Here is a 72,089-nt window from a genome sequence, read left to right as displayed (position 1 = left end):
CACGTTGAAGTCAAACAGATCTGGGTTTGCATCCCAGCTCCACTACTTATACTGGCTGTGTGACCTTGGGCAAGTTGTGTAGCCTCTCTGGGCCTCACCTTTAAAATGTGGCTAAGAAATCATACCTCATATCGTTGTTGTAAAGATAAAATGAGATAATATGTGCTAACACCTTGAGGAGAGAGTTTGGCCTGTAGCAAAAATAAATGTTATCGGTATTTCTGTATGTAGATTAAATGTATTAAACTGGCTTTGCTCCCTGACTTCTGGAGGCAAGAGTATTTCCAAAAGTTTTGCCTTTTACTGATTCAGCTTTTTAGAGCCACTTCGACCCCTTGTACTGAGGCCAACAAGCCTTATGCTTCCCTGGTTTTCCAGTTCTCAGGTGAGGAAAGAGGCTGCTGCACCCCTGAAAGAGGTCACACCACGGTGTCCTTGAATTTGACACTGGCACCAGAATCTATACAATTTTGGTTTATCTAAATAACTAGTGTTCATGAACTTGAATTGTTTTGCAACTGAAGAAGTGCCATTTGAAAATTGTTCGTGGTTTTCTATCTCTGGGGTTGAGTGATCACTTTTGGAACAGTTTCCTTCGCTGGGGGAAAATCACCAGGAGGGGCCTTTTAGTCACACAAATATAAATAGTTCGTGGTGGCAACCATGTGGTCGTTTGTAACTGAAATACCAATGCTTTAGACCAGGACGTGCTGTGGAGCCATGTGAATGGTGAAGGCAGCTACAGCCCGACTATGCGCTTACAGAGTTAGAGAGCGTTGGGCCTTAAAGATCGATTCACACTGCACCATCTCAACATGATTTGTTCTTGAGGGATATGAGAGCCCGAGAATCACCCACAGGAGATGGGGAGCAAAAGCCGGCCCAGGCAGGAAGATATCAGGAACATGTTGGCCTCCCCTAGGGCGCACTCATAACGTCTGGTTACGAGGCGGGGGACCCTGAGCTGGGGGAGTAAGGGACCTCTCTCGAGGGGAAGGGGCTGTTCCTGGACTTGATGAGGGGTACACTGTCAGAGGCTCCTGAGGCTGACAGGTAGGCTGACCTGCCAACACAAAGGAAGCAGGCACTGAGACAGAGAGGAGGCCATGTAGAGAGAGATTCCTCGAGCCACTAAATTAGATTGTCCAGAACCAAGGCCCGAAAATCTATTAAGCCAGAACCACAGTTTGGGGACCACTGTTCCAGTTCAGTGGTTGGCAACCTTGGCTGCACGTTAGAATCACTGGGGGAGCTTTTAAAAATATATATAGATGTCTAGTACATACCCAAAATAATTGAAAGCAGATGTTAAACAGACTACTAGTACTACTGTGACTATTGTACTAGTCATAGTAACCAAAAGGTGGAAACAACCCACATGTCTATTGATGGATGATGAATAAACAAATTGAGGTATATCCATGTCATGGAGTATCATTCAGCCTTAAAAAGGAATGCAGTACTGATACAGGCTCCAACATGGATGGACCTTGAAAACATTATGCTAAGTGAAAGAAGGCAGACACAAAAGGTCTCATCTTGTGTGATTCCTTTTTATATGAAATATCCTTTTAAATGAAATATCTAGTCAAATCTATAGAGATAGAAAGTAGATTTGTGGTTGCCAGGGGCTGGGGTAAGGGGAGACTGGGAGTGACTGCTTAATGCACACCGGCTTTTACTCTAGGGCGATGACGATGTTTTGGAACAAGAGGTGGTGGCTGCAAGACACTGTGAATGTACTAAGTGCCACTTAATTGCTCACCTTAACATGGTTAATTTTATGTGATGTGCATTTCACCACAATAAAAAATAATGATATTTTAAAATATATATTATGTAAATGCCCAGGTCCTATCGAAGACTAATTAAACCAGAGCCTCTGGCGTGTGACCAGACACGGACATGTTTAGACGCTCCCAGGCCATTCCAGGGTGCTGCCCAGGCTGAGAACCACATCCACAGGGTACTCACTGCTGATTTTTCAAGAGTGCAGCACTTACCTCACACCTGGTCCTGCTCCAGATCTCAAGCAGGTGTCCTCGCCTTAGGAAGATGTCTTCAAAGGTGCTTCCTCCTCCTGTCCCTTCCCCTGGATGCTCCAGGACACACAGGATGCGCTTCTTCCCAAGCACTTCCTGCTCTCAGCTGCCCACCGCGAGCTTCCTGGGGGCGAGCACCAGGCCTTCCTTCCTGTGCACTTTCCCCAGGGCCCAGCCCAGGGTCTGGCATGGAGGGGAGCCTCAGAAATGTTGAGTGAATGAGTGAGGGAGTGAGCAAAGGGAGGTGGGTGGGTGAGTGAATGAATGAACCATGGTTCACCTGTCCCTTGTGTGTCTTCTGTCCGCTCAGTTTGCCCTGAGCTTTCAGCAGAGAACCTCTGAAGGCTCCTTTGGGAGCGGGACTTTCATTCCTCCTACAGGCTTATTCCAGCAAAGTTGAGTACCTTCAGTGCTGGCAGCTGGAAGGCGTTTCAAACTTCTTAACTGTCAAGCTTCTGACGCCATTACATCCAGCCTCCTCTGCAGGCTGTAATCACCTGGACAGCAATAAAGCACTGCTCGGGCTGGAGTCCCACACCCAGCATCTGATTCAATTGGTGTGGGGGTGGGAGCTGGGTCTAGAGGTTTTTAAAAGGCCCCAGGTGATTCTAATGTGCCAATATCGCAAACTACTGGGTGCAGTATTCTTGACTCATCTGGTTTCTAAAAGTCCCTAACCATTCAGAAACTGACCTGAGTTTCCCTCACATGGAAGCAAAAGGACGTTTAGCACAAACATGGTAGCTGCTTTGAATATGCTCTAGAATTTGATGCCACTTCTTTGAGTGTGATCACCAGCTTGAGGATCAGACAGCCTCTGGGGGAGACGATCTGCTCCCCTGTCCACAGGCCGAACCAGGCAGTCCCGAGGGGAGAGGGAAGGGCTTGCGCCGCAGTCAATGAGGAAATAGTCTGGGGCCTTCCCTGGTGGTCCAGTGGTTAAGACTCCACGCTTCCACTGCAGGGGGCACGGGTTCGATCCCTGGTTGGGGAACTGAGATCCTGCGTGCTGTGTGGCGCAGCCCCCCAAAAAGAAAAAAAAGTTCTGTGGATGTAGCCTAATGCTGTTCAAGACAGAAATCTTTAGGGACTTGAAAAAGCTGGAGGGTTATATCTTTCTTTCCTGTAAATAAAGAGAAAGAGCAAGGTGAAGCCAGCCTCACCCTGACACTCCAAGGCTTTCACATTTACATGCATCATATTATCTATTAAAATGTAGCAACAGAGCATTTCATATTTTCAGTTAAAATTCATATATTTGTTTTGTTAAAATTATTATACCTTGCTGTTGAAGAAGCAAAATGCCTACACCCCTTGTTTTAATTAAATAAGCTTAAATATTGGTTGTGTTGGGTGATATCTCACCGGTAATGTTTGTTGTTTTTCTTAATACAATGTGACAAAAATATTCACTTAAATGTTCATGACTAATTCTTAAGTTAGATATGATCCTGTCCAATGACTTCACAAATACTGGCTTCCCTTAGTTTGGATTTTTAAAAATTATTATGGTAAAGTACACCTAATACAAAAATGACCATTTTAACCATTTTAAAGTGTACACTGGCATTCAGTAGATTTACAAGGCTATTAACCATCTAGTTCCAGAATTTCTTCATCACTGCCAAATCCATTAAGCAGTCATTCTCTGTTCCCTCTCTCCCCATATATTTATTGTATGATTCCATTTTAATGTAATATCCACAGAGACAGAAAGCAGATTATTGGTTGCCTGGGGCTAGAGAGGAGTTGTTGGGGAGAAATAGGGAGTGATTGTCAATGGGTATGGATTTTTTTTTTTTTAGTGGTCATGAAAATGTTCTAAAATTGATTACAGTGGTGAGTGCATGAATTTGTGACTATACTAAAAGCCACTGAATTTTAAACTTCAGGTGGGTGAGTTGTATGGTATGTGAATTATATCTCAATATATGTTTTTAAATAAACAACAAAACACTTAATATCTGAGCTCAGAATAAGCCTCAGAGTCGTGATAGTTACTGTTTAGAATTTTTTTAATTAAAAAAACTTTTTTAGCGATATGCCATTGACATATAACGTTGTGTAAGTTTGAAGTGTTCAACATGTTGGTTTGACCCTTGAACAACTCGGGGGTCAGTGGCTCCGATCCCGGCCCCACCACTCCCCACTTGCAATTGAAAATGCACAAATCCAAGTATAACTTTACGGTCGGCCCTTTGTATCCATGATTCTGTCCTTGGATTCAACCAACCTCGGATCATGTGGTAAGTATTTATTGAAAAAAATCCGCATATAAGTGGACCTGCGCAGTTCAAACTCGTGTTGTTCAAGGGTCACCTGTACTAAGTTTATTCTTACGCTAACGGTGGGGAGTGGATACAGCGTAGATACACTGGACAAAGGGATGATTCACGCCCCGGGTGGGACGAGATTTCATCATGCTGCTCAGAATGGCGTCCAATTAAAAACTTATGAATTGTTTATTTCTGGAATTTTCCATTTTCCAACCACGGTTGACCAAGGGTAACTGAAACCGTGGAAAGCAAAACTGCAGATAAAGGGGGGCAACTGTATTGTTTTCTTATTTAATCATTATTTTTATGATTAGGAAGAAAACAATTGTGTTTTTTTTTAAAGATAATTCAAATGCCCAAGTAATCGCCTTCTTATGCTACCTTAGATCTCCAACTTTAGACCCATACATGAATGAAAAGCAATTGATTTGGCGGTGATCCTCTTCTTGCACAAGGCCCCAGAGGAGGCTGGGGCAGGTGACCTGGCTTCAGTAACCGGCAGTTTTAACAGCAGGTTCTATTGCTTGTTTTCTCAGTAAATGGCTGAAATATCCCAAGGGGATGTGTGAAATTCACCTACTTTCTTGAATATTTATTTGGGGCTGTTGCTGGGACTAATGCAGTAGTTCTAGTTTGATGTTTAATCACAGCTCAGAAATTCCGTTGCCACAGATACAGAGGGCCAGGATGATGTCATTGTTGCCATGTGCCTCATGAGCAGGTTAAAACTGACCTTTAAAACTTAAGCTTAATTATCTTCACTGTCAGAACAGGCCTGTAGGGAATATGCCTTAATGAATTCATATTTTGACAATCATTTCCTTATTTCCTCATCATTAAAACTGATTTTCTGGGTCTGCCTCTGAATCCACATGGGGCCTCTCTGACTTGCACATTTTCCAAATCCACATTAAGGTAAAAATGCTTCTGTGCACCTGCCTTCTCCCTGGAGAGGAAGGACTGAAAGGAGATCCCAGGAAGAAGGTGACCTAATTCCTTCTCTTGGTCCCTCCATTCTCTCCTTCAGTGGGATCACCCTTCAGGAGCAAAAGAATGGGGTGGGGTGGAGAGTGTGATGATCCAAGGCACACCCCCCTTCTTCCCGTCTCCCTCACTCAACACAGTGATATCTTGTTTTATAAATGCTCTGGAAAATCAATTCTATATTGAAACTCACTGTGATTTGATTTAAAGAAAAGTATCCTCACAAATCGTGTGAAGCATCAGCCGTGCTCCCACGCTGCATGCCCATGCGCATGGCTGCAAAGCCCACAGCCCACGGCTTCAGCTGGTCCCGTGCAGATGAACACACAGACATCTTCATTCGTTCGTTCTTTGAACAAATGTCCTAGAAATTGAGGAACCAGCAGTGAACAAAAGAGACAAGGAAACAGCCTCATGGAGCTACTGTAGGTGGGGAAGACTGAAATGAAACAAATACTCTCAGAAGGCACCCTAAAATCCCCTGGTGTCAGGTGCTGGGAGGGTGCTATGAGTGCCCATTTCTGATCTATGGGGTGGGGTGGGAGAGGGGAGGTTCAGGCAGAGTGTCCCTGAGGAAGTGACATTTAAACTAAGACCTAAACAACGGCACTCCAGATTTTCTGTATAGGGGATGATTCAGGACAGTATTCAGCTTAGTGAAAACGACAACTGCTTATGTCAGAGAAGGGGAGGTGATGGATAAGTCTCCTCTAAACACCCCTTTATCACCAATACTGGACATGATGAATGAGGGAGTCAGAGGGAGAAAGTGCAAAGGCCCTGAGGTCAGTCTCCTCATGGGATAATCAGGTAAAAGATCTAAATACAAATTGTCATTGTAAACAAGTGGTTCTCCAACTTTTTGGTCTCAGAAACCCTTTACTCTATAAAAATTATTGGAGAGTCCAAAGAGCTTTTGTTTATGCAGAGTATAGCTACCAAAATAAATTATTAGAAATTAAAAACATTTAAAACTATTATTCAATTTTTAATTCTTAAAAAAATAATAAACCGATTACATGTTGACACAATACACTTTTTGTGAAAAATAACTATATTTTTCAGGACAAAAGACAATTAGAAGAAGAGTTGCATTATTGTACATATTTGTAAATATCTTTCCTCTCTGTCTTAACAGAAGGCAGCTGAATTCTCATGTCTGCTTCTGCATTCAGTCTGTTGCAATATTATTTTAGTTGAAGTATATGAAGAAAATTTGGCCTCCTACAGATAGGTAGTTGAAAAAGTTAGGCTATTTTAATGGCCTTTTTAGATAGTTGTAGGTATCCTTCTTTGATACCATGCCAAAACTTGACAATTGATAGTTTTCCCTTAAAGGTTAGTTGCAGTGTGGAATCTGAAACCATAGCAATAAATTTTTTGTATTCTGTTATATTGAAATTCATTGGTCTGCCTTTGAACGGATCTCTTACCCATGCATAGATTTTTTAACATCATGTTTTGGTCATTTGGAAAATATTGGTTCATTGAGTTGTGTAGATTTTCCACATGTTTTCATTATGTAAAATTTTAAAATCATGTTTGTTAATATCACCACCAATCCCATCAGAAAAATATGTAAGTGTTGGAAAGCTCTCAAGTTCACAGTGGTCAATACAATTTTTCCAAATGCTAATTTTCACTTGAAAGCTCAAATTTCATTATTGCCAACAAATATTTCAGTTGTTTTCATTGAAATGACAGTTTCACTTCATTTATTTTCGAGAAAATGCCTGCCAAATACTCAAGTGTGAATGACCATAGTTTGTAAGTCATACCTTCAAGTAAAAATGATGTTCCACAATAAATGGGGCTAGTTTGGCTGGCAACTCAATCACAAAGTGCTTTTCCTTGAGATAACCATTGTCCTTCAGTTTGCAGAAGAAATGTTTCATGCTTACTTCCTATTTCATTGTGCAGAATATTTTCAAAGTATGTACTCAAAGGTCATGGTTTAATATAATTACTAATTTTAATGGCTTCATGAAGGATGTTATTAAGTGAAAATGCTTTTTTTCCCCCTATGAGTGTCTGATAGTGAGGAACCAAGTCAAGTTCATTGATAGGACTGTAAAGGCAAATGACACACACTCTCTCCCTTTGGAAATCTCACGTTTCCATGCAGATGACACATATGTCCACAAACAATTCTCATGTGGCTCAGTGGATAAGAGCCCAGGACTTGGAGTGACAGAGACCTGGGTTCAGAGCCTCAGTCTTAAGCTTTCTGAGCCTCAGTTTCCTCACCTGTAAAATGGCAATAATATTACCTACCCTCAAGTTTGTTGTGAGAATTAAATGAGCTAATAATACGATAATATGTCTCACATATTAATAGTAGCTGTTTTAAGTGGGGAAGGTGGACTTGAGTCTTAAGGACTATATGTATATAAAATGCAGAATTTATCAGAGTCAGGGACAGGGGTTGGGGGCAGGGGGGAGGGAGATCTTCCAGGAGGAGGGTAGATGGGCCATGCCTGGGGCACTGCTGACGTGGTGAGGTCTGGTGAGCTGGGTGCTCGACAAGAGGGGGTGAAGGGGTGAGGCTCAGGGGTTGGCAGTAGCCAGATGGCAAGGGGTTTGTGGCCATGCTGGGGCTTCTTGTCTGTGGGAGAAGAGATCTAGGCAAAGCTGCCTGGAGTAAGGTGATTGGCAACAGGATGGGGTGGTGGACTAGAGGAGGCAGGAAGGGGGCAGGACTCATAGGAGGCAGGGGTGCGGGGGGAGCAGCGGTGAGGAGCAGAGAAGGAGCCTGGGGAAAAGCCTGCCCTGTAGAGGACATCAAGGGCCATGCTGAGGACGTGGGCTACAGTCATGACACTCTTCTCGCTTTTTTTCCCATCTCACGCAACTGTCAGTGGAGGTATTTTTTGCCCCAAATTTCCTGTCCCTCCTCTCTGTCTCAGTAAGCTCATGTGGATGAATCTAGGCTGTCTATTTCTGCAATGAGGCTGAATATCTTAACTGCCAGTCTGACAGACGGATCACCAGTCTCTTCAATTGTTATTTTATAGCGAGGGACACCTGGAATCCTTTCCTATGATTAGCTGGCTGATCTTATTTATTCACATTTTATTCTAAAAAAAGAACTTCTCATTTTAACTCTTGCTCAGCAAGTGCTTGTTGGCCAATAAATGTTAAAGATACGATGTATTTTTTGAAGTACAATAATCTTTGTTAATAATTATTTATAACACAATGTTTTAAAGATTAACTCTGCACCTTTGAGCTCCACAGGAGCGCCAGGACTGCAGCCTGCATCTGGCAGATGTTCCTTCCTACGTAACAGTGACAGGTGCTTATTCAAGAGGAGGCATACAGAAGCCCAAAGCAAAAGATGCCCACCACTCCCCACCCCCCTCACACTCTTAATCTATTCCTCCGGGGTGTGGATATGGTCTGTCACATGCGTTCTATGTCTATCTTTTCATAATGTGCTTCAAACAAAAACAAAAACAAAAAACAAAGCCAGAGATGAACTCACAGTCCGTTTTATAGCTTGCTTTCTCCTTCAATAATAGACCACCAAGGCCTTTTGGAGGTCCCGGCATTGAGTGGCACCCCCTTCTATGCACAGGCTGAAGAGTCCTGTCCATGCAGGATTTGTTCTTAAAGGCATCGGTAGCCTTGAGCACGGCCTTCTTTACCAGAAAAAGCAGACTTTGAAGCCTCCGATGCAATCTGCAAGGGGATCCTTGGAAAAAGGGCAGCTTTTGTCCTTGAATGGTGCCAGCCTGTGGCTGGATGCCATGGCCTCAGAAACTCCAAACCTCCCAGACAGCAAGAGGGTCTTGGGTGGAACCGGGCAACAGCCAGACCTACAGAGAGCAGAAGGCAGAGTCAGCACATGCAGGTTTGCTGCTAGAGCAGATTCTTGCTTTAAGGGATACCAGAGCCCCAACAAAACATGTTTAGGTCACATTTTCCATTTCCTTCAAGACTTTGGTCACTGACATTGAGAAATACAATGACAAGTTGATCTGTTCTATGTCTAGGAAAAGTTCCTCCCAGGAAAACTAATTGTTACATTGACTCAGCACAGTCAAGCAATGATGTTTCTTTAGTGCAATGGGTTACACAAAAAGTCCTTTATGCTTCCATATGGAGACCTGTACAAAAACACTTTCTGCAGGATTATTAATAATTTTAAAAATTGGAAACAATTCAAACGCCCATCAGCATGAGAATGAATAAATAGAGACATTCATAGATGAAATACTTGACAGCAATTAAACTGAATGGAGTAGATCTTAAAGTTGAGTGAAAAAGCAAGCAGCAGAATATTATATGTGAGACTGTTTTAAAAACACACAAAATGCTGTGTTTTGTTTATGGATATGTGTGTGATTTGTAGTAACATGGTAGTGATGACCTTGGGAGGGAGGGGAAGAGACTGCCCAGTTGGGCCACATCAGGGACTTCCCTGGCCCCTGTAATGTTAATTTCTTTCTTTTTTATTGTAAAAAACATAACAATGTTTACCATCTTAACCACTTCTAAGTGTACAGCTCAGTAGTGTTGTGTTAACATATTCACAATGTTGTGAGATAGACCTCCAGAACTTTTTCCTTGTGCAAAACTGAAACTCCCCATCCCCTCTCCCCAGCTCCTGGCAGCCACCCACTTTCTGCTTAGATGAATGTGACTACTCTAGACACCTCATACAAGTGGAGTCACGCAGTAATTATTATTTTTTTGTGACTGGCTTATTTCACTTAACATAATGTACTCAAGTTTCATCCATATTGTACCATGGATTTCTTTTTAAGGTTGAATAATATTCCATTGTGTGGGGCTTCCCTGGTGGTGCAGTGGTTAAGAATCCACCTGCCAATGCAGGGGACACGGGTTCAAGCCCTGGTCCGGGAAGATCCCACATGCCGCAGAGCAACTAAGCCCGTGCGCCACAACTACTGACCCTGCGTGCCACAACTACTGAAGCCCGCACCCCTACAGCCCGTGCTCCGCAACAACAGAAGCCACCGCAATGAGAAGCCTGCACGCTGCAACGAAGAGTAGCCCCTGCTCACCGCAACTAAAGAAAGCCCGTGCGCAGCAACGAAGACCCAACGCAACCAAAAATAAATAAATAAAATTTAAAAAATACTTTAAAAAAATAAAGCTTACTGTTTAAAAAAAAAAAAGATGGTGGGAGGCTTGAAAGTCAGACAGGTCTGGGTTAAAGTCTGGGCTCAAGGTACTTATCTCCTGAGTCTGTTTCCTCATTTATAAAATGGAGATAATAAAACTCACCTGGCAGGAGTGTTTCAAGAATTAAAATAATATAGGTAACCCCCAGAAAATACGTATAGCCCTGCTGTCCAATAAATGGTGATCATGATTTCATCAGTCATGATGATGGTTGGCAGACAGAGGAAGTCTTCTTAAGTCACTTGCTACCCTCCTGTAAGACTGAAGCATCCATCCTACCTTACTCTTCTTTTCCTCTCTTCTCCTATTCCTCTTCTGCTTCCAGCCTCTGCCCCCATCTTCTCTTCCTGTTCCCCTTTGCTCCAAGATCTTCCCACGGGCCTACCACATGGCAGGCTGGTGTAAGGTAATAGGGAGTGGTGGGGCCTGTGGCAGTCTGCGAGCACAGCTGGTATGGAGGGGGCAGCCACCTCTGAGCTCTAAGTTGCCATGCTGGAATGTGGGCCCAATGTTACCAGATATTTTGGGTTGGTTTTTTTTCTTTTGAGGGAAGTCAGAAATCCAATATTTTAAGGGAAATCTTTGGATTTTTTTAATTGTTGGAAATAATTCCAGTTTTATTCACTACTACGGGGTCCAAACTGAATTCTCAGATGGGCCAGTTCCAATCTGCAGAGTGGCAGCCAGTCACCTCTGAGTGACAAAAGGGCCGTGTGCATGGTGGGAGGTGGTAGGAATGGGAGCTCTTCACGTGTGTACAGATGTGCAGGCCTGCATGTATGTGTGTGCATATGCATTTTACGGTTGTCTCCAGTCCTAAGCAATGAGAGAAGAGTGGGTTCCCTGGAACATTTGGTTTTCATCCTTCTCCTCCTCAGTGGCTGCTGAGGCATTGGTTGTATGGGATCTGGGCCACTAAAGATCTGTCACATGGGGTCACTGCCTCTGCTTTTGGATGCTCAAAGCTGCATCGGAGACCCTGGTCTGGGAGGTCTCTAGGCCCAAAATTCCAAGATGACGTCCAAACCTCCTAGTTCCCTCTGCCCTACAAATCTTTAATGCCTGTGTGCACACAAACTCATGCCTCCCTTGGACTTTTCTGGCCTTCTAAATAGGCAAGATTTTCTTTCTCACACAGACTGCAAACTGGTGGCTGCTGATGGAATCTGGCCATGGCTACCCCCTTAAAATAGGGTCCCTGTTCTCCAGCCCCACAGTTCCCACTGCTCCCAATTCAACTCCACAACTACAACGCTGACAAATACCAGTGGTGTTTTAGCATCACACCTGTCTTGTTGTTTTCTCACAGTTGTATAAGGAGGAACATGACATAGTTTTTGTACCTAAGTCTCTATCAAAAATTAGGAAATGCAAGATCAATGGACAAGGTTGCATGTTTCATGAAAAGTGTGAGGGTGTATTTCTTTGTGGAAGTGGTGAATATTCCTTTCTGTTTAATATGCAAATAAAATGTGTTTGTATCAGAAAAATGCAACTTATGATTGCATGACAAAGTAGGCCATAGTAAGAACTACGATTGGCATCTATAGAAGATCAGTGATGAAGAATTGATGAAAATAAAAGGGACTAAAATTTCAAAAAGGTTTGATGTTGAATGGAATGTGATACTGAATGGAAGGGAAGTGATGCTGCGGTGCAACTGTTTTATGATGTGTGTCACCCAGTTATGGACTGCAGTGGGAGAATATCACTGCTTGTCAGTGACTGCTGTTGTTCTTATTGGGGTTTTTTGTTTGTTGTTTTGGCTGCGCTATGCAGCATGTGGGATCTAGTTCCCCGACCAGGGATCAAACCTGCGCCCTGCATTGGAAGCACAGAGTCTTAACCACTGGACCACCAGGGAACTCCTCTGTTGTTCTATTGTTTTTTTTTTTTTTTTTTTTTTTTTTAACATCTTTATTGGAGTATAATTGCTTTACAGTTGTGTATTAGTTTCTGCTTTATAACAAAGTGAATCAATTATACATATACATATATCCCCATATCTCTTCCCTTTTGCGTCTCCCTCCCTCCCACCCTCCCTATCCCCCACCTCTAGGTGGTCACAAAGCACCGAGCTGATCTCCCTGTGCTATGTGGCTGCTTCCCACTAGCTATCTATTTTACATTTGGTAGTGTATATATGTCCATGCCACTCTCTCACTTTGTCCCAGCTTACCCTTCCCCCTCCCCGTATCCTCAAGTCCATTCTCTAGTAGGTCTGTGTCTTTATTCCTGTCTTGCCCCTAGGTTCTTCATGACCTTTTCTGTTTTTGTTATTTTAGATTCCATATATGTGTGTTAGCATATGGTATTTGTTTTTCTCTTTCAGACTTACTTCACTCTGTATGACAGACTTTAGGCCCATCCACCTCACTACAAATAACTCAATTTCATTTCTGTTTATGGCTGAGTAATATTCCATTGTAGACATGTGCCACATCTTCTCTATCCATTCGTCTGTTGATGGACACTTAGGTTGCTTCCATGTCCTGGCTATTGTAAATAGAACTGCAATGAATATTGTGGTACATGACTCTTTTTTTTTTTTTCAGTTTACTAATTCAAACTTTAATCTCTTCTGGAAACATCTTCACAGACACACCCAGAAATAATGTGTTGACAGCTATCTGGGTATCCCTTAGCCCAGACAAGCTGATGCATAAAATTAACCAACCTTTACATGACTCGTACCTACTCAGACGAACGGCACTCCCTCCAAGAAGACTTCCCTAAAACTCCTAGACAGGGTCAGGCATCCCCTGAACGTGTCCGTAGCTCCCCACATTTGTCTACTCAAACACTTAGCAGTTGCACCATAAGAGTCTATTCATTTGCCTAGGATCACAACTAGATTAGAATCTTGTTCACTGTTTAACTCTATAGAACAGGTGATTTGCTTACTATCAAGGAGTTTGTATATGTGCCAAATATCAAGTGTATTATACTAAATTGCCAGGACCCCAAAGATCCGTTTATAATAATAAGTAACCACATGCGTTATTTGGATTAAAACCAATTGTCCCACCATGCTGCCTAATGGAATCTTTTATATTATGCATTACTTTTTAAGGCAGCATTTCTCTAATTGTGTAATGAAAAAAGACACAAGGGATGAATACGTGTACATGATCAAATTGTCCTGATGCTGTACCCTCATACTTAGCTTATCGGATCTAGTCTCTTGGTATCTGGAAACTTTCTTGTCCAGGCCCTTTTTTTAAATTATCTTACACATTTAAGAGTGTGGTGTAGAGCTGGCCAATTACCTGGCCAATATGTTCTGTCTTAAACAATCTAATAATTCGGACAAAAGGGTCTTTTTCCTTAAGACCAAGTATTTTTTTACCTCAGTATCTACATATTAAATTCTTTACTTAACAATGCTTATGTTATGATTGTTCAAAAGGATGTTATATAATATTGTTATGAGCTGAATGTTTGCCCTCCCCTGAAGTTCATATGTTGAAGACCTAAACCCCCAAATGTGATAGTATTTGCAGTTGGGGTTTTTAGGAGGTAATTAGGTTTAGATGAGGTCGAGGGTGGGACCTTCATGATGGGATTAGTGCCCTTATAAGAAGAGGAATACAGAGCTCTCTCTCTCTCTCTCTCTCTCTCTCTCTCTCTCTCTCCACTCACAAGTACAGAAGAAAGGCCATATGAGCACAGCTAGAAGGTGGATGTCTACAAGCCAGGAAGAGAGCTCTTCATAGAACCCGACCATGCCAGTACATTGATCTTGGCCTTCCCAGCCTCTAGAACTGTGAGAAATAAAATCTATTGTTTTTAAGCCACCCAGTCTGTACTATTTTGTTATAGTAGCCTGAGATGACTAAGACACATATATTCTTCAAAATGCTTAAAAATTCTATGTAATGTGCCCCTTAATTGCTAGAAAAATGTACCTAATGTAGCTATTTGAGAAATTATATGGACATACTGAAGATCTCATCAGTAACTGAAGAAAGTTTTATTCACTTGAGTGTTCCAGTACTTCCCATTTTGGCCACAAACATAATTTCCTTATATGGCAATAGGTCAAAAGGTGAAGTGTTGTAGTGATACAGATTGAGCCTGATCTTTTTTTTTTTTTTTTTTTTTTACCTCTTCCTTTCAGTTTTATTTAGCAAGGCTTGTGGGGCAGGGGCGGGGAGGTGTATGCGTGTGTTTGTGCCTGGGTGTGTGTGTGTTTTCATCTCTGTTTTTCAGTCAAGATAGAAAAGTAACAACCTGTAAAGTGTGACATAGCAATCATCTTCCACTACAAAGCAGTCCCGTAATCAGGTTGTCCTTATTTCTGCTGAGTGTCCCACATGATACTTTGGACTCAGTTTTTCCCATTCCTTCTCCTCCACATCCAATAAGCTGCTTTAGACATCCTTTCCCTGCTCCATAACCACATTGCTGCTGTCACATGACTACCTCCTTCTACAACAGTAACCCCATGGGTCCCCCCTTAGCTTATCTTTCTACACTCCAGCCTGTACCACACAGAGGTGTGAGGTTAAGCCTCACCCGTAACACTTTCATGGACTTTTCCTGTGCACTCAACTAGTCCAGCCCTCATTCTTTTTTTTTTTTTTTCCTTTTTTTACATCTTTATTGGGGTATAATTGCTTTACAATGGTGTGTTAGTTTCTGCTTTATAACAAAGTGAATCAGTTATACATATACATATGTTCCCATATCTCTTCCCTCTTGCGTCTCCCTCCCTCCCACCCTCCCTATCCCACCCCTCCAGGTAGTCACAAAGCACTGAGCTGATCTCCCTGTGCTATGCGGCTGCTTCCCACTAGCTATCTACCTTACGTTTGGTAGTGTATATATGTCCATGCCTCTCTCTCACTTTGTCACAGCTTACCCTTCCCCCTCCCCATATCCTCAAGTCCATTCTCTAGTAGGTCTGTGTCTTTATTCCCGTCTTACCCCTAGGTTCTTCATGACATTGTTTTTCTTAAATTCCATATATATGTGTTAGCATACAGTATTTGTCTTTCTCTTTCTGACTTACTTCACTCTGCATGACAGACTCTAGGTCTATTCACCTCATTACAAATAGCTCAATTTCGTTTCTTTTTATGGCTGAGTAATATTCCATTGTATATATGTGCCACATCTTCTTTATCCATTCATCCGATGATGGACACTTAGGTTGTTTCCATCTCTGGGCTATTGTAAATAGCGCTGCAATGAATATTTTGGTACATGACTCTTTTTTTTTTTTTTTCTTGGATTGAGTTTTAAATACTTCTTGATTATTTTTATTGTTTGGAATAACAGATGTTCACGCCTGTTAAAGGACCCCAAACTAGTGAATATAATTAGAAAAAATAGAAACTGAAAAATACTTGCCTACTCTTAAGAAGAAATGACATTTTAAGTTTATTCTATACTAAATAGCCAAGAAGAAATTTAAGAATTCTCCTTTGGAATTTTGGATGTAAGGATTTGTATCCATTCAGCCAATCTGTGTCTTTTGGTGGGAGCATTTAGTCCATTTACATTTAAGGTAATTATCGATATGTGTGTTCCTATTCCCATTTTCTTAATTGTTTTGGGTTTCGTTATTGTAGGTCCTTTCCTTCTTTTGTGTTTCTTGCCTAGAGAAGTTCCTTTAGCAGTTGTTGTAGAGCTGGTTTGGTGGTGCTGAACTCTCTCAGCTTTTGCTTGTCTGTAAAGGTTTTAATTTCTCCATCAAATCTGAATGAGATCCTTGCTGGGTAGAGTAATCTTGGTTGCAGGTTTTTCTCCTTCAACACTTTCAATATGTCCTGCCACTCCCTTCTGGCTTGCAGAGTTTCTGCTGAAAGATCAGCTGTTAACCTTATGGGGATTCCCTTGTGTGTTATTTGTTGTTTTTCCCTTGCTGCTTTTAATATGTTTTCTTTGTATTTAATTTTTGACAGTTTGATTAATATGTGTCTTGGCGTATTTCTCCTTGGATTTATCCTGTATGGGACTCTCTGTGCTTCCTGGACTTGATTAACTATTTCCTTTCCCATATTAGGGAAGTTTTCAACTATAATCTCTTCAAATATTTTCTCAGTCCCTTTCTTTTTCTCTTCTTCTTCTGGAACCCCTATAATTCGAATGTTGGTGCGTTTAATGTTGTCCCAGAGGTCTCTGAGACTGTCCTCAGTTCTTTTCATTCTTTTTTCTTTATTCTGCTCTGCAGTAGTTATTTCCACTATTTTATCTTCCAGGTCACTTATCCGTTCTTCTGCCTCAGTTATTCTGCTATTGATCCCATCTAGAGTACTTTTAATTTCATTTATTGTGTTGTTCATCGTTGCTTGTTTCATCTTTAGTTCTTCTAGGTCCTTGTTAACTGATTCTTGCAATTTGTCCATTCTATTGTCCATTCTATCTCCAAGATTTCGGATCAACCTTACTATCATTATTCTGAATTCTTTTTCAGGTAGACTGCCTATTTCCTCTTCATTTGTTAGGTCTGGTGGGTTTTTATCTTGCTCCTTCATCTGCTGTGTGTTTTTCTGTCTTTTCATTTTGCTTATCTTACTGTGTTTGGGGTCTCCTTTTTTGCAGGCTGAAGGTTCGTAGTTCCTGTTGTTTTTTGTGTCTGTCCCCAGTGGCTAAGGTTGGTTCAGTGGGTTGTGTAGGCTTCCTGGTGGAGGGTACTAGTGCCTGTGTTCTGGTGGATGAGGCTGGATCTTGTCTTTCTGGTGGGCAGGTCCACGTCTGGTGGTGTGTTTTGGGGTGTCTGTAGACTTATTATGATTTTGGGCAGCCTCTCTGCTAATGGGTGGGGTTGTGTTCCTGTCTTGCTAATTGTTTGGCATAGGATGTCCAGCACTGTAGCTTGCTGGTCGTTGAGTGAAGCTGGGTGCTGGCGTTGAGATGGAGATCTCTCGGAGATTTTTGCTGTTTGATATTATGTGCAGCTGGGAGGCCTCTTGTGGACCAGTGTCCTGAAGTTGGCTCTCCCACCTCAGAGGCGCAGCACTGACTCCTGGCTGCAGCACCAAGAGCCTTTCATCCACAGGGCTCCTTAATTTGGGATGATTCGTTGTCTATTCAGGTATTCCACAGATGCAGGGTATATCAAGTTGATTGTGGAGCTTTAATCCGCTGCTTCTGAGGCTGCTGGGAGAGATTTCCCTTTCTCTTCTTTGTTCTCACAGTTCCCAGGGGCTCAGCTTTGGATTTGGCCCCGCCTGTGCGTGTAGGTCGCCGGAGGGCGTCTGTTCTTTGCTCAGACAGGACGGGGTTAAAGGAGCCGCTGATTCAGAGGCTCTGTCTCACCCAGGCCGGGGGGTAGGGAGGGTCACGGAGTGCGGGGTGGGCCTGCAGCGGCGGAGGTCGGCGTGACGTTGCAGCCTGAGGCCGCCGTGCGTTCTCCGGGGGAGCCGTCCCTGGATCCCGGGACCCTGGCAGTGGCGGGCTGCACAGGCTCCCCGGAAGGGCGTGTGGCTAGTGACCTGTGTTCGCACACAGGCCTCCTGGCGGCGGCAGCAGCGGCCTTAGCGTCCCATGTCCGTCTCTGGGCTCCGCACTCTTAGCCGCGGCTCGCGCCCGTCCCTGGAGCTCTCTCAAGCAGCGTTCTTAATCCCCTCTCCTCGTGCACCAGGTAACAAAGAGGGACGTAAAAGTGTCTTGCCTCTTCGGCAGGTCCAGACCCCTCCCTGGACTCTCTCCCGGCCAGCCGCAGCGCACCAACGCCCTGCAGGCTGTGTTCACGCCGCCAACCCCAGTCCCCTCCCGGCGCTCCGACAAAAGCCGGAGCCTCAGCTCCCAGTCCCGCCCGCCCCAGCGGGCGAGCAGACAAGCCTCTCGGCTGGTGAGTGCCGGTCGGCCCGATCCTCTGCGCTGGAATCTGTCCGCTTTGCTCTCAGCACCCCTGTTGCTGTGCTCTCCTCCGCGGCTCCCAAGCTCCCCCACTCCGCCTCCCGAAGTCTCCACCCGCGAAGGGGCTTCCTAGTGTGTGGACACTTTTCCTCCTTCACAGCTCTCTCCTGCTGGTGCAGGACCCGTCCCTATCCTTTTGTCTCTCTTTAGTTTTTTCTTTTGCCCTAACCAGGTACGTGGGGGGTTCCTTGCCTTTTGGGAGGTCTGAGGTCTTCTGCCAGCGTTCAGTAGGTGCTCCGTAGGAGTTGTTCCACGCGTAGATGTATTTCTGGTGGATCTGTGGAGAGAAAGGTGATCTCCGCGTCTTACTCTTCCGCCATCTTCCCGGAAGTCCCCCTGTTGTTCTATTGTTAAAGAGACCTTGGGCGTCCCTGGTGGTGCAGTGGTTAAGAATCTGCCTGTCATTGCAGGGGACACGGGTTCGAGCCCTGGTCTGGGAAGATCCCACATGCTGTGGAGCAACTAAGCTCGTGCGCCACAACTACTGAGCCTGTGCTCTAAGAGAGCCCATGAGCCACAACTACTGAATCCCACACGCCTAGAGCCCGTGCTCCGCAACAAGAGAAGCCACCACAGTGAGAAGCCCGCACACCACAACGAAGAGTAGCCCCCGCTCGCCACAACTAGAGAAAGCCCGCACACAGCAACGAAGACCCAACGCAGCCAATTAATTAATTAATTTTAAAAAAAAGAGAGAGCTTATTAGGTAATAGTCATTTACCAGACATGTAATAAAAATTCTTAGGCATAAAAGATACTCCAAGCACAAGACCAGTGGATCAGTCAAGTTTCTTTGGTCAGAAGCAACAGAAACTGCCTCTGATTCTTACTCAGTAAAGAAGATTGCTGGTGGGATCTGAGTTAGTTTACAGAAGATCCGGATGTCCGGGATGAACCCTCAGTGTGGCAGCCGAGCCAGCAGGGCCTGCCTTTGGCCTGGCCCAGTGCCTCCAGCTGTTTTGGTCTTCCTGCCCTTTGGCTCAAGACTTGAGTTCCAGGGAGGGGAGGATCTGATGGGCCTGCGTGGGGTCACAGATCCACCCCGGCCCTGTGAGGATACCAGGCCTCTGTGGTGGTATAGCCCTAATTCACAAAAATGAGGGGATGGCTAAAAGAGGTTCTGTGAAGTATAAAAACAGTGATGAAAAATAGAAGTGTAAATACTGTAATTCAGAAAAGGAGTGGCTGGGACCCAAGTGTGATTCACTTCTGCTGGGATAAATGAATCTGAGAACATGATGAGTTTGAGAAAGCAGCCAAAAATCAAAGTGAAGAAAACCAAACAACAGCAACGAAGAAATCCAAACGCGAAATAGGAAGTACCACGATGACTACCTGGAAGTTACATTTTGCTCTACTAGGAGTCCATGGGTCCAGTTTCTGAACGTGTGGTCTGTGGTAAAGCTCAGGCCTTTTTGGTTTTGAGCATCACTGCAGGTTGGGTGGTCTGAGGAGCCTCTCACTGCAAAACAGCACAGAGGACACACCCTGTGACTGATCTTTGCTCCTACGAGCTTTAGGAGAAGATTTCAAGAGAAGTGAGCTGAGGCCTGAGCTGTTAACGCGGTTGCTTTAGAGGCAGGTGCTCTCAGCAGCACAGCTGTTAAAATACTTAACTGGCAGAGAGGGTGGGAAGCCAAGCCACAGTCCCTGGTAGTGGCGCCCTCTGGTGGCCAGAGGCAGAAACAAACTCTCTGGAAGAAAGTGTCTCCAGTTTAGATACAGAGGACACCCATAGATGATGAAGAAACTAACTCTCATCATTAGGAAGGCACTGGGAAGGCAAGCCACTTTGTCCAAGAGTTAGCAGATAACACAGAAAACATATTTAGAGTTTCTCCACCTCTCAAATAGCAGATCCTGGAATTTTCAGATACCAAATATAGAACAGATATATAAGAAATGATTAAAGAAATAAAGGATGCAAATGACAAAGATGAGGACCAACAAGGTACAATGAGAAAAAGAGACCTTAAAAATGGGTATGCACAGAACTAGAACAAAAAATTTCACAATTTGTATGGAAACACAAAAGACCCCGAATAGCCAAAGCAATCTTGAGAAAGAAAAACGGAGCTGGAGGCATCAGGCTCCCTGACTTCAGAATATACTACAAAGCTACAGTAATCAAGACAGTATGGTACTGGCACAAAAACAGAAATATAGATCAATGGAACAGGAAAGCCCAGAGATAAACCCACGCACATATGGTCACCTTACCTTTGATAAAGGAGGCAAGAATATACAATGGAGAAAAGACAGCCTCTTCAATAAGTGGTGCTGGGGAAACTGGACAGGTACATGTAAAAGTATGAAATTAGAACACTCCCTAACACCATACACAAAAATAAACTCAAAATGGATTAAAGACCTAAATGTAAGGCCACATACTATCAAACTCTTAGAGGAAAACATAGGCAGAACACTCTATGACATAAATCACAGCAAGATCCTTTTTAACCCACCTCCTAGAGAAATGGAAATAAAAATAAACAAATGGGACCTAATGAAACTTAAAAGCTTTTGCACAGCAAAGGAAACCATAAACAAGACCAAAAGACAACCCTCAGAATGGGAGAAAATATTTGTAAATGAAGCAACTGACAAAGGATTAATCTTCAAAATTTACAAGCAGCTCATGCAGCTCAATATCAAAAAATCAAACAACCCAATCCAAAAATGGGCAGAAGACCTAAATAGACATTTCTCCAAAGAAGATATAGATTGCCAACAAACACATGAAAGAATGCTCAACATCATTAATCATTAGAGAAATGCAAATCAAAACTACAATGAGATATCATCTCACAGCAGTCAGAATGGCCATCATCAAAAAACCTACAAACAATAAATGCTGGAGAGGGTGTGGAGAAAAGGGAACCATCTTGCACTGTTGGTGGGAATGCAAATTGATACAGCCACTATGGAGAACAGTATGGAGGTTCCTTAAAAAACTAAAAATAGAGCTACCATATGACCCAGCAATCCCACTGCTGGGCATATGCCCTAAGAAAACCATAATTCAAAAAGAGTCATGTATCAAAATGTTCATTGCTGCTCTATTTACAATAGCCAGGACATGGAAGCAGCCTAAGGGTCCATCAACTGATGAACGGATAAAGAAGATGTGGCACATATATACAATGGAATATTACTCAGCCATAAAAGGAAATGAAACTGAGTTATTTGTAGTGAGGTGGATGGACCTAGAGTCTGTCATACAGAGTGAAGTAAGTCAGAAAGAGAAAAACAAATACCATATGCAAACACATATATGGAATCTAAGAAAAAAAAAAGGTCATGAAGAACCTAGGGGTAAGATGGGAATAAAGATACAGACCTACTAGAGAATGAACTTGAGGATAAGGGGAGGGGGAAGGGTAAGCTGTGACAAAGTGAGAGAGTGGCATGGACATATATACACTACCAAACGTAAAATAGATAGCTAGTGGGAAGCAGCCACATAGCACAGGGAGATCAGCTCAGTGCTTTGTGACAGCCTGGAGGGGTGGGATAGGGAGGGTGGGAGGGAGGGAGACGCAAGAGGGAAGAGATATGGGAACATATGTATATGTATAACTGATTCCCTTTGTTATAAAGCAGAAACTAACACACCACTGTAAAGCAATTATACTCCAATAAAGATGTTTAAAAAAATGGGTATTCAAAAAATAAAAATGTTTCTTTGTTGAACTGCAAAAACCTCAAGAGGATGGCTGAATAGTAAATTAGACACAGGTGAAGAGGGAATTAGTAACTAGGATGTGTATCCACAGTAGTCACCCAGAATGCAGCACAGTGACCAAAAGATACAAATATAAACAAAGTGATAATAAGAGATGTGAAGCACAGAATAAGAAAGTCTAACATATGTCTGTTTGGAGTCCCAGAAGTAAAGAACAGAGAGTCTGAAGAAGAGGCAATATTTGAAAAGATAATAGCTGAGCTCATTCCAGAATCTATAAGAAAACATAAAAACACAAAGTCAGGAAGTACAACATATGTCAAAAAGCATAAATAAAAAGAAATTCATGCTTCAACTCACCTCAGTGAAAGCATAGTACACTCAAAACAAGAAGGTCTTAAAAAGGGCCAGAGAGAAAGGACAGATAATTTATAAAGAAACAACAATTAGGTTGAGGGGACCCTTCTCAAAGCAATGGAATCTAGAAAACAGGGAAAAAACACCTTCTGAGGATCGAGGGAAATGACTCTCAACCTAGAATTGTGTGCCACCAAAACTGTTTTTCAAGAAAACAGATGTTTTCCTGAAATGCGCATTAAGAGACATTTACAGACCAGCAAAACCTGGTAAATTTTTGTCATTAAGAAATCTGTACTAAAGAAACTTCTAAAAGATGTTCTTTGGGGAAGAGATACAAGATGTAGATATAAAGTCTAAGATAGAAAAAGGAATAGTGAGCAAATAATATAATAAATATTACTTAAATGCAAACAATCATTGAATAAAATCACAATCATAATCATAATAATTTAAAAAGTATAATGTATGGGTTAAAGCAAAAACTAAAATATAGAATGAGAATAGCATGTAAATCATAAGGGGGAGATTAAAATGGAAGCATTTTAAGGTGGTAGTATTATCATGGGGGAGCTAATATAAAAATTGTCAGAGGTGATGAAGGTAAATGTGCATGGTGAGGTAACTTGAGTGGTACCCTCTACAAGAATAGAAATAGAGTGTAAAAATTTCAAACCAGTAGCAAGGAAATGTGGAATAGACAAAACAAAACATAAGCCAAAAAGGCAAGAAAGAAGGGGGGAAAGCACAGAAAAAGCAGAACAAAAAAATTTTTTAAAAAATGAAGATAGAAGATAGTAAAAAAATTCCAAATATATCAATAATCCCAATCAATATAAAAGGAGTATACATGCCAGTTAAAAAGATAGAGATTGGGGCTTCCCTGGTGGCGCAGTGGTTGGGAGTCCGCCTGCCGATGCAGAGGACACAGGCTCGTGCCCCGGTCCGGGAGGATCCCACATGCCACAGAGCGGCTGGGCCTGTGAGCCATGGCCACTGGGCCTGCGTGTCCAGAGCCTGTGCTCTGGAGAGGCCACAACAGTGAGGCCCGCGTACCGCATAAAAAAAAAAAGATAGAGATTGACAGATTGGATTCCTTTTTTAAAAAATTCCAACAATGCACTATTTATAAGGGATATATCTGAAGCATAAGGTTACAGAAAGTTTGAAAGTAAAAAAGTAAAAGCATGGAAAAAGAAACATCAACAGATAAAAAGCAGGCAGTTATACTCATGTCAGATAAAATAAACTTTAAGATTAAAGGTATTATTAGCGATAGAGATCATAAATATAGTCAAACGTATTATTCATGAATTCTATATTTGCAAATGTACCTACTCATTGATCTTTATTTTAACCCTAAAATAAATACTTGCAGCGCTTTGCAGTCATTTTCAGGCAGGCACAGAGTGACAAAAAATTTGAGTCACTCAACACACACTTCCCAGCTGAGGTTGAACAAGGTCATGCTCTGCCCTCCTGTTTTAGCTCATACTGTAAACAAGTATCCTTTTTGTTGTCTATTTAGTGCCGTGGTTTTTGTATTTTTGCGCTTTTTGTTGGTGATTTTGCTATTTAAAATGGTCCCCAAGCATATGCTGGTGTCTAGTGTTCCTCTGTGCAAGAAGGCTGTGGTGTGCCTTATTGAGAAAATGCATGGATTAGATAAGCTTCATTCAGGCATGAGTTATAGTGCTGTTGGCCACAAGTTCAATGTGGCCACAAGTTCAATGTTAATGAATAAACAATATATATTAAATAAGGTGCCTTTAGACAGAAGCACACATAAAACAAGATTACGTATTGATTAGTTGATGAAAATGTTATAAGGAGAGGTTCGCAGGAACCTAGCCTTATATTTCCCCTAAGAGCAATAGTTCAATATTCATTAATTCAGTGTTTACCGCAACTTTACAGACTATAGCTACAGAGAATAATGATAGAGAACTGTAGTTCAGTTCACCAGGAAAATATGAAAATTCTAAATGTGTATATCTAATAAATAGCCTCAAAACGTATAAAGCAAAAACTGCTATAACTATAGGAAGAAATTGATAAAGTCACCATAACAGGAGGCACCTTTCTTAATTATTGATAGGTCAAGCAGACAGAAAATCAGAGATACAAGGATTTGAAGAGAACAGTCAACAAGCTGAAGGTGAATTGATGGGTATAGATAGTTCACATTTTCCTCAAACAAACATGGAACAGTTAAAAAGTTTCTTACTATATACTAGGCCACAGAGCAAGCCTCAGAGATTTTGAAGAATTGTTATTACACAGATATTCTCCAACCAATTGGGTTAGAAGTAGATAGTAAAAGTTAAATAAAACTAGAAATTTTTAATTTTTAAATTATTATAAAAATTTTAATTTTTTATAAAATTATATTTTTATAAATTTTATTAAAAATTTAAATTTTTAATTTTTAAAAAATTTTTTAAATTTGGAAATTTAAAAACACACTTGGGTTTCCCTGGTGGTGCAGTGGTTAAGAATCTGCCTTCCAATGCAGGGGACACAGGTTCGAGCCCTGGTCCGGGAAGATCCCACATGCTGCGGAGCAACTGAGCCTGTGCGCCACAGCTACTGAGCCTGCGCTCTAGATCCCATGCTCTAGAGCCCGCGAGCCACAACTACTGAAGCCCGCGCACCTAGAGCCCATGCTCTAGCAACAAGAGAAGCCACCACAATGAGAAGTCCATGCACCGCAACAAGGAGTAGCCCCCGCTCACTGCAACTAGAGAAAGCCCACAGCGGCAACGAAGATCCAACACAGCCAAAAATATATAAATAAAATACATTTTAAAAAACCCCAAAAAACCCCCACATTTCTAAGTAGTTCAAGAGTCAAAAAAGAATCATAATGGCAATGTAAAAATACTTAGAGATGAATGATAAGGAAAGCACAAGGTATCAAAACTTTAAACTTAAGAAATGCTAAGAAAGTAGAACTTAAAGGGAAACATGAAGTCTTAAGTGCTTATTTTAGAGAAGAGGGCAAAAAATTCATGAGCTGAATGTCCAGCCTGAAATTTTAGAAAAAGAAAACAAAATAAACCTAAAGAAGGTAGAAGAAAACAAATAATAAGTCTAAGGGTAGAGAATAATAAGCTAGAAAACAAAGATACAAAGTAATAAACCAGTGCTAGTACTAAAAAAAGATGTTAGCAATAAGCTAAAAAACAAAGATACCAAAAAAAAAAAAAACCTAAAAAAAATCCAAAAACAAAAGACAGAGAGATCAACAAAGACAAAAATTTAGTCTGAAAACACAGGTAAACTGGAACTCTGGAGAGACTGATAAAGAATAGACAGAGGCATGAATAAACAATATTAGGAATGAAAAAAGAATGTTAACTTTTACAATAGAGATTTTAAAAGACAGTGAGTACTATAGTCCTTATGCCAATAATTTGAAAACTAACAAAATGGAAAAGTTCCTAGAAAAACATAACTTACCAAAGCACGTCAAGATGTATAGTCCTAGGAGCACTAAAAAAATTAATCAGCTTTAAAAATTTCCCTGCAAACACCAGACCGAGGTAGTTTTCAAACGAGTTCTGCAAAATTTCAGAGAACAGACCATTTCTATCTCCCAACTAATTCCACAGGGCCTTAAAACTGATACAACAACAAGAAAGGAAAATTATAAGCCAATCTAACTCTCAAACACAGATGCCAAAAGTCCTATATTAAACATTGGCAAATAGTAGTGTATAAAAAGATAACATTAATCCTTGAAATTCAAGAGTGGCTTAATTTGAGAAATTCTGTATGCTTTATTAATCACACTAACCAATTCAAGAAGAAAAACCATATGATTATCTTAACTGACACCAAAAAATTATGACAAAATTCAATCCCAGATTTTGATTAAAACAAAACAAAACCTAGAAATAAAAGGGGAGCTCCTTAACCTAATTAAGTAAATCTATTTAACGATCTATTATCATATATTATTCTAAATGAGGAAGTGTTAGAAACCTTCCCTTTGACCAAGACAAGGATGCCTGCTATTACTGATTCTATTCAGTTTTGTACTGGAGGTCTTAGGCTGTAAGACAAGAAATGAAAGGCATAACAACTGTAAAGGGAGAAACAAAACTGTCATTATTTGCAGGTGATATAATTCTTTACATGGAAAATCCGAAAGAATCTAAAGGTAAATTATTAGAAATAGTGATGGTTTAGAGGGAAATGGTTAAAAAGAATAATAAAAGAAGACATCATTTAATTGCAACCAAAAAGTGTAAGATACCTAGGAATAAATTCTATCAAAAGATGTGCAAGACCTTTTTGCAGAAAATCATAAAACTGTGCCTAAAAATCTTAAAGGAGATCTAATTAGATTGAGTGATACATTGTGCTCATGGATAAGAAGACTCAATATTGTAAAGATGTTATATTAGCCACAGATTGATCTACTGATGGAATGCAATTCTAATCCAAATCTTAGAAGGTGTTTTTTGTTTTCGTTTTTGCTTTTTTTGTGTGTGTGGAAGTTGCCAAGTTGATTCTAAAAAGTGCATTTGAACATTTACAGTTAGGGCTCTTTGTCTTGTTTAAGAAACCCTTCTGTAGGTCAGCATCAGAGATCTGTTCTACTATATCATCTTCTCAAATCTTACAAGTTTTGTCCTTCACACGTAAGTCCTCAGTCTGTCTGGAATTTTTTTGTGCATGGTATAGATTCACTTTTTCTCACGTGGATACTCAGTTGTGCCAGCATTAGAGTCAAGAAAAAAAAAAAGCCAAGAATAGTCAGGGCATTCCTAAAGGAAAAGAATTAGGTGAGAGCACTTGCCTTACTAGATATAGGGCTTGTACAAAGCTATATGTATAGCTTTGTACAAAAATATATAATATATATTTTTTGGCCACGCCGCGAGGCTTGCAGGATCTTAGTTCCCTGACCAGTGATCGAACCCAGGTCCTCGGCAGTGAGAGCTCAGAGTCCCAACCACTGAACCGCCAGGGAATTCCCTATAATATTTCAATACTATAATACTATAATAAAATTGTGTGGAATTGACACAGGGATATAGACAAAACGACCAGTGCAACAAAAGAGAGAGCTCAGAAACAGACCCAGGCACAAATGAAACGCTGATATATGTCTGAGGTCACATTGGAGACCTGTGGAGAAATAATGCTGGCACAACTGAGTATCCACGTGAGAAAAAGTGAATCTATACCATGCACAAAAAAGTTCCAGACAGACTGAGGACTTACGTGTGAAGAACAAAACTCGAAAGATTTGAGAAGATGATATAGTAGAATAGATCTCTGATGTTGACCTACGGAAGGGTTTCTTAAACAAGACAAAAGAGCCCTAGCTGTAAATGTTCATACATTTGACTTTATTAAAACTAAAATTGAGACCTCTGTTTTTTCAAAACACCATAAAGAAATCAAAAGTGAAAACAAAGGCCACAACTGGTAGAAGATATTCACCATACCTACAGTGAACAATATTCAAAATGTTTTAAGAATTCTTACATAGCAATAAGAACCCAACAGAAGGCAGCCCAACAGAAAAAAAAGGGCAGAAGACATAAGCATTAACTTGTAGAGGTAATAAACATGTGGGAAAGTATCCTCAACATTATAGTTAGGGAAGTGCAAATTAGCAATGAGATATTATTTATACCTATTGGATTGACCAAAAATTAAGGCTGACGGTGGCAACTGTTGGAAAGGACATGGATCAGCAGGGACCCATATACACTGCTTGTATGAGTATAAATTGGTACAACCACCCTGGAAAACAGTCTAGCATTGTCTTCTAAAAACAGGTATATCCTAACATATCCTTTGACCTAGCAACCCTACGTCCAGTATACACAGCCTAGAGAAACTCTTGCCCATGTACTCAATATATAGTTTAAGCATATATACACATGGATAAACTTATTATAAAACAAAGAGCAAGAGAATGAGAGAGAGGGCAAATACAAGATAATGGTAATGTCCTAGCTCTTGTGTTGTGTGGTAAGTTTGACTTAAAGAAATATATCTGTTAAATGTTCCTTTTAAATTAAATGACTTAAAATGGAAGGTTTTCATTAGGGAAATTTACACTGACACAGCTACATGTGGTACAAATGTTCATTATCAGCCTGTTTCAAAGATTGTTGATTGGGTAATTTGATTTTCAGGGGCCAGTGGCTAATGAAATGTGTTTCATTTTGATAAGAATTGAAAAAGTCTTGCATACAAGTTCTTTATTTAGGGGTTAAGGACATGGTAAACCTGATATTCTATTTTAAACCTTTCTAGGAAGATTTAAAACATTCTATGGATGATCTCTTTCATGAAAAACTTGCAAATCCAATACAGATATCTGAAAATAAAATTTCCAAATCATGGCATGACACCATTAAAATATTTTTGTCATTTTCAAACAAGCACAATGACCTCTTTGGTATATAAGTTATAGATTTTTTTTTTCTGGAATGAGGGCATTATAATGCTTCTTGAATTTAAAATTCTTGCTTTTTTTTTTTTTCCTAAGCAGAAAAGATATCTAAATGGCAAAAGCCTGATTCAAAGTTATGCTCTTCATAGCAGACATCATACCATGATTGGGAAGCCTTCAGTGAGCGACATTAATGAAAAATAACTCAAAAAGAAGGCAGCATGAGCTAGTGACACAATTCCTGTTCAAGAGACTTTGTAGGATGTTGTCTCAGTATAGTAGAAAAGTCACCCCAAGCAGGTGAGCAATGACTATGACATATTTGGGTGAGTAGATATTTTGCTTAACAATTCAACAAACCAGGGATGAGTAGGAAGCAATGCTTGGAAAATAGGTGGTACATAAATGAAGAAATGCTTGATATTTTTTGTCCTGTTAATTTCACAAGAGATTTCTGAAGTGTGGTAAAGCTCTTATTGGCATGTTGAAAAAACATTTTCCAAAGCTGCAATGGGACATGAAGAAATATTTTCCAGAGGGAAAAGAAACCAAGCGGACTAGAAATCCGACCATCATTATCTCTCAGAATCAAACTTTCAACTTTCCAGAAGACAATTTCAACTCCCCAGGTTTTGAGCATGGTGGGCAGGCCCCTGAGCATCAGAGAACAGTCATCAGTGAAAAAACTCTCTCCGTGATTTTAGAGTCCACGTTCAATCTGAATACACTGAACTGAATATCTGATGGAGCCCCCAGAACATGCTGCGATTTCAGACGTCCTCTGAGAGTTAGGATTTTCTAACTTAATGTAAATAAAGAGTGAAAATAGAAAGTGACAGGTTGAAAAACGACATATGTTTCATGCTGTCACTGTCCTGGATATGGAGCCCTTGGTGTAAGATGGAAAATGAATTTCCTTTCAAAGATATAAAATATAAATTTTATTATTATTAACCTTAAAGAATTATTTAAAACGTTGTGATGAATTTTTTTTTAATTTACCTAAAGTTGGCAGTCTGTAATAAGTGGCCCAGAGAGGATGAAAATTTGAGGCCCACTGTCTATAAGGTCTGCTGGGCCCCTGCAGGATTCTGAGCCTTTCTTATCGTGGGTTATGCTAGATCCTTCCTGTGAGGAGACAGAGTGTTTCTGGTGGTTTGCGCATGACCTCTTTTCGTGAAGAAATTTAAAGAGGAATCTGGAGAGAGTCAGGGTCTTGGGCACTAACCTCAGCATCTCCATTCTTACAGAGCAAACTTTGACTTTGCCCCAATCACTGTTGCTACTTCCGTCCCCTATAAAGGTAGCACGTGGTCCAGGCTGAGAAATGCAGACTTGGAGATCGTTGACCCTGGAGTTGGAAGGATCTGGGTTGGAATCCTGCCCACGTTTTCCAGGTGTTCGGCTTTAGGGAAGTGACTTTCCCACCCTGAGGCACTCTGTTTCCATCTGGAAACTTGGGTAATTCCCTCATCCTGGCACGGTGATTGTGAATCCTGAATGAGAAAATGTGAAAGCTCTCTGAGACCTGCAATGTGGAGCATACTGAAGTATCAACAGCTCCCACCTCTCCCACTGCCAAAAATCTTACCGATTCCATTCTCCCAGCAGAAGCTAAGCCCTGCTCGGTGCTGGAGGTGATAGAGGCTGGCGAGGCACACATGGGATGGGTGTCAGGGAAACCGTGAGGGGAAGGAGATAGTGGCTCCTCTCTAGTCAGGCTTCGCTCTCTATCCAGCCATCCTTTCCCCATCAGCCATTCATCTGTCTGTCCAATGAGTGCCATCTACGCACCTGCGCCAGCAGCCTGCGAGCCCTCTGGTTCCATGGAGTTACATCTCACCACAACGTTCTCGACACTTTCCTAAAGTCCTGGCATTTGTGCTGAAGCCAGAGCTGTTCGTAGCGGCCAGAGTGCAGATCCATCTGGCCCGGTGGTCTGGCAGGGCCCTTCTGGTAGCTCCACGTGGACCCACAAGCCGTGGGAGCTAAAGAAAACTGGGCTGAGCCTCCAGGAAACCACAGAGGGAGTGTAAGAAATGTTGTCAGGTATTGGAAAAACCAAACCCACCCAAGTCGTGGGCTTCCTCCATCCAGTCAGACAGACTCATGTAGACACAGGGCAGGTTCTGAGGAGGCAGACAGACCACAGCCACGACTGGACCGGACTCTGTGATCCAGCGAAAGGGATGCCATCTCAGCCAGACTTGGGGAGAGGCCGGCTTCCAGAATAGCCCTGCCAAGTTTAGGAAACAGGCAGGCTTTTCATCCCGGCTCCTCCTGCGTCCCCATGTCCAGACGTTTGCTTGGTGACACCATGGTAACTATGATGCCACAATGGAACATTCTTCCCAATGTGGTAGCAGGAATCCCTCTGTTGAGCTCTGCGGTGTAAGGTCAGGGTGAGTTCATTTCTCCTTTAGCAGGAGCAGTTCACGGAAGAACTCTGAGAACCATTCTGACGACAAGAAACACTTGGTGTCATGAGCAGAACATGGTGACTGAGGACGGCATGCACGGGTTCCTTGGGCTCTTGTGCATTGTCTGAGGTGAGGGTAGGCCTGGTGGTGGGGCTGATGGAGGAGCACGCCTGGGCTTTGAATTCCAGCTCCACCACTTGGCAGCTGCGTGACCTTGGGTGGGATTCTCAATGTCTCTGAGTATCAGTTTCTGAATCTGTAAAATGGGAATGATGATAGTGTCCACCTCACGGGGTGATTGTGTGAATGAACTGAGTGACATGCTGGGGCAGTTACTATGTAAAAGGATGAGCTGTCACCAATTAGAAGAAATTCCAGTAGAGTTTAGTAGGAGGGGCAAAATCAGGGTAGGCTTTCACGGAACACCTGCTTTTTGCTGTCAGCAGCATTTTACAGCTACAGAGTTAAGGCTAGGGTTGAATTCCACGCGTCAAAAGATGACCCTGGGCTTCCCTGGTGGCGCAGTGGTTGAGAGTCTGCCTGCCAATGCAGGGGACATGGGTTCGTGCCCCGGTCCGGGAGGATCCCACATGCCGCGGAGCGGCTGGGCCCGTGAGCCATGGCCGGTGAGCCTGCGCGTCCGGAGCCTGTGCTCTGCAACGGGAGAGGCCGCGGCAGTGAGAGGCCCGCGTACCGCAAAAAAAAAAAAAAAGAAAGAAAAAAGAAAGATGACCCTTTTCTGAGACCCAGCTCTGTGGGAAAGCCGGAGGCCCTGGATTGCGGATTGTGGAGAAAACTGACCGGCATGGCCACCTTCTCTTGCTGGGCCGTCTTACGCGTCGCCGGCTGAAGAGCGGGGCTGGGCAGCTGGCTCCTGCCTCTTTACGGCACGGACCCAAAAAATAGGGATGTTTCCCATGTCTTGGAAGTTTTGTCAGTGGAAAGGAATAGAGGCAGGGACTCTGACGCTGGGGGAAAATCACCACCTTGGGGAGGAGAGGAAAAGCCCATGCGTTTGGCTGTTCTGTGTTCACAGCTGCCCATGGTGTCTGCTGCGGCTCTCTCTGGGGATGGAAGTGATGAGACGGACGCTCTTGGTGCTGTTCTACGTCTCCCATGCTTCTGCCAGTGAGTGTGCTTCTCTCTTCCTTCCCAACTTTAGCTGATTGTGTGACATGGCAGGGGGAATCATCCCGGAAGAGAAAATGGTACTTAATGTCCAGAGAGGGACTCAGGGGGTAGGTGATTCATGGCATTTTGCTCTGGGCAGCTTGCGTTGGTGGTGGGAACCAGGGACAGAGTGGGACGTGTGGCGTGGATGTAGGAAACTGCGGCTTCAGCAGCCTGATGTCAGGCCTAGTCCTTGGTGAGAGTACGGTTAGGGAGACAAGCCTTAGGCTATGGAGAGGTCCCTGCGCAGAGCGGGTTGGCGTGAGGCCTGCCTCCCCACTCACAGCCCTGCCCTGCTCTTCCGGAGGCATGTTCCCTGCGCTCCGTCAGGTGGCAGACATCCTTCCTGAGCCGGGGTGGGGGCCCGAGGTGCGCCTTATGCACTTGGCAACCGGGCCTTCCCTGTGTTTCTACTTCAGTATTGTTCCGATGAAACCCTTTATCCTTAAACCTTATTGTTACCTCTAAACTGACCCCCAGTTGCAGGGCCCGGCCCGGGAATAGGGAGGTGTCTGAGAGGCTGCCTGGCCTCAGTTGGCAGAAGTGGCAGCTGCAGTCCCCTCCCCGACCCCCAGGTTGCCCAGGACTAAAATTCCGGCCTGGAAAGGGGAGACGGAGTGGGGCACCTGACTAAAGCAGGCTCTGCCCCACCTTCTGCCACCCCAGCTGGCTCTCTCCTGTCTTCCTGGAGTTAGATGGGGGACAGGAGAGGCTTCCCGTGCACGCATACACACACATACACACACCAAGAGGACCGTCCCACCTTCCAGGCCTCCTCCGTCTCCTTGCAGCCCAAGGAGACAAAACACAGACAGGGCCTCTCTCCTCTCTTAAAAAGCCTCAGGCAAGGGACCCAGGGCAACCATTTCATCTCTGAGGCAGATTTCCTCATTATATCCTGGCTGTTCAAGAGTTTTATAAGGACGAATGAATCAGCCAGCTAGAGCTTTGAAAAAGCAAAAGTCATCACAAACCTGTAGGTTCTTCGTGCGTTAGGAAGAGTTGCTTAGTGCCTCGTTCACTACAGATTGCCAATGTCCTGTGGAAAAAAAACGGAATTCTTGTCTCTGGTGATCCTGAAGCACTTGGTGACCTTACAGACATCATCTTGCTAACAACCAGCTCTTGTCACTGTTTCAGCAAAGACTCCAAGTGTCAACTCATAGAGATGTTTGATCACATGACGCCCTAGAATGGAGGTCTGCTGTGGTCTTTTAATGACCATACTGAATGTTCAGTCAACTTCAGCGTCATGGTTTGGAAACTCTCTGTCATTGATGTTCACCTCAGAGGTCACCTCCTGGGGGAAGCCCTCCCAGACTTCATGTTCTGGGCAGAATCCATGCCCCCTCCTCTGTATACTCCGGGCACTGTCCCTTGTGTCACAAGTCTCTCTGAATGCTACCACTCTCCAATGTGTCTGTCTCCCTTGTGCACTGTGACCTCCCCTGGGGCGGGGACAGGATCCCGAAATCCTTCCCTGCCAGCCCAGCCCCTAATTCAGCAGGGCTGCGTGTGCGGTTGGATGAATGGCTGAAAAAGAAGCCACCAATGACCTGACTTTTTCAGCTGGTGCTACCCACCATGTGACACACAGAACCCAGGGCCACCGATTTAGGAAAAAAGCACTGGGTACTCATGCAGTGGCTACCAGAGCAGTGGTTTACATGGGGAAAAGATGGAATTGTCCCCTGGGGTTAGCATTATCAGTCATGGGGACACAACTCTCCTCTTGTGAGAGGCGTGTGTTACCCCACCTCTCATAAAAGGAAACTGAGGCCCAGACAGAGGAGTGGCTCTCCCCAGGTCTCAACACATAGGGGCCAACTGCACTTGGGACACTGTGTCCAGGGACTTCCTGAAACACTAGTGGTTCTCAACCCCAAGTACACATTCGAATATACCCTGGGGAGCTTTTGGAAAACATTAATGCCCAGGCCTCATCTCCAGGGGTCTGGGAGGGGCCGGGCAGCAGGCGGATGAAATGTTCAGTCAGCTTGAGAATCCCTATACTCCACTCTGCATAGGCGAGGATGAGATGGGCACCCCTGGTCCACTAAGGAGGCCAGGCACGGGGACTCATCGGGACAGGGCACATGGACTAGGGAGGGAGACCCACCAAGGGCCTTTTATGGGGAAGAAGACCCACTAGGAAAATAAATGTGGGTGGTAGAGTTAGTGGTGACCAGGACAGAGAGCCAGAAAAAGTGGGGAACCAGCGGAAGTGCGAGCGGGTCCTGGGGTCTGGTGCGGTGGCGGCAGCCCCAGGCCTCCAGCTCTTTGCCCCAGCAGTGAGGCCCCTGCACAACCCCCTGCAGCTTGCGGCATCCAGAAAAGCAACACCGTGGAAACTTCCGAGGAGGGTTTGGTCGAAGACGAGGAGTTCCCATGGGTGGTGTCGCTGCAGGATGTCCAGTACACCCACCTGGCTTTCGGCAGCATCCTCAGTGAGTTCTGGATCCTCAGCATCGCATCCGCCTTTCAAAACAGGCCAGTACCCCTCCTTTGGAGTCTACACAGCCCACCGAGGCGGAGTGGGGGGGCTCTGTTTCCTGCTCAGCTTGGGGAGGCCTGGAAGGTGGATGCCCAGTGACAGGGCAACAGGGCTTTTTACCAGCGCAGTGCTCACTGTGAGTTTGGGGCTCCTGAAGTCACCAGTTGCCAAGGTTGGCGCAGTCTGTGTCTCCTCTGCTGTGAGGACTGCCAGCTGCACAACTGCAAAGTGAAACGATTGTTTCTCCATCTTCTACAGGAAGGATATTTGTTCCCATTTTATTACAATCACAAAGGCACTGACTTTTATTTTTAGACACTTTAAAAAAAATTTTTTTAAAACATCTTTATTGGAGAGGCACTGACTCTTGCTACTAGAGGTTCCTATTGCTTATCTTGTTGAACTGAATTGATAGGAGCCCTTACCTTAACACACTTACCTCAGGCCTTAACAATGTGACTGCCACAAACACATGCACGTAGAGAAAAGACTTGAAGGAAATCCGCAAACACCTGAAGAGCGCCCATCTCTGGGTGCTCAGAATGCATGTGATTTGTTTTCTTCTTTGAACTTCTCTGTATTCTCCAAATTGTTTACAGTAAATGGGCATTTTCTTAAACCAGAAAAAGAAAAAAAGCCTATACATGCTATTAAAGGAATAACTTTTTTTGATAAAACGTCTCACTTTCTGACCCAATGATTTCACTTTTGGGTATCAACATTAAGGAAATAATTTCAACCACTGGAAAAGTTTTATGCACAAGTTGTTCATAGGATGATTAATTACACACAAAACACTGGAAGTGTAATGTCTGATTATCATGGATAAGTAAATTATGATATAGTTACTATTTTATAGTTTATAATATATTATATATGATACACAGTATATAACTTCTATATACAATTACATATAGATCCATCTATTCAATATATTATATAGATATATATTGTATGTGATATATACTATATATAGTATATATTATACAGTACATAATATAGTATACATACTATATTATAATTTATAAATATACAGTATATTATATAATTCATAGTATATATACTATATATTATATACTATTTATACATTATATATACACATATAGAGTGTGGGGAGAGAGAATATAATTACTATAACTGGCCAAATACATTATAGTGTAAACCCTTGATGAGATATTGTACAATTGCTGAATTTTTTAACATATGATTTGTATTTTTTAATTAAAAATACATGTATTTAAATGAAAATACATGTAATACTGTGATGTTCATGAGGAATCAAAGGGTGTATAATGAAAATCAGCTCCTCCCCTTCCCTGCCCTTCAGTCATCATTTCCCTCCCTTGAGCCATTTCTGTCACCAGTTTCTTGGGTGTTCTTCCTGAAACACTCCATGCACTCATGGATATCTACATACCTATAGGTCTATCTATATTGACTCATATCTATTGACAGAGAGAGAATTTTCTTTCTCCCCTGTATTAATCTGCTGGGGCTGCCACAATGAAATACTACAGACAGGGTGGCTTAGACAATAGAAATTTATTTCTTACCGTTCCAGAGGCCTGGAAGTCCAAGATCAAGGTGTCAGCAGGGTTGGTTTCTCCCAAGGACACTCCTTGGCGTGTGGACGGCCACCTTCTCCTTGTGTTCTCCTATGGCCTTTCCTCTGTGTGCACACATTCTTGCTGTCTCTTCTTCTTATAAGGACACCAGTCCTGTTGGATTAGGGCCCCACCCTATGGACTCATTTAACCTTAATTACCTCCTTTAAGGCCCTATCTCCCAACACATTCACACTGGGGGTTAGGGCTTCACCTATGAATATGGGGGGACACAATTCAATCCATAACACCCACCAACACAATCAGTAACACACCATATACATTATTCCACTCTTAGCTTTTTTCACTCTGTCATGAATGTTGGGTGATCCTTTCTTATCGATACATAGAAAGTTACCTCATTATATGCATCAGTTAGCTGCCCAGTATCCCATACGGATGTACCATAACTACACGGTCCTCTAATAATGGAAATTTGGGTTGTTTCCAATCTTTCACTAGTAGCAAAAAATGCTGCAGTAGATATACTTGGACACACATTATTTCACATACATGGAAGTATACTGTTGCACGAATAACCTAAGAGTGGAAAAACTGGACTAAATCTTGATAGCTGTTGCCAACCAGCCCTCCAGAGAGGTTCCGTTGTCTATGTAGTGTTTTCATTATTGCTATTTTCTATCTGGTCTGCTGTTTTGGTTTTGATTTCCTCTCTGACTCTGGGTTTTATTAAAGACCATTTAAAAATATCCAGGTAATAGGGTGTTTTGTTTTGTATTTTAACATGATTTAAGTTTGAGTTAGACTGCATGGTGATCTATTAAGGAATTTGCTGATGTTATCTTTGGGGTCTACTATGTGGTCTGTATGAATATTTTCCACAGGTAAATTAAAGAGCTCATTTTCTGTCCTTGGAGTACAATTTAATATATAAAATTAGGGCAGGGAGTCTACTTGATCTATCCTAGGCTGACTGAGGTGAATTACAAATTTCTGGCTTTTCCTCCTCCTATTTCCTGGAATTTAATTCATGAACATTGTATCACTTGCTGCAGATATTTATAAGTGAACTCTTCACTGCAGACTGAATTCCTTATCATCATGAAAGGCCTTTCTTTGTCTTGTTGCATGCTCTTCTGCTCTGGTGTTCAGAATGAAGCTCCTGCTTTTTGTTTTTATTTTGGACTCTTCTGTTTTTATTGCTTGCTGTTTTTCTCTTCATTATATGGCTTTGTTTTGTATGTCTCTTCTGACAAATTTGGAAAGTTTGAAGTTGTGTTCTCCTGGTCATCTTAGAATTATAATTTCATGGAAGACACACAAATCTTGTTTCTCTCTGGATAGTCCTCTATAGATTCTACTGTGGCTGATGCCAGAATTCCTGTCTTTTCACTTCTTCCCTCATTCTTCATGACCACACAATTTTAATAGCTTATTTATGTACTTTAATGTTTACCTTGATTCATATATATATATATATTTGTACACCCCTGTTATTTCATATATTAGCTATAAATAAATTATAGTTTAGACTTCCATAAAAGATGAGAAAATTGGTGTATATACCTACCTCCGCTGGTTTACATCACTACTCCTATCTATAACTTTAAAAGTTTCTCTTTTGTTTTAATTTTAGACCCATATTATAACGAATTCCACACTTACTGACCATCACTTTGCTGGATTTTTTCCATTCAACACTAGAATTGGTTAAAATTTGTCTTCAAGTAGTTTTTTTTTTTTTTGGCCACGTTGCACAGCATGTGGGATCTTAGTTCCCTGACCAGGAATTGAACGTGTGCCCCCTGCAGTGGAAGTGCAGAGTCCTAACTACTGGACTGCCAGGGAAGTCCCTCCAAGTAGTTTCTTAAAGGGCTCCCAAGAACCATATTTCCTCGAGTTTTACATATTCAGAAATGTTGTGCTGCCCTGCTTCCGTTTGAAGACTTAACAGGCATTCTCACCCCCACCGCACCTCAGCTTCTGGTATTAAATCTTGCTGTGGAGAAGTCTGAAGCCATTCTGATTTTTTCCTCTGTAGGTGGGAGATCACACATCCCAGTATTCCCCGGGAGAGGCCTGGTTTACACCTGTTATCCTATTGTTAGCACCCCCTTTCACTCCCACAAGTCCCCCAGCTTAGACAATAAATCAGAGGACAAACTTAAGATGACTTAATCTGTTTTGTGTGGATGCCCAAGGATTCCTTCTTTGTCACTGAAGTCCAGCAACTTTACTAGCCATGCTGGATCTCTCCCATTTGCCCCTCCAGACCCACTCTCTACTCTTTTCCATTCTGCTGGGTGCCAGGAGGCTGACCTGTGTGGGTTACACCAATGGGCGCTCTTGCCTTCTGGGCTCCAGTTGGGTTTGGCCAAAGGGAGCACTGGGAAGAGATCAGAGGGAGGAAGGAAGTGAGGTCAGGTATTCCCCTGACAGGTACTGCAGACTGGATGCCTCCTCCAGCCAAGGGACCCACTCCCCATGGCTCTGTCTGACCACTCCCTCCCACCAACACCCTGTTGTTACCTCAGCAGAAGGCTGCATATGCCACCCGGAACCCAGCATACTGCACTAGTCTCTGTGATTTCCCTACGTCCTGCGAGACCTTTGTAAAGAGTCCCTTTATTAAACTTTCCTCAGTTTACCTTATTTGAGTGTGCCATCTGTTTCCGGCTGGGAGCTGACAAGGGTATGTCTCAGTGTTGAGCATTCTGTATTGAGTTTTCCCTAGGATACGGAGTACACTTCCACACTGTAGACACAAGTCTTATTTCTGGAAAACTTTCTTGGCTTCTCAAGATTACCTTGCTCTCTCTCCAGGAAGGACGCTGTTGCTATAGTTGGTATAGCTAAGATGGATGCAAAACTGATCGCTCACAAAGAATATCCAGTGAACACCATCATCGTCCATGAGGACTTTGATAATAAAACAATGGAAAATAACATAGCCCTCCTGAAGACAGACACGGCGATGCAGTTCAACAACCTGGTCCAGCCCATCTGCTTCCTCGGCAGAAAGTTGCATATGCTACCAGCCTTGCAGAACTGCTGGGTGGCAGGATGGAATCCCACATCTGCAGTTAATGCCTTTCTTCTCCTAGAGGAGGCTGTGTGTGTGCTAGCAGTGGGGGTGACTGGGATGAACCATTCTAGGGCTTAGCTCAGTAACTCAGGTGGCCTGAGGTTCTAGAGTTGGGCTGGAACCCTCAGTTAATCCGTCAAGATTCCCAGCGCTTGCCCTCTTGAGGCCATTCTTACGTCTGGTCCTTTTTCTTCTATTCCTACACCAAAATTGGAAGTACTTGGGCAGCAAGCAGCCTGAAATGAGTGCAAGGTTACCGAAGGGCCAGGGGACATTATTCCCTGAACCAGAGCTGACAGTCCTCTTGTATGAGCCATCCTTGTTTTCTTTTATTTTTGGGAAACAAACAAGGAAATGCATTCATTCTCTGTAGATGTAGATGTGAACATTTTCTCTGCCTATTTTCACATTCAAGTTCAAAGCAAAGGTAGTTTTCAGTAAAAACTGAGACACAGGTTCGGATTTCTGTGAGGAAAAGGGGGTTTACCAGAACATTTCCTACTCACTCCCATCTGGATATGTGAGTTGTAGTTGCGTTGACTTGGGGGACGTCTTCTTGTGAATAATTCTCGGGCTCTCTGTTGTCCAGACAGGAAATCACATGACAATGAGTATCCTGAGGAAAATCTCCGTGAAGGACATCGACTTGTGTCCCTTAAACAAAATCGAGAAAACAGGATGTGGCAATCACATAGAGATGGAAACTGATGCCGTCTGCTTGGTAAGAACGTGGTGGAACAGAAGCTACAGGCTGAGAGTAAGCAGTGGTCACTTCATGGGGAGCCTCAGGACTCCCCCTCGCTGGATTGTGAGCTCCGTGAGGGCAGGGACTGTCACCTGGGATTCATGGACGTCTCCAGGGCGAACAGCACTTGGCAGGTAGCAAGTGCTCAATAACAATCTGCCGAATGGATTAACCAGTCACTGTTTTCAGTGTGACATGACAAAGCATGGCTAAGTCACATGTTTTTTCATTAGCTAAAAGTTTGAAAGAGTGAGTCCAAACCACACGTGCAGATATACGCTGAGCACGCCTACAGCGTGGGCTCGCTGTATTCGGCTTCTTTGGAACCCAGCCTGATGCTATTGTTCATCAATTACTGGGTTTCTTTTTCCCTGTAAGAAGCCCTGCCCTCTAGCTGAATGTGGGCTGTCCAGGTGTGGCTGTCCTACTGCCTCAGGAAACTGTGCAGAATTCACAAACACCTGTCCAGGCCCCCTCATATCTGTATCTGGAAAAAGTGTGGCTTACCAGGGCCACAGAGTTAATAAATCTTAAAGGCGAGAACTCAGGTCTGCCAGATTTCCAGGCAGAGTTTCCCTCCTCTACTCTAAAATTGTCCAAGACACTGATCAACCACTTTTCTCGAAGTAACCTTCAGGATTCCCTGATGGGGAAATTTTTTTTCCAGAGGATCTAGGGAAAGTTTTTTAGAGAAAAAGGAAAAAATACATATGTGCGGACAATTCTTTCTCAAAGTCATTTTATTGCAAAAGCATGAGGGACTGCCTTTCATCAGGAAATAAGTTTGCCCTTCTAAAGTTGGCTCAACATTTATCAAGTGCCTACATTGTCCTGGGCTCTCTTCCAGGCGGAGGATTGTAGAAGCTTCTTAAATTAGAGAATGTGTTAAAATACAGTAGAAGACGTAGCTACTTAACAAAATCCTGCCATCAGCCACTCCATCAACCTAGTACCACACTTCATCAAATCCAGGATGCTGTCAGGTGCAGAATGCACCATTATTTTATGTAACACTGAGAAAGTAAAAACGCTGCCACTGAAACTCTGGAATCTACTGATTAAAAGACACATCCCATTTCAAAGATGCTAACTTTTAAGAGCATCTTAAATTCACTGGAATATGGTAAGCTGCTTACCCTCTAAATGATCACCTCTTTAAACCACCCACAAAGGTCAGATTGGTTTTTAACTGTAGCACACCTGTAGACAGTCCTTTGTTTTTTAAGAGAATTGTGCTTGCAAAAAAAAAAAAAAAGTTGCCTTGTCTACCTAGGATCCTTCCTAGGAAATGTGTTCTAGTGTCCAGAGGTCCTCAAAGCCACACTTCTCACATGTAGAATAAGTTACCCAGGTTCAGTGTCTGCCCTAACGGGTCCTCAGAAACCCAGCAAAAGTAGAATAGCTCTGAACTCACCCCTCCTTTGTTCCCACAACTGTTAGGGCTTTTGCTGGATGTCAAGGTTGAGGATCACGCAATGAAAGGGGGTCGCTCCCCTGGGAGATGAGGTGGGGCTGGAGCGCCTGGTGCTTTTTGTCTCCGTTGCTTGAGCTTCAGAAGTCTCGGCCTTACACGTCACGGGGAATAGAAACAGCAGCTTATTCTACACCCGAGTGGAACAGCAACTTGCAAAACCACACAATAGCCAGGGATGTTGACCGCACAGTCATTTGTCAAAACTATTCATCCTGAATGGCATTCTTTTTCTTCCTCAAGCTGTAAAAGCACAGTTAAAGCAAATTGGGAGTGGGACTGGTGAACGGCGGGGAGACCACTCCATCCTTGGCCAGAGAGCCTCTGGGCCCCAGGAAGACACAATGAGGGGCAGATGAGAGCCAGTTCACCAGTCCTAGGAGGACCAGCCAGAGCTCAGGGATGAAATCTCCGCCCTCTGCTGTTTGGCAGCATGGGATGCAAACAGTAGAATGTGAGAAACTGAAAAAATCAAAGAGTTCCACACTCAAGTACCCCCTTCCATCTAATGAGAAGCACAGAGCGAAGTCTGGAATGTCATCCTCGTGTGTGTGCAGCTGTGGGACAACCTGGGCATTATGGCAGCCTTGCAGAGCATGCCTCCCATGGCCCTGCTTGCAGAAGTGTTCTTTGCTTCTCCCATTTGCCTGCATTTCTGTTCTGGTGTGGCCTCCTCAGAAAAAGGAGGGTTTAGTGAAAGAGGCTGCATGTGTGTAGGAACCCAAGAAAGCTCCAACATCCAGGCCTGGGAATGGGCAGGGGCTGAGGTGACCACTGTTTTGCCTGTTGAATTCTCACTGTTGAGTCTGTTCAGATTGTTTCCCATTGTCAGCTGCAAGCCCCCTCCCTCCGTGCCTCAGTCCACACAGTGAGAGCAAACTGTGATCACCCAGCCTGTCTCGCCTGGCAGGTCACATAGGTCAAAGGTGGCTGGCCAGCCTTTGATGATAAACTCCCTCTTGGATCAAGATGGACCACAGGCTGGTGCTGGGGGGCAGGTATTCCTTTAAGAGGAGGCCTGGGGGCGGGGGGTAGGGTGGAGGACAGGTAAGGTAAATTATACCTAGTAGCTGTCCTGTTGCTTTTCCCACATTTCTCAGTTTTTCACATTAAAAATGATGGCCTTTTCTGCACAGCAGGGTAATAGCAGCTAATTGTTAACTGAGTGCATCCCGTATGTCAGGCACTGTGCCGGGAGCTCTGCCGGTGTTACGGGCACTAACCGTGTCCCCACTTTAGCTCAGAGAATTAGCTAACCTGTTAGGGTCACATGTCCAGCCAAGTGTGCTGGGCTTCTACCCACTCACCTGAAGGGAGATAAGGTCTGTGTGGCAGAACTCCCGGGGCCCAGAGGACTGCTCCTGAGAGGTGCACTGGCAGGCAGCTGCCAGGTTGGAAAAGCTGTGAACCCAGCCCGGCAGCATGTGCTTCCTGCAAGTCTGACTGACCCTAGCAGGACTGTGGGTAGGTACAAGCAGCTTAAACGAAGGATGGAAACAAAATAGGGAAGAGAAGGAAAAACGGGAGCATTCCAGGCCAGAAAGGAACAAAATAACATTTGAGGAGTGAGAAACCAAAAGAGAGGGAGGATTTATTCAAAGTACTGGAAAGGGGCAAGAAAATGAAATGGGATCCAGGAAGCTACAGGCAAACTGCAGGAGCCTACAGATAATTTGTATAATGAAAGGAAAGGTCATCTTGTTGGAATTTGTGGTGGAGGTGGCCTAGATTGGAAATATTATCCTATAACTTACCCCATTTCCAGTGAGAACCAGTGTAAAACTTTTCTAGAAGATAGTAAATTGCACAGGGACATATTAAAAAAGAAAACAAGTTTTTCTAAGACCTGAAGCTTTCTGTCCTTTGTCACAGGGGGACCCAGGAAACCCAATGATGTGTGAGCTGAAGGAATTGAATCTGTGGGTGCTGAGAGGAATCCTGTCTCAAGGTGGTGAGAAATGCCCTGGCCTGTTCCTGTACATCAAGGTGGAAGACTACAGCAACTGGATCACATCCAAGACCAAGAAGACCAGCCCTCCCCTGTCTTCCTTCCACCACTGGAAAAACCTGATTCCTTTCCCCAGCCACTCATCATGTGATGCTGTGACACAGAAAAAACATGCTGGGCTGAGCCAGGTTGGACAGTCCCAACCACACTTCCAAGGACAAAAAAGGGCCACCATGCATTCATGGTCACAAATGGCAAATGGCACTCCAGTGAGTCTAGACTTTAGGGAAAAGGGTCTGAGGGAGTCAGACAAGTCTGAGGTGGTCATCCAACCCACGTACTATGATGACAACGGTGGGGAGGTTGGGGAGGGCGGGTCTCTATTGGGCCAGAACAGGTTACATCAGCCCCAAGAAATTATCTTATTTTTCTTTGTGCTTGTTTTCTTTGGTAATGGTATCTTAGTCTAGGAGCTAACCTTCCAAATGGAAGAGTAAGCTCAGAATGCTGAGTGCCAGGCATTCACCACGCTGCTTTGGTGTCTCTTTTTGAGAGTTGCACAGCTGGGCTGCCACGGACAGGCCCACAGTACAGACTGGGGGGGGGTCTCCCTCCTCTGTCCCACTCTCACATGCAGGAAGGTCATTTTCATGTGTGCTTGTGAACTAAACGTGGGCTAACAAGTGTCAAACCATTAGAGTGCCCTGTGGTTCTTTCAGTGTTTATGGTTCCCGGAGTCAGGCTGTGAAAACACTCCCCGGGGACCGATGTGGCCTGGGAGGTGACCAGCAGCCTGGCTGGAGAATTGGGGACACCAGCCAGCACAGGGAACAGTGAGAGGACCCCATGACTAGAGAGGAGCTGATTACTTTAATGGATCACTTTTTGGTCGGCAGCCGTCGCCTCCCTCTGGCTATTTCCCAGGGGGCAAATTGCCTGCAACTGCTCATTGGTGATTTTCATTTTATTCCAAGCCTTGCGGTAGCCTTTTAAGGACATCTGCAAAAGGGAGAAAGGGGGAGGAGGAAGAAGGTCATTTGGGACAAACGGATTGTGCCTATTCTACCGCATCTAGCCCTGTGATGGTATGGATGACCTCGTATATGGGGCAGTGTCTGCATGCGTGCGGCGGACGCAGGCCACCTTGGGGCATCCAGAAGACTCTTCTAGAGCTTGTCTCTGTTCCATAAAGTGAGAAGTTGCAGGTTCCTTCTGTACTTCTTTGCTACTTCTTAGCCCCAGATGTGATGGGCCCAAGTATGGATCCTAATTTACTTTCCTGCTGCCAAGTGACCACTGGAAGGGCAGGTAAACGCACTGTGGAAAATGGAGCTGGGGTCTAGATGTGAGAATGCCAAGTTTCCCAAGTGACCTGACTGGGTTTTTAAGCTACCCTAAGGATGTCTTAAGTGCCCTCAGTGTGCAACCTGGTCTGTGGCAGTCTTGGTGCTTTCCTTTTTTTTTGATGCCAGCCTATCATTTGCACTTTTCCTTTTTCTCTTCCATGGCTTACAAGGGGCAAGGGTGCTTCTGTGCACACTGTACCATATGAAAAGGCTATGGGGTTAGTCAACATCAAAAACCCATGGCAAATATGTAAATGCATGGAATCGGGTTCTGAGTGATATTAAAATCCATTATTGGGCTTCCCTGGTGGCGCAGTGGTTGAGAATCTGCCTGCTCATGCAGGGGACACGGGTTCGAGCCCTGGTCTGGGAGGATCCCACATGCCATGGAGCAACTAAGGCCCATGAGCCACAACTACTGAGCCTGCGCGTCCGGAGCCTGTGCTCCGCAACAAGAGAGGCCGCGATAGTGAGAGGCCCGTGCACCGCGATGAAGAGTGGCCCCTGCTTGCCACAACTAGAGAAAGCCCTCGCACAGAAACCAAGACCCAACACAGCAAAAATAAATTAATTAATTAATAAACTCCTACCCCCAACATCTTAAAAAAAATCCATTATTATCTCAATTTTTAAAAACTGGCTTCTCCATGTATAAAATAGCAATCACTAAATTATCAATGGTTGGGAGAGGGATTCAGAAGCTTCCAGAGATCAATAAGAAAACAAGCAACTAAAAACACACCATTACTAGAGTCTCTTCCTGATAACCTGAAAAGACTGTCCCTAACAAAAAAAAGGAACTTTAAGGAAGAAAAAAAAAAAGAAGCCGTCTTTATTTTGGTGTAAGAGTCGAAGCAACGGCTGAGATTTCTCACAGGTATTACGTGTCTAAAATCCTGTATTCTTACCTCAGCAAACAAAATCCTAAACAAAAATGTGAGGGCCATAAGATATCGTGGGTCTTGGGACTTCCTGTAACTCACCTCTGCAATCTCCACTTTCCTCTCCCACATCCCGATGGCCTTCTCCAGGTCACTGTTTCGGATCTTCTCCCGGACATACATCATCACCTGTGGCACTCGGAACTCAGACAGCTGCTTCCGGAGCTGTTTGTTCAGAGCCATGGCCTTGGCCTGGTCCTGTGTTGGGAAGGACCAATTAAACGTGGGGCTCCCTGGCAGTTCTAGCCTCCTGGGACTTACTGGCCCTGGCATCTCTCCCCAGTTTCAATGTAGTTCTAAAAATAATGTTTACATTTTCAAAGGAGTGGGTGAAATCACAAGATTCTTTTTCTTTACAGATCGTGACATTTTCGTCCAGTTTAGAAACATTAAGTAAAGTCTAAAACAGTCTTTTACCCTCCCTTCCTTCCTTTCTTCCTTCCTCCCTTCCTTCCTCTATTAAGGAATATGCTTTACTTTTGATTGTTTAGGGGCTTTTTTTGCTTTGGAAAAATTATATATTTAAGTATACTTTGATTAGATCAATTTCAATTCATTTTCCTGCCTTTTTTTTTTGGCAGAATACACATAACATAAATTTTCCCATTTTAACCGTTTTTAAGTGTACAGTTCTGTGGCATTCACAGAACAATTCACATTGTTTTGCAACCTTTATCACCAGCCATCTCCAGAATTTTTTCATCTGCCCCAACTGAACGTCTGTACCCATTAAACACTAACTCCCCAAACCCCCTCCCCACAGGCCCTGGCAACTACCATTCTATTTTCTGTCTCCATGAATGTGACTACTCTAGGTACCTCATATAAGTGGAATCATACAATATTTGTCCTTTTGTGACTGGCTAGTTTCACTTAGCATAAATGTCTTCAGGGTTCATCCATGTTGTAGCATGTCAAAATTTCTTTCCTTTTTAAGGATGAATAATATTCATCCTTAAAATAATATAAATAAAACAATATATTCTATTATATGCATATACAACTCACTTTGGTTATTCACTCATCTGGCGATGGACACTTGAGTTGCTTCTACATTTTGGCTATTGTAAATAATGCTGCTACAAACATGGGTATACAAATACCTGTTGTTCAAGTTCATGCTTTCAATTATTTTGGGTATATACCTGGAAGACAACTTGCTGGATCATATGATTATTCAATTTTTTGAGGACTCTGTCTTTTTACATTTCATTTTCAAAAATCATTATACAGTAAAATTAACTAGTCTTTTTCTTCTGAGTGGCTTTTTGAATTAGCATTGTCCTTTTAACAATTGTTTTGAATAGGCAATACATTCAATTCAAATGGTATAGAAGTACACAGTGACAAGCTCCCAACCCACCCCTGTCCCCAGCCACACAGGTCCCCTTCCAAGAAGCATACACTATTTTTAGGTTTCACGCATCCTTCTAGAAATCTATATCCATACAAACATATATGTTTACCTTTCTGACCCAAAGAGTAGCCAATTCTATTCACTTTCATTCATCCAACTTTTTCTTTCCACTCAATACATATTGAAGATTCTTCTGTATCAACACATAAAGAATTTATTCATTCTTTTTAACAGCTTCATAATTTTCCATTGTATGGATGTACTATACTTTAACAGGTCCCCACCAACAGTCACTGAGCTTCTCCATCTCTTGCTATTACAACAAGCAGTGCTGTGCTTACAAATTTTCTGGGTATACATCATTTTGTAAAAATGCAAGTACAATATATCAGTAGGATAAGCTACTGAAAGTGAAATTGCTTATTCTAAGGCAGTGGTTCTCAACCAGAAGCTATTTTGCCCCCAGGAGACATCTGGCAATGTCTGGAGACATTTTTGTGTGTCACAATTAGGGGAGTGCTACTGGCATAGGGTAGGTGGAGGCCAGGGATGCTGCTAAACACCCTGCAAAGCACAGGATGGCCCCCACAACGAAGAATTATCTGACCCGAAACGTCAGTAGGGTCTAGGTTGAGAAACCCTGCCCTAAGCATATGTGTATGTACGGTAAATGGTGCTAACTTGCCTTCTCTTATAATGGTGAAGCCCATTATACTTCTGCAGCAATGTTTGAGACTGCCTGTTTTCTCCATTCTTGCAACACAATCTTACTTTTTCATCTTTGTCAATCTAACAGAGGGAAAATGGTACCTCATTATAGCTTTTATTTTCTGTTCCTTATGAGCAAAGAGGAACATTTTTCATATGTTTGAGATTTTTTAGCTTTTCTGTTTAAATCTTTGGCCCAGTTTTTTCCTATTTTTTGTTAGATTTTTCTTGTTAATTTATAAGACATTTATCTTTTAAGAAAATTAGCTCCTTCTGATATTAAGACTCCTTGGAGAAATGGCTAATTCTAGGACTGGGGCAGGAAATATACAAGAAGAGCCTGGAGCATCTTCTAGTTCCAGAAAGGAAAGAGGTGCTCAAAACAAAACACATACAACAACAATAACCACCCACAAAAATGGGGATATACCAGAGGAACACAGAACCTGACTGAAAGAGCTCTCAAAATCCAACTGGAACAATGGGAGCAACAAAATAAATAACGTTAGATTATAAACCAATATATAAAATTAATATTCATGAATTGATGCTGATATAAATAAATATTTTTTAAAATAAACAAATGGGGTAGAATTGACAAATCTCTCACAGAGAAGAATTCCAAAAAATTTATAACCCCGACTTCTTAAGCGTGGCCTGCACACAGGACCTTCCTTCTAAAGAGTAAAGTCTGAAAAGTGGGAAAGAGTAACTTTGCAGTGGAGAAACCTGTGGAACACCATCTCAGCCAGGTGATCAAAGTTAACATCAGCTATGAAAAGTCTTGTGGACAGGATGCTCCCTTGATATGATGTGATGAAAATAGCACTTTACTTCTGTAGAACAAGGCTACATCCAAGAAAACAAATAGCACAAACACAGGTAATTATGTAGATAATTATAAAAAAAACAGCATAATTGCATACTTTCCTTCTTTTAACTGATTTAAAAAGCATTTTCATAAAACAATATGTATATAATTTTATATTGGACCTATAACATATAAAATGTAATATATTTGACAATAATAGCACAAAAGCAGGCTGAAATGAATCTGTATTTGAGTAGGAAAATAACACCAGATGGTAACTCAAATCTACAGGAAGCAGTGAAGAGAACCACACAAGTGGTAAAGCAAGGTTAATGTAACAAATTCTATGAACATACTGCATCTCCTTTCTTCTTTCAGCTTTTGGATCCCTTCCTCACACCATTTACAAAGTAACTCACAATGGATCGTAACCTAAATTTAAGACCTATAAAAGTCTTAAGAAAAGACATAGGAGGGACTTCCCTGGTGGCACAGTGGTTAAGAATCCACCTGCCAATGGAGGGGACACGGGTTTGAGCCCTGGGCTGGGAAGATCCCACATGCTGTGGAGCAACTAAGCCCGTGTGCCACAGCTACTGAGCCTGTGCTCTACAGCCTGTGAGCCACAACTACTGAGCCTGTGTGCCACAATACTGAAGCCTGTGTACCTAGAGCCTGTGCTCCTCAACAAGGGAAGCCACTGCAACAAGAAGCCCGCACACCACAACGAACAGTATCCCCCGCTCGCCACAACTAGAGAAAACCCTCACGCAGCAACAAAAACCCAACTCAGCCAAAAATAAATAAATAAAATAAATAAATTTATTTTAAAAAAAAACTGGGCAAAGGCCTTGAATAGACATTTCTGCAAAAAAGATAGACATGTGGCCAAAAAGCATATGAAAAGATGCTTCATGTCATCAGTAATTAAGGAAATTCAAATCAAAACCACAATGAAATACCACTTCACACCCACTAGGACAGCATTAAAAAAAACACCTGAAAATAACAAGTGTTGGTGAACATGAACAGAAATTGGAACACTCACACGTACATTTTCTTTTTTCTTTTTTTTTTTTTGCAGTACGCAGGCCTCTCATTGTTCTGGACTCTCCCGTTGCGGAGCACAGGCTCCGGACGTGCAGGCTCAGCGGCCATGGCTCACGGGCCCAGCCGCTCCGCGGCATGTGGTATCTTCCCGGACCAGGGCACGAACCCGTGTTCCCTGCATCGGCAGGCGGACTCTAAACCACTGCGCTACCAGGGAAGCCCCATTTTCTTTTTTTAAGTTCTAGGAATTTTCTTTATATTTCCACTCAGCTTTCATGTATTTCTTTTTCTTATTAGTCATCCATTTTCTACACATCAGTGTATACATGTCAATCCCAATTGCCCAATTCATCACACCACAACCCCCAACCCCTGCCACTTTCCCCCCTTGGTGTCCATACATTTTTTCTCTACTTCTGTGTCTCAATTTCTGCTCTGCAAACCAGTTCATCTGTACCATTTTCTATGCTCCACATATATGCATAAATATACGATATTTGTTTTTCCCTTTCTGACTTACTTCACTCTGTATGACAGTCTCTAGATCCAACCACGTCTCAACAAATGACCCAATTTTGTTCCTTTTTATGGCTGAGTAATATTCCATTGTATATATGTACCACATCTTCTTTATCCATTCGTCTGTCAATGGGATTTAGGTTGATTCCATGACCTGGCTATTGTAAATAGTGCTGCAATGAACATTGGGGTGCATGTGTCTTTTTGAATTATGGTTTTCTCTGGGTATATGCCCAATAGTGGGATTGCTGGGTCATATAGTAATTCTATGTTTAGTTCTTTAAGGAACCACCATACTGTTCTCCATAGTGGCTGTATCAATTTACACTCCCACCAACAGTGCAAGACACTTCCCTTTTTTCCACACCCTCTCCAGCATTTGTTGTTTGTAGATTTTCTAATGCCCATTCTGACTGGTGTGAGGTGATACCTTACTGTAGTTTTGATTTGCATTTCTCTAATGATTAGTGATGTTGAGCATCCTTTCATGTGTTTGCTGGCAATCTGTATATCTTCTTTAGAGAAATGTCTATTTAGGTCTTCTGCCCATTTTTGGATTGGGTTGTTTGATTTTTTGATATTGAGCTGCATGAGCTGCTTGTATATTTTGGAGATTAATCCTTTGTCAGTTGCCTCATTTGCAAATATTTTCTCCCATTCTGAGGGTTGTCTTTTCATCTAGTTTATGGTTTCCTTTGCTGTACAAAAGCTTTTAAGTTTCATTAGGTCCCATTTGTTTATTTTTGGTTTTATTTCCATTACTCTAGGAGGTGGATCAAAAATATCTTGCTGTGATTTATGTCAAAGACTGTTCTTCCTATGTTTTCCTCTAAGAGTTTTATAGTGCCCGGTCTTACATTTACGTCTCTAATCCATTTTGAGTTTATTTCTGTGTATGGTGTTAGGGAGTGTTCTAATTTCAATCTTTTACATGGAGCTAACCAGTTTTCCCAGCACCACTTATTGAAGAGACTGTCTTTTCTCCATTGTATATCCTTGCCTCCTTTGACATAGATTAGTTGACCATAGATGCGTGGGTTTATCTCTGGGCTTTCTATCGTGTTCCATTGATCTATATTTTTGTTTTTGTGCCAGTACCATATTGTCTTGATTACTGTAGCTTTGTAGTATAGTCTGAAGTCAGGGAGCCTGATTCCTCCAGCTCCGTTTTTTTCCCTCAAGACTGCTTTGGCTATTCAGGGTCTTTTTTGTCTCCATATAAATTTTAAGATTTCTTGTTCTAGCTCTGTAAAAAATGCCCTTGGTAATTTGATAGGGATTGCATTGAATTTGTAGATTGCTTTGGGTAGTACAGTCATTTGCACAATATTGATTCTTCCAATCCAAGAATATGGTATATCTCTCCATCTGGTGGTATCATCTTTAATTTCTTTCATTAGTGTCTTATTGTTGTCTGCATACAGGTCTTTTGTCTCCCTAGGTAGGTTTATTCCTAGGTATTTTATTCTTTTTGTTGCAATGGTAAATGGGAGTGTTTCGTTAATTTCTCTTTCAGATTTTTCATCATTAGTGTATAGGAATGCAAGAGATTTCTGTGCATTAATTTTGTATCCTGCAACTTTACCAAATTCATTGATCAGCTCTAGTAGTTTTCTGGTGGCATTTTTAGGATTCTCTATGTATAGTGCCATGTCATCTGCAAACAGGGAGAGTTTTACTTCTTCTTTTCCAATTTGGTTTCCTTTTATTTCTTTTTCTTCTCTGATTGCCGTGGCTAGGACTTCCAAATCTATGTTGAATAATAGTGGTGAGAGTGGACATCCTTGTCTTGTTCGTGATCTTAGAGGAAATACTTTCAGTTTTTCACCATTGAGAATGATGTTTGCTGTGGGTTTGTTGTATATGGACTTTATTATGTTGAGGTAGGTTCCCTCTATGCCCACTTTCTGGAGAGTTTTTATCATAAATGGGTGTTGAATTTTGTCAAATGCTTTTTCTGCACCCATTGAGATGACCATATAGTTTTTCTTTTTCAATCTGTTAATAAGGTTTATCACATTGATTGATTTGCATATATTGAAGAATTCTTGCATCCCTAGGATAAATCCCACTTGATCATGGTGTATGATCCTTTTAATGTGTTGTTGGTTTCTGTTTGCTAGTATTTTGTTGAGGATTTTTGCATCTATATTCATCAGTGATATTGGTCTCTAATTTTCTTTTTCTGTAGTATCTTTGTCTGGTTTTGGTAACAGGGTGATGGTGGCCTCATAGAATGAGTTTGGGAGTTTTCCTTCCTCTCCAATTTTTTGGAGGAGTTTGAGAAGGATGGGTGTTAGCTCTTTAAATGTTTGATAGAATTCACCCGTGAAGCCATCTGGCCCTGGACTTTTGTTTGGTGGAAGATTTTTAATCACAGTTTCAATTTCATTACTTCTGATTCATCTGTTCATATTTTCTATTTCTTCCTGGTTCAGTCTTGGAAGGTTATACCTTTCTAAGAATTTGCCCATTTCTTCCAGGTTGTCCATTTTATTGGCACAGAGTTGCTTGTAGTAGTCTCTTAGGATGCTTTGTATTTCTGCAGTGTCTGTTGTAACTTCTCCTTTTTCATTACTAATTTTATTGATTTGAGTCCTCTCCCTCTTTTTCTTGATGAGTCTGGCTAATGGTTTATCAATTTTGTTTATCTTCTCAAAGAACCAGCTTTTAGTTTTATTGATCTTTGCTATTGTTTTCTTTGTTTCTATTTCATTTATTTCTGCTCTGATCTTTATGATTTCTTTCCTTCTGCTAACTTTGGGTTTTGTTTGTTCTTCTTTCTCTAGTTCCTTTAGGTGTAAGGTTAGATTGTTTATTTGAGATTTTTTTTGTTTCTTGAGGTAGGCTCGTATAGCTATAAACTTCCCTCTTAGAACTGCTTTTGTTGCATCCCATAGGTTTTGGATCATCATGTTTCATTGTCATTTGTGTCTAGGTATTTTTTGATTTCCTCTTTGATTTCTTTGTGATATCTTGGTTATTTAGTAATGTATTGTTTAGCCTCCATGCGTTTGTGTTTTTTAAGTTTTTTTCCCTGTAATTGATTTCTAATCTCAGAGCGTTTTGGTCAGAAAAGATGCTTGATATGATTTCAATTTTCTTAAATTTACTGAGGCTTGATTTGTGACCCAAGATGTGATCTATCCTGGAGAAAGTTCCGTGCACACTTGATAAGAAAGTGTAATCTATCTGGTTTTGGATGGAATGTCCTATAAATACCAATTAAATCTATCTGGTCTATTGTGTCATTTAAAGCTTCTGTTTTCTTATTAATTTTCTGTTTGGATGATCTGTCCATTGGTGTAAGTGAGGTGTTAAAGTCCCCTACTATTATTGTGTTACTGTCGATTTCCTCTTTTAGAGCTGTTTGCAGTTGCCTTATGTATTGAGGTTCTCCTATGTTGGGTTCATATATATTTATAATTGTTATATCTTCTTCTTGGATTGATCCCTTGATCATTATGTAGTGTCTTTCCTTTTCTCTTGTAACATTCTTTAAAGTCTATTTTATCTGATATGAGTATTGCTACTCCAGCTTTCTTTTGATTTCATTTGCATAGAATATCTTTTTCCATCCCCTCACTTTCAGTCTGTATGTGTCCCTAGGTCTGAAGTGGGTCTCTTGTAGACAGCATATATATGGGTCTTGTTTTTGTATCCATTCAGCAAGCCTGTGTCTTTTGGTTGGAGCATTTAATCCATTCACATTTAGGGTAATTATCAATATGTATGTTCCTATGACCATTGTCTTAATTATTTTGGGTTTGTTTCTGTAGGTCCTTTTCTTCTCTTGTGTTTCCCACTTAGAGAAGTTCCTTTAGTATTTGTTGTAGAGCTGGTTTGGTGGGGATGAATTCTCTTAGCTTTTGCTTGTCTGTAAAGCTTTTGATTTCTCCATCGAATCTGAATGAGATCCTTGCCAGGTAGAGTAATCTGGTTTGTACGTTCTTCCCTTTCCTCTCTTTAAGTATATCATGCCACTCCCTTCTGGCTTGTAGAGTTTCTGCTGAGAAATCAGCTGTTAACCTTATGGGAGGTCCCTTGTATGTTATTTGTCATTTTTCCCTTACTGCTTTCAATAATTTTTCTTTGTCTTTAATTTTTGCCAATTTGATTTCTATTTGTCTCGGCATGTTTCTCCTTGGGTTTATCCTGTATGGGACTCTCTTCTTCCTGGACTTGGGTGGCTATTTCCTTTCTGATGTTAGGGAAGTTTTCAACTATAATCTCTTCAAATATTTTCTAGGGTCCTTTCTCTCTCTCTTCTCCTTCTGGGACCCCTATAATGCGAATGTTGTTGCGTTTAATGTTGTCCCAGAGGTCTCTTAGGCTGTCTTCATTTCTTTTCATTCTTTTTTCTTTATTCTGTTCTGCAGCAGTGAATTCCACCACTCTGTCTTCCAGGTCACTTATCCATTCTTCTGCCTCAGTTATTCTGCTACTGATTCCTTCTAGTGTATGTTTCATTTCAGTTATTGTATTGTTCATTTCTGTTTGTTTGTTCTTTAATTCTTCTAGATCTTTGTTAAACATTTCTTGCATCTTCTCTTTCTTTGCCTCTGTTCTTTTTCCAAGGTCCTGGATCATCTTCACTATCATTATTCTGAGTTCTTTTTCTGGAAGATTGCCTATCTCCATTTCATTTAGTTGTTTTTCTGGGGTTCTATCTTGTTCCTTCATATGGTATGTAACCTTCTGCCTTTTCATCTTGTCTATCTTTCTGTGAATGTCACATGCATACATTTTTTTAATCTTAATCATTTTATTCATAGCAATTCTTGGCACATAAGTATTGTTGAAGGGATTCATGTATGACTACAGGATAGCAGATTCATGGCTGTGAATAAATCAAGTGATTAAGATCTAAGAGTCTGAGCCTGGGTTTGAATTGCTGATCTGCACGTAATAGAGGTGAGACTTGGAACAAGTAAACTTAAGATTTCTGTGTCTGAAGTTATATATACAATGAAATGGGGATAAAAATGTTACTTGCCTCAAGTTTATTATAAGGATTAAATAAAATAAATAACTTTGTGACACATGTACATTTTTGATGGGAATGTAAAATGGTGTGGCCACTTTGCAAAAGAGTTTGGCAGTTCTGTAAATGTTAAACCTAGAGGTACCATATATATAACCCACAGTTCCACTGTTAGCTATATGTCCAAGAGAAAAGAAAACATATAATCACACAAAAACTTGTACATGAATGTTCACAGCAGCATTATTCAAAATAGCCAAAAAACAAAAACAACACAACTATCGATCAAACTGATGAATGGATTAAACAAAATGTGGTACATGCAAGGAAACATTATTCAGCCATAAAAAGAAACAAGTATTGATACATGCTATAACATGAATCTTGAAAATATTATTAAAGTTAAAGGGTCACACTGTATGATTCCTTTTATATGAAAGGTTGACAAATAGCAAATTCACAGAGACAGAAAGCTGATTAGTAGTCACCTATGGCTGGAAGGTGGGAATGAGGTGAGGTGAAATGGAGGATTTCTAATTGGTCCGGGGTTTCTTTCTGAGGTGACGAAAATGTTCTAAAATAATTATGCTGATTGTTACACAACTCTGAATATACTATAAACCACTCAAATGTACACTTTAAATTGGTAAATTATTTCATATATGAATTATATCCCAACAGAGCTGTTTTTTAAAAAGTTAAGAAAATGAAAATATACTAAGTAGTGAATGCTGGGCTTTTAAAAATTGATTTCATGTTTTACTTGTAATCTAATAAATATCATCCCAAACAAAGAAATACCACAGGAATTCTGCATGGAGAGAGCACACAGACTTTTGCTTCACCTTTGTTACCGGCCACTCTGCAGCGAGACCAACTTTTTTGCAAAGGGTACTGGTTCTCCTTCAAAGATATGATGTGGATGCCATGGCAAAACTGAGTCAGATGTAGTAATCCTGTGGCTTTTTGGCCATTGTAGGCAGGTTTGGGGCCACACATGCTGCTGGGGACACTTCAGGCTCATTCAAGGCAATGATAGTAATAACTGAAATAATGGCTTTAAGAGGTTGACAAAGCATCGTCCTTTCTGATTACTGCAACAAGGGCTGTGACGTCTTTTTCACAGACGTGGAAACAGTTCTGTCTAATTCAAAGGCTTGCTCAAGGCTAGAGACTGGCAACACAAACCTGATACCAGGCCTTCTGAATACAAGTCCAGGGTTCATTTTCCGTCACCTTGCCCTCAAAGTCTCCTTTAAGTCATATCCTAGGTGCGTGTAACTGGTGGAAATTCAACTCTATGTGTTCAACAAAATAATGAGAGCACTCAATCCCAATGCAGATATCGGGAGCTCAGATGACACCACACATTTTCACATGGTGACCACAGGCCCTGGAGTGGGCCTGGGACAGAGGTCACAGGTCTGCCATCTGAGCATCTGCCGTACCGAATGAGAGCTCCATGTTTAAAGAGCTTTCTCTCCTTTACACAGAAAGTTATATTTTGCCATGTGTTCTTTTTCTCATATCAGTTACATTATTACATGCATCATACATTTTTTTTGCCAGATTGAATACACTACACTTTGAATGTGGTACCTTATGGGTCACTTAAGGAATTCTTGAGAGTCATCTGGACTCCGTAGTTTCTAGATGATTTCATGATTTCTGACACTAGATTCTAACCCGGCAGTAAAATGCAACACCATGGACTGGAGCCTCCAGGGGCCACTTTCTCATTTGATGGCCCAGAGCTATTTTGGTTTTTATTATCTAGGCTTTTCTACACAAAAACCAAGGTGGCCTACATCGTGGTGAACGCTGACCCGAGCCCTTGCAGACAGAAGGAGAAAAACACCAGAAACAGTATGTTTTACCCTCTCCTACCTCCTCTACTTGCAGGGTTTCTTTTTCAACTTTTTCGAGTAACTCTTTTCTCAACAACAACTCTTTGTCCAGATCGACGGACATTTCCATGGCTCGGTGTAGCTTGCTCTGAAACATAACAACACAGCAAGTCTTGAGCAAAGATGATTGCTTAGAACTATAGGAAGGATAGACATACAAACAGCTCTTTATTAAGCAGGAGACTAGAAGGACCAACCAGGAACTTGGGCCTGCCCTTCTCATGGCTGCCCAGATTTTCAGAATCCTGGTGTCTAAGTGGCAGGGGAGGAGAGGACCTCGGGAGGCTTGTCCTCACCTGCAAAGTAGCCAGATACACCTGGGCCCAAATCCCACCCCACCACTTACTAAGAGAACCTCTCTTAACTAGGGCTAGTTGCCTTGTAGGGTTGTAGAAAGGCTTAAGGGAGACAAACCTGGTAAAGTGTTGAGCACAGTGCCTGACACATGGAGAACCCACGGCAGACGGCCGCCATCACTACCTCACTTGGATGAAGAGGTGGATGCTACTGTGAGCCCACTGTACAGGTGAGGGAGCTGACTTTTAGGGAGGTGAAACAACTTCCCCAGGGTCACAGAGACGAGGGGGAGCCAGGTTTGATCCCAGGCAGCGGGACTTCACAGCCCATGGACTCCACCACTGTCTCCAAAGCCTATGAGGACTGGGCATGCTGGTGCTGGAGAGTTTCTGCAGGAGCTGCTCCACAGCTTCCTGTTGCATCTTTTGCTGCCGCCCCTCACCAGCTCCTCCCTGGCCCCTGCTTCTTAGGTTTGCCCCCTTTGGACCTCCATCTACTAATGGTGAAGAGTCAACCTGGGGGAGTTGGGATGTGCTCTGCTTGGCTGAGGAGGAGGGGGCTGAGGGACAGAAGCCAGTGACTCCAGGGGGCTGGCCAACAAACCCTGAGAACCTACCCAGGCACTGGTCGGCAAAACAACCTAGGCCCGGCCACCAAGAGGCCGGCTCACAGCCCTGACGGAGGTACAAGAAGAAATGCCAAACTGCAACTGTGCCAAGCACCAAGAGTGCATGGGCACTGGTCCCGAAGGTTTCCCTGTGGGAAGGGATGCTGGAAAAAGAGAGGTGAAGTCAACTATGTCTAGGTAAGAGGGGTGGGAAGAACATTTCAAGCTAAGGAAAGAGCCTTGGGAGAGGAGGGTCCAAAAGGAGCCGGGGAAAGGAGGGTACTGGGGCAATGCCCGAAGGTATCAAATCTTAGACCCGGCAGAAAAGCCTGGAGCCACCTGCCTGGGGGAACTGAGAGCACCTGGGGCCACCTCCCTCCCCATTCCTCTCCTCTCCAATCCCTTCTTTAAGGCTCATTTCCTGTTCCACATCTTGCATGAAGTTGCTCTTCTGAGGAAAGCAAAAGTGGATAAGAGGCCAGGCAGAGGGGGTCAGCTGTGGGGAAGGGAAGGCAGGACAGGTCTTCACTGCACACCAGCCAGTCAGGTGGGAGAAAAGGAGAGCAGAGGGAAAACAGTCATTCACCCAACAACTTAGAGAGACAGTTAGAGACACAGGGCAGGAAAGAATGGAAGCTCGAGGCAGCCCCTGGCTCTGCTGGGGCGGGGCCTTCAAGGAGGTGTAATGGAGTAATTTGGGATCCTGAACCGGATGATGGTCATTGAGGCAGCTACTTCTGAAAAGGCATGTTAGCTTTCTGTTGCTGTGGAACGAATTATCACAAATTTTGTGGCTTAAGGTAACACACATTTATTATCTCACAGTTTCTATAGATCAGAAGTCCAAGCACAGTGTGGCTGGATTCTCTGCCCAGGGAGCGACCCACCGTGTGGGCCAGGGCTGGGTCTTATCTGGACCTGGGGTCCTTGCCAAGCTCACAGGTTGTTGGTGGGAAGCATTTCCTTGAAGTTGTAAGACCGAGCTCTCCATTTTCTTTCTGGCTGTCAGCAGGAGGTGGCCCTCGGCTCCTGCAGGCCGCCCTCAGACCCCTTCCATGTGGTCCCTCTATCTTCGAGCCGGCAATGGAGAAGTTTTCATCCAGAGAATTCCCTTCATGCTTCAAATCTCTGCCTTCCTCATCCAGAGAAAACTGTCTACTTTCAAAGGGCTCATGTGATTAGGTCAGACCCACTGGGATAATATCCTCATCTCAAGGTCAAGGGTGCCCTCTAATCTAATCTAATCATAGAGCAGAATGGAACCTAATAACAGAATCCGTCGTATCCAGAGCCCTGGGCATTGTGCAGGGGGAATACACCAGGGGGCGGGGAGTCTTGGGGGACATCTTGGAATTCTATCTAACACAAGGCATCACTAGTTTATACACGGATCACTAGTTTACAGTCAGTTAAGAGCGACACCTCAAGGCTGTAGTCACGTGCTTATATTCTATCAGCCTCCATCAGGCAGGGCTTGAAGGCATAGCAGAGAAAAAGGGTTGACTGAGACCCACTCATAAAACTCATAGAAGAGAAGAGACCATGTTTGTCTCCTTCACAGCTGTACCCTCAGCACTTAGCCGTGTGCCTGGCATACCGTAAGTACTCAGTACATTTGGCAATAGAGGAAAATTATTCTATATATTTTAAATGAGGTCTTATATTTGGGTGTTTGACATTTATATGAAAGTGATCCCTCCTGCCACCCTTCCATCCCCTAAACATACACCTGAATTTTTAGCAGTTTTTGACAATACATGCTGAGCACCTGCTTTGGCCAGGCCCTGTCCTCAGCGCCAGGGACACATCACAGACCAGCCAGAGGTCTGTCCTGGTGGTAAGTCACAAAAACTTGCTTCTGAGAGGCGACGCATCGGCCCATAGTCCCCAGTAGAGTCCCCATTCAAACCCAGGTGAGGCCGGACTCTACAACCCACAGTTGTTGGGCCCCGTTTCCCCCAGGAGGCCTGAGAACTGAGACACGGAAAAGTGAGCCTGCTTCTCTCTCAGCCCCTCGCTGTGTCACCTTAGGACTCCAGCAGGCATCTCGTCCCAGCTCCACCATCTGCTTGCTATTATTCTAAACAGGCCTACAGGCATGCTGGCCCCTGGGATTCTGACCGGAATGGCTCCCATTCTGCCCACCGTGGCCTGCGTTGCCGCTGTTTGGGTGTCACAATCAACAGGCACTGTGCATTTAGATGTCCTAAGCAGCGCAAGCCCTGGACCTAGCTGTTGCATTTTATAAACCAGCAGCTCCACTCCAAAGCCCTAGCTTTCCCCCACAAGACCAGACTGGCCCTGTGCCACTCAGTTGATTTCTCAGAATAAGATCAAGGTCCAATGTACCTCGAGGTACATACCACGTACCTCGAGGCTCTCCAGTTGGACACATGAATTTCAGAATGTGAGCACGGCCTTGTGTACACATGTTATGCCAGGGGAAGGCAGTTGGGTGAGGTGGGACACGCACTGGACTAGGAGTCCAAGCTCTGTCACAAACATGTTGCTTGAATCCGGCAATTACTCTGCCTCTTTCGGCCTTCGGTTTTTCATTTGTAAAAGGAAAATGCTGGACAAACATAAACCTAGTCTAAACACATTCGAATTCACATTTTTAAATGACACTGTGTGGGCCAAATGAAGCTTACCTATGAGCTACCTAAGCCCGTGGCCGCTCTTGCCACCTAGACACTAGGCCAGGGGTCAGCAACCTTGCTCTGTAAAAGGCCAGATAGTAAATATTTTAGGCTTTGCAGGCCAAGGGGCAAAATTGAGCATGTTGTGTAATTACCTACACTAACAAGAGAGAAAACAAATTTCCACAAATGTTTTATTGATAAAATTCAAAATAAAATAATCAAGTATAATATTTTGGAATGCAGGTCTACTATTGAGGAGAATGAAATTTCTCAGGGAGAAATCAATTTTGCTTAATTGGGTTTCAAAGGGAGTGTCCTCTATCAAATCAGTTGCAAATGTTCTTCTGTAAAAACCATCCTTAGCTCCCAGACCAGTGGGCAGGATACACGGGCCCACAGTTAGCTATTGCATCAGACAGCTGCCAGCAGGGTCACCAGGCAGCCTGGTCTGCCGAGGACAGGCCATGCTCATACCCACAGTTTCTGCTTAATTATCAATAGTGCCTCTTTCTCTACAAAAACGGTTCTGTGTGGATGAGGAATTATTTAGTAGATTTCTGCTTTATAGCTAAGATGATTTCCTTTGCAGGGTTTTAAGCAAGGAAGTGCTTTCACACACTAAATTAAACAGGGCCCTAAATGTGGCTGGTTATCAAAACTCACTGTGCATAAAAATCATCTGGGAGTTAAGGAAAAAAAAAAAGATGCATGGCCCTCACCCCCTAATTCAATTGGTCAGGGTTGGACTAGAGAGTCTGTCTAACCTTTAAAAAAACAAAAGGCTCCTTGGATGGTTCTAATGCGCAGCCAGGATTGTGGGGACATCCGGAGTATTTCAGGAGACATGGCTTCGTCGGGAGAAATCAGAGAGCAACAGGGGAATGAAGGACGCCTAGGCTCTCAGTGAAACAACAGTGGTGCCCTAGTACCTCTCTGTGGCTGGAAAGGTAGGCACAGGAAGCCCGGAGGACCAGCGCGGACCTTACTTTGTACGCGTTAAGGATCCGCAGGGTGTTTCTGGATACCAGCTTCAGCTGGATCAGTTCTTGATTCCTTGCTTCAATTGTCTTTAAAAACTGAGCATTCTCGATCTTCAGCTGCTGAAAGTCAACATCGTGGAGGGCCTCTCCCACCTCTTCCTTCTACAGCTCAGAGAGAGGAAACGATGTGAGGTTGTGACTTCTGAATGTATGGCTCGCACCTTGCAATTCCTAGTGAGCTTTTGGAAGTCAGTCATCATTCAGTCATTCAACAAACTTGGATTGGGGATCTGCTTGGTGCCAGGCATGGTGTTAGGTCCAGGGATAGAGATCTGAGTAAATATGATACTCCCATACTCAATGACAGTTCACAGACAGGTCATAGCGTGGTGTAGAGGGACACACAGGGGCAGAGGGCAAACAGAAGCCCCTCAGCCAGCCCAGAAGAGAATAGAAGGCTGGGTCAGGGAGGCTTTCCCCAGGAAGTGGTGCCTAAACAGGGCTGTGTAGGAAGAAAGGCCATTTAAAAGTTGTTTTTAACCTGGAAAACCCAGGACAAGCAGCCCATAAACGTCCTTCCTTTGATCCCATGACATTTCTGCATGGGGGGTGTATCAGTGCACCGGGTTCACTCCCCAGCCCTGGTCCCACCTTACCTGCCCCACCAGGTCTGTGCCATCTTACATTTGTGGTACACAAGAGCCAAACTCAGGTCTGTTCCCCATCCCCATGTGCTACTCATGCTGTACTACCTCCTAGAAGGCATCTTCTTCCCTTTTCCCCGAAACAACAGAACAATTTCCTTAAGCCCCAACTGACCCACCCTCTAGCTCAAATGCTCCCAGCCCATCTTCCACACCAGAGGGCAAGCCCTCCCTCCCCGCAGGCTCCTGAGGCTGTGGCTCCTGGTCCCTGCCACTGTTTCCTCTGTATGGCAGTTATGCATCCATGCCTTTTCTCACCATCACCACTCCCTGCTAGCCTGCGAGCCTGCGAGGGCAGGACCACATCAGTGTCATCTCTGTGTAGCAATGGCTTTCAGGTTAAAGGTCATCCATCTGCTTCCCCTCTCACGCTTCAGGATGCCTGAGCTTGCATGAAGTCCAGAGAACTAGGAACTCAGTATCAGGAGGCAGCTCAGCTGGGGCCACGTTCTTTCTTACGCTGAACTCAACTCTCCTTGGCTGACACTTTCACCCCAACCCAGCTCCACCCTGGGGGCCCTCCCAAGCAGTATGTTCTCTTCCCCGCAGCGACCAGAGCACTCGGAGTCAGCAGCCATGGCTCTTGTGGGCTCCTCCTCCTTGGCCCCATCAGTTGCAGGTCCTCTGACGTGCTTTCTCTCCCCTTGCTCTCCATTCCCTCTCCTACGTGGACTCTAGTTTACAGATTCTTTCACGTGTGGCACTCTCCCTGAGACACAGTGCTCCAGGTGGGCTACTCAGAACAGAGTGCAGTGAGACCACTCTTTTCTGGAGGGCACTGTGGAGTGCAGCCTAGGCTGCAGCACTGCCCCCAGCTGAGCGGACTTTATCAGCTTCTCCATGACTAAGCCACCCAGCACCTGTGCAGATATTTGGGAGGATCAAAGTGGAGGACCTTACGTTTGTCCTTAGTCACCTCATGTGTTAAAGTTGTCCCAGCCTGTTGAGCCTTTGGGATCCCAAGTCAATCAAGCAGTAACTCCCAGACATCTTAATTCTCCTGCCCAACTCTGTGTCACTGACAGTGGCCACCTCTGATGCACATGCATCAGCACCCATATAATGAATTAATAACAAAAATATTGAGCTAAAAGAGGATGGAGCTATGTAACCACTTTCTAGAGGCCCTGTGCCATGTCTGCCTTACCGCCTTTAATCAGGAGCCTTTAAGGTCAGCTGTTCAAAGACTTACCAAGGCATACTACTAACTGTGCCACCCGGCCACATTCCCCAAAAGGGTCAATAAGTATGTCATGAGGGTCTTTTAAATTCAAGCCAACTCCATCTACAGATTTGCCAGCACAGAAACTGTATTAGTTTCCTGTCGCTGCTGTAACAAATGACCACAAATTCAAGGGTTTAAAACAACATAAATGTATTATCTTATAGCTCATGAGGTCAGAAGTCTGAAATGGTTCTTTGGACTAAAATCAAGGTGTTGGCAGGGCTGCATTTCTTCTGGAGGCTCAAGAGGAGAATCTGTTTCCTTGCCCTTTCCAGCTTCTGCAGGTAGCCTGCATCCTTTGTTCACAATCCCTTCCTCTGTCTTAAAAGTGCATCACTCTGACCTCTGCTTCCATTACCAAATCTTCTCTGACTCTCATTCTCCTGCCTCCCTCTCATCAGGACCCTTGTGATTACATTGGACCCACTCAGATAATCTACAATAAACTCCCCATCTCAAGATCCTTGACTTAATCACACCTGCACCATCTTTATGCCACGTAAGGTAACATACTCACAGACTCCAGGAATTAGGACGTGGACATCTTTGGGAAGACGTTGTTCTACCCACCACAGTAACCTTAAAAAAAAGAAAGACAAAGCCACATACCTGCCTCAATTGTAAAAGCATCTTTTTCCTCTGGACTTTGAGAGAGGCATTTTTCAAACATAATTTATCCTTCATATTATCCTGAAAAATAAAAGCAAATTTTAATCCATTGCTCTTCTTCTTCCCTGTTGGCTTGAAAAGTTGGCAGGTCTGGGGCTGCAAAACTAAACCTTGAGCCCTAACATTCTGTCACCTTTTTTTAAGTCTTTTATGGCTACTCAAGCTGGTGTTGCTATGGTATTTTACTCATGATCAAAAAGCAGAGGAAACTGGGTCTGCTCCATACAAATTTTCTATTGATTTTAAATTCAAGATAACTTGGGTATATCTTTAGGTATAGGGGCCTTTACTGACAAAATGATTTATGATTCTTTGGTCTATTATTCTCTTGGTAATTTACATAATTTTTATTACATATAGCATGTTACAGTTAGTGACTCTACCTATCTCCAGGATCCAAAGTTTGACATGCTACAAAACCTTTGGAAAAGAAGGAGCATTTTATGTCTCATTCTTACAATAATGGAACTCAAAGAAATTAAGATTTACTTGTCGCATGCCATGTAGTCACCTGACTAGATAGACTCACACCTTTCTCAAGATAACATCAGATCTTGAAACAAACAGCAAAATACAGTAAGTCGCCTACATACGAACGAGTTCCATTCCGAGAGCGTGGTCGTAAGTCCAATCTGCTTGTACGTCCAACAAAGTTAGCCTAGGTACCCAACCAACACAATCAGCTGTATAGTACTGTACTGTAGGTTTATAACGCACGTTCACATCTTTGACAGTTCGCAACTTGAAGGTTCCTATGTAGGGGACTTACATACGGTCTGAGATACTATGAATATTCATCCTGCCTGACTGATTTTAGACTTGATAAACTTGCATTTTAAGACACACATGCTGTGAGGGACACAAAAAATCTGCATATGTGGGCAGCGTTTACAGTGGACCAAATGGAGTGGGGCTGCCTCACGTGGGCCACTTCTGTGTCATCGTTCTATGAATCTATTTCCCCTTCTAAGCTCTAACCTCCTGCCCACTCACCCTCCGGCGGTTCATGTCCTCAATGTACTTCATCACTTTCTGAGTGGCCAAAATACTCCCTTTCTTCTTGGATATGGTCTTTAGAATATCTTTTTCAAACTCATGCACTTCTCTCTGAACTTCGGTCCACCGAATTTCAGCTTCCTCAACGATAGCCTGGGGGAGCCAGCACAAAGAGAGAACAGTTTACAAAATTTCTCAAGGATATAGCCGTCTAAGGAAACCTACACGTATTGGGTGACCTATTTGTGTCCCAATGCATAACGTTTCTTCTTAGTCTTAGAAATATATCCTTAAGATACAAATTGGACAATACGAATATTATTATTTAAAAGCATGCCTCAAAAAAGTTATAGTCTCGATATAAAGGGGAAGAACAAACAAAAACAGGGCCTTGGGACTTCCCTGCTGGTGCAGTGGTTAAGAATCTGCCTGACAATGCAGGGGACACGGGTTCGAGCCCTGGCTCGGGAAGATCCCACATGCCGCAGAGCGACTAAGCCCATGTGCCACAACTACTGAGCCTGGGCTCTAGAGCCCGCGAGCCACAACTACTGAGCCCTCGTGCCACAACTACTGAAGCCCGCACACCTAGAGCCCATGCTCCGCAACAGGAGAAGCCACCGCAATGAGAAGCCCGCGCACCACAACGAAGAGTAGCTCCCGCTCACCGCAACTAGAGAAAGCCCACGAGGAGCAATGAAGACCCAACGCAGCCAAACATAAATAAATTAAAAAAAAAAAAAAAAAGAGGTGATGAGGGTAGATTTAAAAAAACAAAAAACAAAAAAAACAGGGCCTTGAGTATCTCCAGAAATATGTATTTCCATATCTGAAACATTATTTATCCATTAAAAATTATAACATTAATATAATATCATATATATATAAAATATCTGGAAGGCTATATGCCAAAACATTAACCACAGTCATATCTGGAAAGATGGATTAGTGGGGAGGCAAAGAAGCACTCTGTAATTTTAAAAAAGATGCTATAAATGAATCTATGTATTGATATGGAAAGATATTATTAAGTGAAAAGTATGGTTTATAAAATAATATGATACCTTTTTATAAAGAAATTCATACACACATAGAAAATAATATAAATTCTAGGAGAAAAATACAAGAGCCAAATACAAGTCTTAGGTGGTAAGACTGTGGATGTTTTCAAATGTTCCTCTTTTAGCTTACCTGTATGTTTAAATTTTGCTACAACAGAGATTGTCTTTAAATAAGAAAACACAAACACACATACATTATTTTAAAGAATGAAATGAGTAGCTGCAGAGCAAATCATCTTTGTTCAGGCTTTTTCACTGGGCACCAAGAAGCAAAAGTATCTTCCTTCTCCGGCTGGCGTCTGGCCCCAGCCTCCTCCCTTCCCATCATCTTCACAGGCCAGAACATCCATCCACATTAAATGCTACTTCCTATGCATCGCTCTTCTGCTCAGTTATCCTCACTGGGGTCCTGATTTCTAAGACATCAGAGAGAAGCCCCTCTGCTTGGCTTTCAAGGTCTCACAGCCCTACTCGACCTGATTTCCTACCATAGCCCCCAAAGCACCCTCTTCTCTAATCACACCAGCCTCCTCAAGGTCCTAACTTGCCATGTTCATTCCTACCTCCACTTCCTTGTTCATGTCATTCACCTTACCTAGGGTGCCCTTGTCTTCCTATTCCTTAAACAAATGCCAGCATTCTTCAAGGCCATGCCAAGTCCTATGTCCAGCCCCACCTCCTCAACACAGTCTTCTTTGACCACTCTAGCCCACATCGTGATGTTTAATCACACAGTCTAGCATGGCAGGACAAAGCTACCACATCCTGACCTCCTTTAACATGTTAGAATTCAACGATGCATGTTTGGAAAGAGAAAGAAGAAGAGAGGGGAAAGGGCAGGAGGGAGGGAGAGAGGGAGAGAGGGAAAGAAGGATAGGTTTATGCAGTACAGATGATTCTATCAATGGAGACATGAGTCCACTGATCCATCTCTTTCAAGGAAATGAGTGTGATTCTGTGCGTGCCTCCATTTAGAAATGGAAAAAGTTAGAAATAGAACAGAAATATCTATTTTTCATACAACATGGCTACCAAATGCAAGCCAACAACTTCATCCCATGGGCAATGAAGTTAACAGCGATGTTTCTTCTCTGGAGGAAAACTGATTGCAGTGGCCTCCAACAAGACATGAACCATGGTCATGGATGCTGCATATGGAGGGTGACAAGGGATTTTTCACCCAACTCACTGACTTAAACCTCCAGCCCATTTTATTATTAAGAAATTATTATAAATTTTAAGGGCATTTATGGTAATTATGGTTATGGGTTTTTTTTTAAAAGAATCCATATCTTAGAGACATATATTGAAATATTTACAGATAAATATATGTTTAAGATTCACTTCATAATAGCCCAGTGGCCTATTACGAGGGGGAAGTTGGTAGGGATACGGAGGGAACAAGAGTGGCCATGCATTTATGACTGTTACGTGTGGGTGTTGAATACATAAGGGTTCGCTGTGCTAGCTTCTCTACATTTGTGTATTTTGAAATTTTTCATCTTAAAGAGTTTAAAATTTGATATCTCCTCAAGCAGGTGGTAAGTTCCTTAAAGGTAGGTCCTCAATTTATCTTACCCTACTTGTGTTTCTCTCAAAGCACCAACAGTTGTATGAACATACTATAGGTACTTCTTGCTGAGGCGGAAACGGGGAGCCCAGGGAGGACAGCCTATAGGAAGGTATACCTCGTGATGCTGCAGGTCCCTCTCGGCATTTGCCCTTATGTGCCTTATTTCACTCTTTGTGTCGTCCAGCTCTTTTTGCACAAGCTTCAATTTTTGGTCCACGCTGAGGCCTGTTACACGTTCCAGACTTACGCGGGATTTGGATCTACGCCTGCCTCGTAACTGTAACACAAGAAAAACAAAGCCATTGTCAAATAGGAATTGGCAATAAAGCAGCCTAAGGTGGGCATCGAAACGACCACTCAGGCCTGCTAGAAATCGCTCTGAATGACATCCAGAGAGAACCAATTCAATGTGAAAGGATTCTGGATATTAGGCCTGAGGTGATGTTCATTTCACAAGTCAACCTAAGGCACCGTGCCAAATACTTCAAAGGCCTATGCTTGACAATGAACTGAAAATAAATAAGGGAAAGTGTCTTGAGGGTGGGAAAACCATGAACCTGCTATAGACTAGCACTCAAGTCAGTGTCAGAGAAAACCTGGAGCTCAGTGCTGCCCAAACTGAACACAGAAGAGAAACTGCATCGGGGGCCACGGTGTTCAGCAAAAACCAAAAAGACAAGAATTTTGGATTTCCTAGGCATTGAAGCCAAAGGGCAAAAGCAGGTGGCCCAGGGAATGTGTGGACCTGAAGATGACATTGTTTGGCCCTCAAAAAAATAGACCTATACACAGTTTTAAATTAAAAAGAAATTAATTACCCACATTTGAAAATCAGAGGTTTCTACCAAAATAATCCAGATTTCCAGCTTCTCTTGAAAAATCAGCTGCTCTGGCAATACCAGGTTGTCTGGCTGGCCCTTTTAGATGAGGGAGGAACTCTCCAGTGCCCACACCAGGCCCATCTTCACTCCTGTCTGTGGCTGGCCAGGCCTTGAACACGTTTGGGTCCCCAGAATGAAGGGAGTTATTTCAAATTAACTAAGATATTCTGTGAGGGTCAATCCACTGTGAGTTGAACCTGATTCCCTTCATACTCATTTGAAAGAGAAACCTTGAAGGGGAAGGAAGAATCAAAAGTAGAACAGTGAGAAAGTCATATGCCACTTGGCCAAGAGGGAACACCAAAAATGGACAACAAACACCACTTGCATCTAAAGGGACAAACAGAATAAAAGAATTCTTAGATCTCTCTTGTGTACCTGTGCAATTTCTGCTCCTGACATTCTAATTTCTGATAATTGTGAAGGTCGCTGGTCCCTGGGCTCCAATTTATTGTAATATTTTTCAAACATCTCTGTCTCAGTTTTGAGAGCAGAGTTTCCGTGGCTGCAAGACAGAAGGTGCCTAAGTAAGTTCCACCAATAGGAGTTTAAACCCCAGATAACTAGTATTTAACACTTACTAGCTTCGTATGACCTTTTGCAAGATATTTAACCTCTTGGTGCCTCACTTTCCTCATCTGTAAAATGGGAATAATAACAGCACCTATCATCGAGGGTTGTGATAAGAAATGCAAAGACTTTGGGTCAGTGTCTGGCACACAGTAAATGCAATTTAAGTATTCTATATATTTTTAAAATACATCTAATGAGCCACAAAATTCAGAGCACTGGGATTACAGGCATACTTTAGGGATATTCCAGGTTCAGTTCCAGACCACCTCAACAAAGCACATATTGCAATAAAGTGAGTCATATAAATTTTTTGGTTTTCCAGTGCATATAAAGTTATGTTTATATTATACTGTAGTCTACTAAGTGTGCAATAGCATTATGTCTAAAAATATATATATACCTTACTTTGAGAACTTTATTGCTAAAAAAATGCTAACCATCATCTGAGCCTTCAGTGAGTCATAATCGTTTTGCAATAGTAACATCAAAAATCACTGATCACAAATCACCATAGCAAATATAATAATAATGAAAAAGTTTGAAATATTGCAAGAATTACCAAAATGTGACAGAGACACGAAGTGAGCAAATGCTGTTGGAAAAAGCAGCATCAATAGACTTGCTCAATGCAGGGATGCCACAAACCTTCATTTTGTAAAAAACACAATATCTGCAAAGTGCAGTAAAGCAAAATGCAATAAAGTGAGACATGCCTATATATTTTAAATTGCTACAAGTTTCTTCTTCAAGTATCTTCTAACCCATTTGTGAGTTTCCTTCTGAATTACTACTGAATTCTTGAAATTACACACATCCACAATCTTCGGAGGTTTTTCCTTTAGTTTATATTTCTTGCCTCTTTCATTTCCAGCACGCAATGGATGAAGCATCCACTAGAAGTCTATTATAAATGGTGGAAAAGCTTTGAATAGATGGTTTTTAAACAACTAGAGATAATAAACCTAGCTTATTCTGTATATGCCAAGATTATGACCCTTTTAATTTATGTAACGTACATGTATGCTCTAATATGAGTGTGTATAATACACACATATGTATGTAAATGTATATATGAGAGAGAACAGCTCTGATATTTGCATACATTATTGAGCTGAATATCTGTTTATTGAGCTGAAAACTCTGTTTGGCTGAATTTTAAGATTAGTGGGAAAGGATCAACAGAAAAGCCCAATATATCAAAGCATCTTTCTTTTTCAGCATATGTCATGTTCCCAATGTAGGCTGGGGAGTTACACCCGAGTCTTAATCTTAGCACTACCACTGACTAGTTGTGTGACTGTAGGAAAGTGACTTAACTTTTGTGTCTGTTTCCTCACCAACCTTCTAGGGTTATGGGCCATTCTATAAGGTAATATATGCAAAATACTTGGCACATAATAAGCACTCAAAAGATTGTAGCTATTTTAGCAATAATACCTCAATTCTGACCTAAACTATTTATAAATATATTGAAGTAACACCTATTCAGCTGCCAGGCCAGGATATTCTGTGTGAGACCAGTAAGTTGTACAATTAACCTCAACTACATCATGGAATCTTGACATCCAATTTACTTGCTATAGTAGATACTAAAACAGACTGCTAAAAATACAGAATATTGAGCTAGTCCTTCTTTGCTGTCCACCTCCATGCTTATACTCAGGTTCAGATATAAGTTGTTTCATACTAAAAACATCTCAATAGCCTCCTTTCTATCTGCTGCCACATTAATTTTAGCATAGAATCTTAGCATTGGAAAGGGGCTTAGAGGTCACCTGGTCCAAGCTGCCGCCGCACAGTAGAGGAGCGGCTAAGCACACAGTGTGGCACCAGACAGACCCACCAGGCTGAAGCTCTGGCTTCACCAATTACCCTCTGGGCTTCGCACCACCTTCTTTTTTTGGCTCCATCAGTGGCTTGATAGCGCCATGGCAGTGGAAACACGGGAATAAAGAGCAAAGGTAAGCGCCTTCCCCACTTTGGGGGTCTCAGTTTCCTCAATGTTCAATGCGGGCTAGGAGCATTCGGTGCTGGACCACGCTCCGGGCCCACACGCTGAGGAGGGACCGCCCCCAGAAGCCGACAGGCTGGTACCTGAGCTCTTCCACCAGCCCACACAGCTGGGTAACAGGCAGCTCGCTCTCATCCTGGGCTTGCGCCTCGCTGGCAGTAGTCTGAGAGTCCTCGTCCGTCATCACTGCCGAAGCCACCCTCGTCAAAGCCCCTTGTTAATGCCGAGTGCGGCCGAGAGCGCCGTGGAGCGAGCCGCCACGCGTCACTCTGGCTGCGACCTAGCAGTGCGTTGCCACGGCGACCCGACGCGTGCGTGGAGGGGCGGGGCTTCGGAGGCCCCGCCCAGCGCTCCCGCCCAGCGCCCCCGCCCAGCGCTCCCGCCCAGCGCCGCGTTGACCACCGCGAGGTTACCGGCCTTGGCTAGACACGTAAGTGCGTTCACTGTTCACTTTTTCAACAATAATTCTTAAAATGATGATAATAACAGCTACTGTTTGCTCAGCACTTACTATGCCCTTGGCACCGTGTTAAGCATGGTTTATGAAAATCCTTGCAGCAACCT

The 72,089-nt window shown here is 42.9% G+C and overlaps 2 protein-coding genes across 4 annotated transcripts; one reads left to right on the top strand and one right to left on the bottom strand.

Annotated features, from left to right (window-relative positions):
• The first annotated feature begins 32,244 nt into the window (after positions 1-32,244).
• On the top strand, positions 32,245-44,153 carry PRSS54 (serine protease 54). The gene is given in 6 exon segments (XM_059999288.1): positions 32,245-32,283; positions 32,285-32,333; positions 34,694-34,865; positions 39,258-39,516; positions 40,109-40,240; positions 43,608-44,153. Coding segments are annotated over 6 exon segments (1,194 nt in total). The 5' UTR covers positions 32,245-32,247.
• Positions 44,154-44,204: 51 nt separating this feature from the next.
• CFAP263 (cilia and flagella associated protein 263) lies at positions 44,205-71,772 on the bottom strand. Of its 3 annotated transcripts, XM_060000842.1 has the most exons (9): positions 71,609-71,772; positions 69,320-69,446; positions 68,176-68,337; positions 65,424-65,579; positions 64,371-64,451; positions 61,839-61,994; positions 57,287-57,394; positions 46,013-46,168; positions 44,205-44,682 (listed from the first exon to the last, which is right to left on the bottom strand). In XM_060000842.1, exons 1-9 carry the CDS (start codon positions 71,707-71,709, stop codon positions 44,554-44,556), a joined length of 1,176 nt encoding a protein of 391 aa, XP_059856825.1. In that variant the 5' UTR covers positions 71,710-71,772; the 3' UTR covers positions 44,205-44,553. The 3 variants fall into 3 exon arrangements, with proteins under 3 accessions (XP_059856825.1, XP_059856824.1, XP_059856826.1); XM_060000841.1 differs by lacking the exon at positions 44,205-44,682 and having other exon boundaries at positions 45,686-46,168; XM_060000843.1 differs by lacking the exons at positions 44,205-44,682; positions 46,013-46,168 and adding an exon at positions 48,685-48,884.
• Positions 71,773-72,089: the final 317 nt, after the last annotated feature.

This window comes from Delphinus delphis, chromosome 20 (genome assembly GCF_949987515.2).
Source record: "Delphinus delphis chromosome 20, mDelDel1.2, whole genome shotgun sequence".
Classification (NCBI taxonomy): domain Eukaryota; kingdom Metazoa; phylum Chordata; class Mammalia; order Artiodactyla; family Delphinidae; genus Delphinus; species Delphinus delphis.
This window is presented reverse-complemented; position numbering and strand designations above follow the sequence as displayed.

Coding starts and splice junctions, on each gene's coding strand:
- CFAP263 (XM_060000841.1), bottom strand. CDS start 71,709: ATGACGGACGAGGACTCTCAGACTACTGCCAGCGAGGCGCAAGCCCAG. Junction 69,447..71,608: donor GGGCTGGTGGAAGAGCTCAG/GTACCAGCCTGT, acceptor TCTGTCTTGCAG/CCACGGAAACTCTGCTCTCA. Junction 68,338..69,319: donor CAGGAGCAGAAATTGCACAG/GTACACAAGAGA, acceptor CTTGTGTTACAG/TTACGAGGCAGGCGTAGATC.